General features: G+C 38.2%; 2 protein-coding genes across 2 annotated transcripts; one reads left to right on the plus strand and one right to left on the minus strand.

Moving 5' to 3' along the window:
- Window positions 1–7,024: 7,024 nt before the first annotated feature.
- Window positions 7,025–7,468, minus strand: LOC145131738 (uncharacterized). The gene has a single exon (XM_079066395.1). The coding sequence runs from the start codon at window positions 7,466–7,468 to the stop codon at window positions 7,025–7,027; it is 444 nt and encodes a 147-aa protein (XP_078922521.1).
- A 24,636-nt stretch (window positions 7,469–32,104) lies between these two features.
- On the plus strand, window positions 32,105–33,972 carry LOC145134603 (bidirectional sugar transporter N3-like). The gene is made up of 6 exons (XM_079069445.1): window positions 32,105–32,156; window positions 32,606–32,642; window positions 32,733–32,946; window positions 33,026–33,184; window positions 33,427–33,546; window positions 33,640–33,972. Exons 1-6 carry the CDS (start codon window positions 32,105–32,107, stop codon window positions 33,970–33,972), a joined length of 915 nt encoding a protein of 304 aa, XP_078925571.1.
- Window positions 33,973–72,089: the final 38,117 nt, after the last annotated feature.

Consider the following 72,089-nt stretch of genomic DNA (forward strand, 5'->3'; position numbering starts at 1 on the left):
TACCAGTGCTCCAAATCATTGCTGATTCAACAACATCAAGCAAATAGGTAAGATCATTAATGGTCATGTCATGGTCTGTCATATAGTAGTCCTAAAAGAACTCACTATGTGACTTAGGAAGTGATTGAAGAACCTAGTCAACAACCAGCTTCCTCAAGACCTTGACACCCAACTCTCCCAGCTTGTTAATATGTGACTTTATCTCCAATATGTGATGTTGGGTCTAAATTATGGTTTATACTTTTCTTTTCTACGAAATTGTATTTTTATGTCTAGGACCGTAAACAGCTTGGTGTTTACGGCTGTATATATGTTTACGGTTGTGTTTACGGCCGTAAACCCATTCACGGCCCATGTCTACTATATATAGGGTGACGAGTGCATGTGTGAGAGTAGAAGGCAAGAGTGGAGAGCATATTGTAGAGAGAGAAAGTGAGAGAGAAGAATAGTGTGTGTGAGAGAATCTAATGTGTATGGAGCATCACTCATATCTTTGAATACATCATAGATTCAAGTTATTCTTCTTCTCATTCTTCTCTATTTTGATCTGGCATCATCTGTTTGATTGGGATTCCGCACCATCAAACGGATCTGATTGATACACAAGCAGATTTGGGACTTACAAGTGGTATCAGAGCTTGGATTGTATTAATCAAATTTGTCAGATCTGGAGCTTATTTGATCTTATTTTTGAAGGATTTGTGCATTTTTGGATAGATCTTGTCAAAATAAGGGGGGTTTGTTCTTCGCGTTTTTCATAAAAACGAGTTCTGGATTGAGTTTTAGAGCAAAAAGTGTGAAAAACGTCGTTTTTCTTCGCATCTGTTGAAGGTGTACGGCCAGTTGAAGGTGTACGGTCCTAGGTGTACAGTCCAACTTCGTTCTCGGCCAGTAGCTCCAACACGTATCCGGCCATCTTCGCACACGTGAACGTCCTCACAGCACATCATACACTTAAAAAAGGGGAACGATTTTGGGGGTGCCGGGAATCGAACCCGGGTCTCCTCCCTAATCAACCAACGCCTCTTCCACTTGATCTACCAACGAACTCGTTATTCAGCCTCCGTTTTTAAATCTTAAGGATTCGCTTTCTCGGTTCCATTTTCGCATTTTGACATATTTAGCCCAAAAAAAAATCAATTTCTTTTATTTTTAAATTTCATTTTCAACCCAAAAATTTTAGTTTTTTAATTTTTGACTTTTAATTTTGACTTTTTACTTAAAATTTTGACTTTGACTTTCAAGTTTGACCTTTGACTTTAAACTTTGACTTTCTCGTTTAACCTTCAAAATTTTCAAATTTAGCTTTTCGGTTTGACTTTTAAGTTTGACTTTTTAAGTTTGGCTTTTAAGTTTGACTTTTTGAGCTTGACTTTTAAGGTTGACTTTTGAGTTTTCAAGTCAAAGGGAATTTTTGGTAAACAATGAGTTCTTCAAACACCAAAGTCAATGAAATTTCTTGTTCTCAAACTTGTATTGAAAATGTTAAAAATTTACTTGAGCATATCGAATTATTACGCAGAGAGAACAAGGACCTAAAATACGAAGGATATCAACTTAGGAAAGGTCAAAAACCCCTAAAAGAACAATTAGAGACCAAAACCAAGGACTTCCGAAAACTATAAGAAGAATATAGCAATAAATGTGCAAACTATAGATTTGTGACAGAACAACATGCTGAGTTAGCTGCTGAACTTGACACAATGAAAAATAAGTTTGAAAATGCGGATTTTAATTTCAGAAAATTTGATGCATCGAGTGAAGTAGTTGCATCAATGATGGAAAATAGTTTGAGATTTAAAAATAATCAGTCAAAGGGTTTAGGGTATGATAAAGTGTCTCCTCCTTTTAATCATACCTATCAGTATAACCCTTTGACAAAAGAGGAAATGGACAGAGAGGCACATCTCAAATATGGCAAACCTGCTGTATTTGTGTAGGGATGTCGTCCTCAGGTTGCAAGTACTAATGTTTCTACTTCTTATGCAGATCAACCACTAAGTCATTGCAAGCAAGCAACCGAAGAGAGTGTGTCTGATAATAAAATTATGTCAAAGTCTGATGACTTAAATTTTTTCGATATATTTGATGATATCTTTGATAATTCTGCCATGGTTGTGCCAGAAAGTGTTGAGTTGAACGATTCTAATGCTTCTACTTCTTGTGCAGGTAAAGTAACGGAAGATGAGAACAAGGAGAAAACTATTGAACAAACCAATGTCTCCTTGAACTCTGAATCTGTTGCTTCTAACTCAGTTACTTCTGATCAACATGCTGTTGGTAAGTACAGGCCACAAAAACAAGCGAACAGAGTGCCTGTTGCAAGTGTGCTTGTGGGAATAATAAGAGACAAGGCATGGATACGGCACCAGGGGCAGGAAGAAACAACTTCCCAGTGAAGAAAAAGACTTGCTTTCACTATGGAACACCAGGACACATTGCCTGAAATTGTCCAAATCGCGCATACATTCTCTACTATGCACAAGGGTGGCAGAACGAGCCAAGAGGGAGTTTTTCCAAAAGAAACCCCTCAAGGTCACGTTCAGACAATGGCGACTGGAACGCGCAAAAGGCCAAGAATCAAAATCCCAAGGGCAAGATGGGAATGTCGGCCAAGAAGTCCAATCCAAGAGATGCTCCAGTGAAATCAAGACCGGCTAGGTCAAAGTCATCTCGAAAGCAGACCTCAACTTCAAAATCAAGGGCCGAGGCACCCATCCGCTCGAAAAAGAAATGGGTTAAACCCGACTACAGATGGTTACCAAAGGTTCAATCTCCCAAATCATCTAATGCGTCTAATATTTCTTCATCTTCTGTTTGTGATACGCAGAATATGTCTTGGGAGAGAGTACCGTGCGTTGATGATAAAGGTCAACCCAGTTTCAAAATGGGCTGGGTTCCAAATACCAACTAATCCCTCTCTGTGTCGGAGCAGCTATGGAGGCATGTCATGAGACTTCGGTTTGTTGGTAGTGGCTGTTCCAAGCACATGACAGAGGACATCTCTCAACTGTACAACATTCAGAACTTTGCTTGAGAGTATTTGTCCTTTGCGGGAAAGGAAGAAAGGAAAGGATCACACATGGGGTTTTGTGCTTAACGATGTGAAGAATTTTTGGATCTGTTATGAGATTATGCGTGCTATTCTCAGACTTTCTGGATGCAAATTCAATCGGTGACTTACGGTTTGAGTTTTCTTCTCGATACTCCTGAGTTTAGCTTACACTGTTTCGCTTTGAAGACAATTATTTTCTTTCTTATTGTTTTTCTTTGGTAGGTATTGTTTGGGAAGTGGTATGAAGTATAGTGCTAAAGGGCAAATTATGATGCGTGTAATGCACTAAAGCCGAATTGTCTAGACTCTGTATTCAATGTGCTGGTAGGCACAAAGGATTCAAAAGGACTAGACATTGGATTACCATGAAAGGACTTGACTAATATGAACTAAGATAGTTTCATTTGGACTGACCATACGACGCTCGGGTAGATTGAGTAGTGAGATAAACATGGGAACCTGCGAGATACACTAAAAGTTAATTATCTAGAACTGTCGCTCAACATTTCCTTGATGTATGGACTCATGTCCTTGATTCCGGTATTGATAGGGCAACTGGGGGGTTCTGATAAAGTAGGTATGTAGGAAATTATTTTCTTTCTTTCTATCTGTTAGTCATATGTTGCTTCCTTTGCGTGATTGGAACATATCCGACCTGCAATGCAACATATGCAACTCTATCTCTACGCATTTCCATATCTATAAAATTCTTTCTATCTGTTAGCCATATGCTGTTCCCTCTGCGTGATCGGAAGATCCGACTTGGGACACATCATATGCACTCTACTATCTCTCTAAACCCCTATCTATGTTAGTCATATGTTGTTCCCTCTGTGTGATTGGAAGACATCCGAACTGGGATACAACATATGCACTTCTATATCTGAATTCTTTCTTAATGATTGAATACTCACCTAAAGTAAGAAGTTCTTGATTACCGGGGTATATCGGGAAGTGGGAAACATGTTCTAGTGCAACTAAAATTGAACCATTTAGAGGTTGTCTATAGATCTTGCTGCTTAATTTAAGTGGACAACGATATCCTTGGTCGTGGTCAGCTAAATGTTCATTTAGGAATATATATCACAATGACTTGTCACTTATAATCTGTTCAAATTGTCAACATCCTTTGTGTTTAAGTGGACCACAATACCGGTGATTGACCAGATCTAGACATGCAGGCGTGTGCTGATAAACGATATTGAATTGCTTGATAACTTTGATCTCAAATATTTTTGTTTTTGTTAAATTTGTTCATAGTTTTCCTCTATGCACAAATTTAGGGGGAGAATTAAAAAAAAATCAAAAATCAAACAAAAATCAGAAAAATTCAAAAATAAACAAAAATTAGAAAATTAAAAATCCAAAAATAGTGTTATTTTTGTTTTATTTCTTGTTCAGAAAAATCAAAAATCCAAAAATATTTTTGTTTCCGTTTTGTGTGCTAAATTTTCTTTTAAGTTTTGTTTTGTCTTGAAAAGTAAATTCAGATGTAGATGAGACTCATGGAGTCTGTATCGAGATTTTCTGAGCCAAGGCTTCATCCGTGATCATAGAAGATTTCTCGTTCGAAGGAGCAAGAAATGAAGATTATTCTTTCAACATTCAATTTTTCTACCCCAGAAGCAAGGTGAAGTTGTACTTGAAGATTATGTGACAGATTGCATTGAAGCCTCCTCAATCAATTTGTTGCGATCTTGTACCTGCTGAAGTGATCTAGAAGATTAGATTTCTCTATTGTTCTCTCTGATGATTCTCAAACAGAAAGCGCTATTTTTCAAGAATCTTTTCAAGAAGCCTCCTCACCCAACGTGCGTTCAATGCCAAATTTTGAAAAAAAGCCCAAGTGCTCAAGATGAAGTCATTTATTGAAGATTCATCATGTTCTTCTTGAAGCTGTGAAGAATTTGAAGATTAATGCTGAAGCCAAGCTCCCAATGAAGATTGACAAGAAAAGCCAGCTACTTTTTAGGGGGAGTTTGTTGGGTCAATTAGAAAAGAAAGCTATAAACCAAGGGGGAGATTATTGGGTCTAAATTATGGTTTATACTTTGCTTTTCTAGGAAATTGTATTTTTATGTCTAGGACCGTAAACAGCTTGGTGTTTACGGCTGTATATGTGTTTACGGTTGTGTTTCGGCCGTGAACAGGTTTACGGCCGTAAACCCATTCACGGCCCATGTATACTATATATAGGGTGAGGAGTGCATGTGTGAGAGTAGAAGGCAAGAGTCGAGAGCATATTGTAGAGAGAGAAAGTGAGAGAGAAGAATAGTGTGTGTGAGAGAATCTAATGTGTATGGAGCATCACTCATATCTTTGAATACATCATAGATTCAAGTTATTCTTCTTCTCATTCTTCTCTATTTTGATCTGGCATCATCCATTTGATTGGGATTCCGCACCATCAAACGGATCTGATTGATACACTAGCAGATTTGGGACTTACATGTGGGCACACATAGACTTTGCTTGCCAATAGGGCTTGAGTCATCTTGAACATTTCAAGAACTTGTGGGTTAGGGAGAATAATTGGAGGAGGTGGAGGAAGAGAAGTATGATTTCCATGATCCAATTGCGGGACATCATCTTCATTAGGAAAGCTTGTTCCAAGGGATTTGGGAAGATCATAGTTGTCTGAACTAGACATCTAAAATGGGAGAAATTCAAGTTAGTTGATTTAAGTCCTTAATATAACAACCAATATGAAATATTAAGGCTAGGACCCAACACAATATTTTATAACTTGGAAGAGGGATGTCGTAATCCAAGCGATAAAATATTTGAAGGTAGGCGAATGACGATTCACAAATTTCCACCATTAAAAACGAAATACGAATTTGGTTTTAATTGGTTTGAAACTCCTAGATCTTTTGAGATTCATTAAAATATTCAATGGCATGTTTAAATATCAATTTCAAATGTACAACAATAAGAAACATCTTAGGGTAATGTTCCTAGTCCAATTCCATCCAAAAAACTCGAAGATATGTTGTCAGGGGAATCCAACTCGCCGAGTGCAAGAACAAACTCGGCGAGTTGGATGAGTTTGTACATGGACTCGTCGAGTCCCTTAATGGACTCGTCGATTCCCCTGTCCAGACAACAAAAAATTCGATTTTTTCAGCTTTTTTCAGCAAGTTGCATCAAGTATAATTGAAAACAACCCATGGCTCTGATACCACTGATGGGTTTTAGTATACTACAGCATCCTATGGTGCACATACAACCCTAAATACCTTGGATCTATGTTTTCACTAATTATACATGTAAAGGTGTTTCCAAGGTATTAAGCCTATAACTAGCATGCAAAGATGTAAACTACACAAGATACTAGTTGGTGTAACATGCCTTTTATGTGGCTGGAAGTATTGATGTATTTGGTGTTGCTTGAAAAACTTTGGCCTTTGAGAACTTAGTGCCCCAAGTGTTTCACCTCAAATGGAATTACAACTCACCTAGGACAAAGGTGACTCTTAAGAGAGAATTCCATGCACCAAAACACCTCCATATTTCTCTAAGAAAATGAAGCACTTTCAAGTGGTGATTTTGGGCAATGGAGTTTGTATTTATATGTGACATTTCAAGGGTCATGGGTATAACCCAAATCCATACCCATGAGTATTATGATCCATGGTTCATGTGGCCCAACTCTTTATGTATCCATACATCAACTTGGTCCATCATGGATCATAAGCCCAACATATATAAATATAACTAATTACCATAATTAGTCCTCATAGATTTAATTAGTATCTTTTGATCAGTAAATTAATTCCAAATTAATTCTTGATCAATACTAATTAAAACATATGATTTCATATTAATATATTAGAACTTATAATATATTAATAAATCATATATAACCTTTCTCTCAAGAGTCCATCCTAACAAATTGTCCTGGTGTTATGCAACCCAGATGGACCATGCTACTCTCGGGTCGAGTACATACTAATAATAGTTATGGGCTTAGACATCTAATCCAATAAGACACCCGCCGATAGAAAGAGTGTTTGCTTTCCAAGAAGAAAGCCTAACTTGAAAACGATCAATAATAGGTTTCCAACTTTTAATGAGGTTCATATTGGCTCCTACCGGGACCCCCAAGTAGGTGAAAGGAAAAGCACCTGCGTCACATCCAACTAAACTAGCGCTAGATGTCAGTTCACGATCGGATACACCAATTCCAAACACCTTTGACTTAGAGAAGTTTACTTTTAACCAAAAAGACGCATGGAAACAACGAAGAATTCTAGCCAAATTTTTAAAATTTCTTCTCGTCCATTCACCAACGAACATCGCATCATCGGCGTAGAAAAGATGAGAAATGCAAGTATTACTCTTTGGGATGTTAATTCCATGGAATACACCTTTATCGAAGGCATCCTTCATGGCGATATTTAGACCTTCCATTGCTATTATAAATAGGAACGGGGAGAGTAGGTCTCCTTGACGAACACCTTTAGTGAGGGGGGATTCCTTTGTAGGAACACCATTTAACAATATCGAGGCACGGGCAGAAGCAAAACACCTTGAGATCCAACTTCTCCATTTAATTCAAACCCCATTTGAGACATGACTGAGTCAAGATATCCCCAATTGATCGAGTCAAATGCCTTATTGAAATCCACCTTTGGTAGAAACATCTTCTTTTTTGTCTTTTTTTGCCCAAGAACATATTTCATTGATAATAAGGGGTCCAACAAGAATGTTCCTTCCTTCGATGAATGCCGATTGCACCTCGTCGATTGAAGGCCCAATTACCATCTTGATCCTCGAGGCTAGAGCTTTGGCAAGAATTTTATATAAAGATCCAATAAGAGTAATTGGGCGAAAGTAGTTTAGAGTCAAAGGGTATTTAACTTTCAGAGCTAGGGCGATGAAGGACGAGTTACACCCCTTCCCCAGACGACAATGTCGCTCAAAATATTTCACAAATAGCATAATTTCATTTTCCATCAAGCCCCAATATTTTTTCATGAATTTAAACGTAAACCCATCGGGCCCGGGTGCCTTCTCGCTTCCACAACTCCAGATCGCCTTTTTAATCTCTTCAACACTAAATGGTTTTTCAAGGGAGATGCATTCTTCAAGACTGATTATGTTAAAATTAGGATTAATGAAGTTGGGTCGAGACGAGTGTTTCTCTTCAAACTTATCTTTGAAAAATCTCTAGGTCTCATGTTGTATGACACTCACATCTGTCTTCCAGTTCCCATTGATCTGTAATCCGTGAATATTATTTTTTCTGCTCTTGCTTTTGAGGGTGCCATGAAAGAATTTACTGTTCTCGTCTCCATCTACAAGCCATCTTATCTTGGATTTTTGCTTTAAATCTAGACGCCTTATGTTTTCCATCTCTAGAAGTTTTTTCTTACGTTCCCTCCATTCAGCGATTTCGGTTATCGATAAGGCTGGAGTTTCAGCGGTTTTGTCAATATCCAGAACTCGAGATTGTAGGTCTGAGAAACTCATCAACTCCTTATCAATTTAAAACAATTCTCTAACTAAAAAATGAATTTAAAACAATAATTAGATATAACATATACTAATTATATTTATTTATGTCTTTTCTGTGTTTTTTTTTTCCCAAAATATTTCAGATTAACTCTTCAATGAATTGCCTTTGGCTTCCGAATGTTTATCTTTCCAATACTTGAATTTTGATTCTTCCAAAACTTTCAAAAAAATTATTTTCCTTAAAAATTTACTAAGACAAAAATTAAAAATTAAAAAATCAAGGTGTATAATTAGACATTTCGACCAAGATTAATAAATCCAACTTTCTATAATTAGCCTTAGCAAACACTTTTTTTTTATATTTTACAATCCTTTTTCTTTCAACTTTTGATTATATATTAATGCAATTGTTTTAATTTAACATTTGTAGTTTCAAGATTTTACAGTAGTCTTTTACTAATTATTTTGATTATGGGTTAATCTAAAAAAACTAGGGAAAAATCCCGCGTTACGGGATTGGTTACAAAAAACACCCACCGAGAAACATACGGATAAAATCAGTAGATTCAGATTCCAAATAGTCACAATTCCTAATAGATGGTTTACAAAGTTTGCAAATGGTATTACTACTCCAAGAATGTTAATCTGCTGCATATTTAAACATTCCATGTGCATTTGTTACAAGATCGTCTCTCTCCCCCCCCCCCCCCCCCCTTAAAAACACATCAGCTGATGCACCCTACACATTTTGCAAACAAAGATCAAGAAACTAAAAAATATTATTAAATAATTTTAAACAAATTTATTTGAGTAAACTCACCTGAACTGCAGCCTGGTAGAAGAACTCCTCTCCAACTGATCTTGCAGCAAAGATTAATAATATATAAACTAAAAAAATTTAATAGATTATTGGAAATGATAATATATATGTAATGTTGAAGGAGTTATCAACTATGGATAAAATCACCTGAAATTCAAACAGATGACAAGTTTGATCTCTTTGGCTTCTAATAAACATAAAATAAAGTGTTTCATTGCTTCTATTAATTCAAACTTGTCTTTATTAATAAGAAAAAGAAAATATGTATGACTATGAAACACTAATTTAAGTATTCAAACTTCAAAATATAAATAGAATGCAGGTTGATTTTTTAGACAGAAGCTTAAAGTGCAATCCAACATATTCAATCCTTAATTTAAGGCCAGTAACTCCAATATTAACAATGCTACTGGATTTGAAGAGTGTGTGAAGTTAAAAAGTAATTTTTTTGCTACCTTCCTGTCCAACGATCTGTTCCAGCTTCAAATACCAAGGCTAATGACTTGTGGTGTTTCAGCCATTCTTCTTCATATTCTTCATAAATAAAAAAAAACTAAATAACTAACCTTATTTTAAGAAAGTGAAAGTATACGTGAGGAACAAAAAATGTTATTTCATCGTGTGTGTACCTTTTTTTAACTTTAATCATTCATGTCCCAGTGAGCATTGGTAAGCCCATAATAATACATTCATCGACACCTTTAATCTGATAAGAAATGCATCAGATTCTATGATAACATAATATATATATATATATATATATATATATATATATATATATATATATATATATATATATATATATATATATTTCTTAATCAATACACTTACTTATCCCTAATTCGATATAAACAGGGCAATAAATAAGAATCAAAACCACAGAGCTTAACTTCAACATGTTGTTTGTTATGTAAAGTTAGAAAAGTAAATGAAATTAGATTGATAAATAAACAAAGAATGTTATGTTATAGAAATGCAATTTAATGAAATAAGACACATATATAGCTAAAATAAACAGAATATGGTTATATTTCATGTTGTTTGAAATATACAATATATGTATTTCATTGAGTCGATAAAAGTTTATTTATTACTTAGAAAAAACTGTTTACAAAAATAGAAATTAGAAAAATTGTATAGTTGTTTTCAAAAAAAAGAACGAAAACTATTTATTTGAAGTTTTGTTTTTTTTTTAATAAATACTATTGTTGTAACACCCACAAAAATCATGTCAAATTTAAACTTTTTAAAACATTCAAAACCTATAATTATTACAAAGTTTGTTTTCAAAATAGTTTAGTGTCAGAGTAGCCCATAATCAAATCATGAAAACATAAGGAGGTGTACGATCATGCATTCGCCTTCCCGTGATCATCAGAATTACCTGAAACAAAATCAACAATTGTGCACATAAATATCATAGTGAGTTCTCCCAAAATACCAATGTCATACAATCATAATCATATCATATAAGCAAACAGCATGCATAATGAGCCATCAACCTGACTGGACCGCCTCGCAGACCATCGGTCTATTTGGACTGCTCTCCGAGCCATCGGCACGTCTGTACCACCTCTTAGAGCCTTCAGCCTGTCCGGACCGCTCGCCGAGCCTTCGGCCTGACTAGTATCCCCACTCGGGTCTGCAGTCTATCCGGTCCGCCCTGAGTATTTTGGCTATCAGCACAAAGCAGGTCCGCCTCAACCCAACCCCAATCAAACAATCATGTGCACATAAATATCATACCCTAGCATGCATATAACAGTCAAACCGTTCTAACAGATCACTACTCATAGCAACATCCTATAACCAGGATACCGACCTAACCGGTCACTAAGATAGCATTATCCTATATACCAGGATACCGACCTAATCGGTCACAAAGCATATCACCATCCTAACTATCAGGATGTAAATCAGTAAGCATATCATGCAATAAACCCGGATACAAATCCGAAAAGCGTTGGCATTGGTGCCTTCGACCCTGTTAGTATAGTGAGGAGAACTCACCTCACAAGTAGCTCGAAATGATAATGTCAAACTCCTCCAAATACAGCTCCAACTCCAACACCTACATCCACCAATGATCCACTTCCATAAATTCCCAAATTACTAAAATACCCCTAGAAGTCAAACTGGTCAACCCTTGGTCAAAGTCAAAGCCAACGGTCAAGGTCAACAGTCCATGTTGACCCCACTCCTCGAGTGCAGCTCACTGACTCGTCGAGTTCTTTCGGAACTCGAGAAATCGTGAAAACCCTATTTGACTCGCCGAGTTTCAAAGCAACTCGTTGAGTCCATGCGATGTCCAAATGTCAGGAAAAACCCTAACTAACTCGTCGAGTCTTCATACTGACTCGCCGAGTTCATGCAGAACCAATACAGGCAATCTTCATCCGACTCATCGAGTTGACCATGCAACTCGTCGAGTCCCTTCAATCCATTTTTCATTCAGACGATTTTAAGCTACCTCAAAGATCCATATTGCAGATCTAACCTCCTAGGGCATGGTTTCCACGTAAAGTTTCAAACTTTACGTACATGCATGGTCCTAAATGCCAAAACCAAGCTAAGGGAAAGGTTTAACCCATGGAGAAGAGCCAAGGCTTGCTAAATCTGATAACTTTATGATGATAGGGACATAGGGGAGTCCAGATCTGAAGTTACAACTTCAGATCATAACCAACACCCGAAATGCTCCACAAATATACTACAAATAGCCTTAAACCAAAGAAAAGGGGGATCTCATGTGAGAAGGATCAAAGTAATAGCTTGTTACCTTCAAATGGATGCCCAAACGTTGTAGATGCTGGATCTACAAGCCCCTTCCCGTTCCAAGCTTCTCAACCTTCCAACTTCTTCAACAAAATATACCAAAAGCACTCTTTTAGTCTCACATGCTCAAGGAAACAACAAATAACGGCTAGGGTGTCTTCTCTGGGTAATGAAGTGCCAAGGGAGACCACAAGAGGCTGATTAAGTTCTTTATATAGGGCGTAAACCCTAAAAACTAGGGTTTCATTTTCCAGGTCCTACTCGTCGAGTCGGGGTCCTCCAACTCGTCGAGTAGACCTAATAAATCACGCGGCCTGATCCACTTCTACACGACGAGTTGGGGGCAACCAACTCGTCGAGTAGGTACGAGAATATGACTTTAAGCTTTTAACTTTTATACCTGGGAGTTGGGGTGTTACAATTCAGCCCCACTTGAACTAGACTTCGTCCTCGAAGTCTACTTCGGTAAATAACTCGGGGTAATACTCCCGCGTCTTTGCCTCCGACTCCCACGTCCACTCGGATCCCCTCCGGTGCTGCCACTGTACCTTTACCGAAGGTACTTCCTTGTTCCGTAGAACCTTTACCTTCCTATCCAAAACAACAACTGGCTTTTCCACGTAATTCAGGCGCTCATCGACCTGAATATCATCTGACGACACTACCGCCTCTTCATTCAGTATGCACTTTCTCAATTATGAAACGAGAAATGTGTTGTGTATCTGAATGAGCTCCTCCGGGAGGTCCAGTCTATATGCCACTTTGCCAACCCTGGCAATGATCCTGAATGGCCCGATATATCAGGGTCCTAACTTCCCCCTCTTCCTGAAGCGAATCACACCCTTCCAGGGTGAGACCTTCAGGATCACCATGTCACCCACCTGGAACTCCAGCTCAGATCGACGTCTGTCAGCGTAACTCTTCTGCCGACTCTGAGCGGTCTGCAGCCACTGTCTGATCTGTTGAATCCTCTCGATAGTCTGCAGAACTACCTATTTTTCTTCAACTTGTAGATCATCACTTAAATCATCCACAAAATCTGCTAGTGCTTGTGGATTGATTGCTGATCTTGGTTCAGATTTGATATCATATGTGCTTAGCTTCACGGACCACTTTGCCATCCTACCTGACATCTCTAGTTTTCGCATAACATTCTTAATAGGGTAATTAGTTCTTACATGTATAAAATATGTTTCAAAATAGTGTCTTAATATTGTGGAAGCAATTACCAATGCAAGTATTCGTTTTTCAAGATGGAAATACCTGGTCTCAGGATCGAAGAGACTTTTACTTACATAGTAGATGGGATGTTGGTCTTCATTAAGATCCTTCGCTGAAACTGCACTTACAACATTAGACGATACTCAAAAGTATAGTAGGATCGGTTCCCCATCTAGTGCTTTCACCAACAAGGGTGTTGAACTTAAATAATTTTTAAGTTCATGATAAGCATCTTCGAGCTCTTTAGTCCATTCAAACCTTTTGTTCTTCTTCAAGATTTCATATAAAGGTTTACACCTCTTTGAGGATCTTGAGATGAACATGTTTAGTGCTGCCACTCTTTCTATTAGTCTTTGAATATCCTTTGTTGAGGATGGGGATCTTAAATCAATGATGGCTTTTATTTGCTCCAGACTTGCTTCTATTCCTCTTTTAGTCACCATATATCCAAGAAACTTGCCTCATCTTATTCCAAAATGGAATTTGGAAGGATTCATCTGTTGGATAAGGTGTCTAAGTCCATAACTATATTTAGTATGTACTTGACCCGACTTGGCATGGTCCATTTGGGTTGCATCTTCATCTCAACTGTTGGATAGACAAAATGAGAAAAAAGACACTTACGATTTGTTAATATATTATAAGTTCTAATATATTAATATGAAATCATATTATTTAATTAGTATTGATCAAGAATTAATTTGGAATTAATTTTGTGATCAAAAGGAAACTAATTAAATATATGGGGATTGATTTGTAAATCATTCATTCTTATATAGTGGGCTCATGGTTCATGATTCACTAGATTGGGCTAGGACCCATTAGGTGCTCCATGGATGCTCCATGGATGCTCCATGGAGGTTATAACCCATGGATCATGGAGGAAATGAAAAGCCATGCACATTAGGGTTCACATGGTGTAACCCTACATGCGGCACACTATATAAAGAGCTCCATAGCTAGCAAAATCGGCCACTATTACAAGACAAGGAGGGCTAGCCGATTTTGTGATCAAAGTGTTCTTCTCTCAAGTTATTTCAAGAGTTTTGGGTGTTGTGAAACATTTGAGGCATCACATTTGGGGTGCTAGGCTCACAAGGTCTTAAGGAATCCAAGCAACTACAAAGGTATGTCATTCTACTAGTTTTATATTACAAGTACCCCATGTCATGCTAGTTAGGATGTAACCTTGGAAAATTCTTATTTGCATGAATATTAGAGAAAACATAGATCCAAGGTTTCTAGGGCTGCATGTACACCTTAGGAGTGTTAGAATGCTCAAAACCGTTAAGTGGGATCAGAGACTAGGCTTATTTTCTTTGTATTTGATGCAAACTGCTTGAAAAAGTCGAGAATTCTACAATCGGAACAGTGAACTCGCCGAGTCCATGGGGGGGAGACTCGACGAGTCCATGACAAAATGCGTCCTACTCATCGAGTAGGTTCTTTCACTCGACAAGTAGGAGCCCCTGTGTGCAGAATTTCGAGTTTTGCTGCTGGAAATGGACTAGAATCATTACCCTAATCTGTTTTGGACTTGTAAAACCTGTTTTTGATGTGGTAATGATTATGCTAATCCATTTACAATGGTTATTATCAAAATTTTAAGTTTTATATGTGTTTATATGATTTTTGAAATTGTTGATATGAATGTTCATACTTATCAGTTTTAGAAGATCATAGGAATTATTTGCAAATTGTTTGTTAGTGTAATTCTTGATCTTGATGCCTATTGATGGAGTCAATAATTTGTCCTCAAGTTATGGATTACCAAAAGCCACTTCTTTAAACTATCATTAAAGAGCCATAGGGTACATAATATGAAGAGTCTTCATTTTAATAAACCATTAAACCCATAAGTTATGAACATGAAAGGTTTTGAATAGTTTCAAAACTTGCCCTCAAGTTTTGAAATTTGTAAAGTCTTTTAGAAAACTTTAATTCCAAACCCTGGAGTTTTAAAAGTTAAAATTCAATCCTTATACTTTATAATATTATAAGTTAATAATAATAATAATAATATATATATATATATATATATATATATATATATATATATATATATATATATATATAAGAGCAAGTCAGTCTTACCGTTAGTAGGCCTCATTCACGAAGCCGGTCTATAAGGGGGGTATAAGGTTGTTGCTTATAAAATGGCAGCTTAATGGGTGTCTACTCTCACCCACCGCTTCCTTGAGTGGTGGAGTGTCGTTAGCCGAACGGGTAGGACAAGGACTATAATTTTTTTTTAAAAGCATAATGATAAACAATAAAGTAAGTAAACCTTTTATAAATGTCCAATCTTAGTTACTTTAGGAAAATGTGAAATTGGTGCTAACCCATGAAATTACACTTTGTACCTTACCAAGTCGTTGGTGGAGCGTGTGTGGGTAACCGACACACTAACCTGGACTAGTAAGAGTGGCAAAGGGTGACTTAATATTTATCATAGATCGGTGGAGCGTGTGTGGGTAACCAGCACATCGATTAGGTGATAAATATTAAGGGTACCAAGTAAGTTTGCATGGTTATTCACACCTTGTTTGTGATCCTCGGCAACCCAGTCACAAACTTGAGAGGGCACAATCAATATTTAAACATGTCATTGAAAAAGTTCAATGAATCTCAAAAGAATCTAGGAGTTTCAATCCAATTAAAAGCTAATAATTTATTTCGTTTTTCATGGTGGAAATTGGTGAATTGTCATTCACCTACCTTCAAATATTTTATAGCTTGGATTACGGCATCCCTCTTCCAAGTTATAAATTATTGTGTTGGGTCGTAGCCTTAATATTACATTTGGCTGTCTTATTTAGGATCCTATATCTAATCTAAACTTGTCCTTCTTCTTTTCAGATGTCTTCCAACAATGCTACTTCTGGCTCAATCCCTACCGACTCCTTCTCCCTCATGAACCTTTGTGGGAGAGTCATCTTTGATGGTTCAAACTTTAATGATTGGATCAGGAACATCAGAATGGTCACTCGTTACGAGGACAAGGAATATGTCCTCGACAAGGAGCTGAAGGAAATTGATGAGTCTACTGCTACTCCAGAGGCGATCGCTGACTTTAGGGCACATTAGAGAGATGCTACCAAGGTGGGATGTATCATGTTGGCCACAATGAAAGATGAACTCCAGAAGTCCTATGAGGACTTTTACCCTTTTGAGATGCACATGGATCTGATAGACCGCTACCATCAAAGTGCTCGTCAGGAGAGGTATGAAATCATCTCTTCCATTATAGCAACCCGAATGAAGGATGGTGAACCCATCACGGGCCACATGCAGAAACTGCAAAGGTTTGTGGACCATTTGCTCAAGTTGAATGTGAACTTCCCCGAGGAGTTGGCTATTGATATCATATTGCACTCCTTACCTACTTGTTATGATCAATTCTGAATGACATATCACACGAACAAGAAGGAGGTCACACTTAGCAAACTTAAAGGGCTCTTGAAGACCGCTAAAACTGGTCTTAAGGGAAAATCGGTTGTTACTACTCCTACTCCTACCGCCGCCCCTGTTCTGGCAATCGGGCAAAGTAGAGGGAAGAAGAGGAAAAACCCTTCGAAGGGTACCAAGGGAAAGTCTCTTGATGGCTCCTCTTCAAGTGGAACCAAAGGTGGTTCTGTCACTCCTTCTTCCAACCCAAAAGAAGCTCAATGCTTCTATTGTTAGGAAAAAGGGCACTAGAAATGAAACTACCCCAAGTACCTGCAAGATGTTAAGGATGGGAAGGTTAAACCTACCCATGCAGGTATGTACACTATATTGTCTAATAACTCATCACATTCTACTTCTTGGTTTCTTGATACAGGTTGTGGTATTCATATATGTTCTGATTTGCAGGGCCTAAGAAGAAGTGAGGATGTGGAGCACAGAAAGATAAACTTGATCATGGGTAATAGGAAAGCTTCACCTGTCACCAAGATTGGACTTTATTCTTTTTTGCTAAGTAGTGGGTTAGTGTTAGATTTGAATAAGTGTTGTTACTCGTCTGAAGTGGCGAAAAATATTATTTCCTTTCATGGCTTGTACAAACAAGGATTTACTTTTTCATTTGATAATGAAGTTGGTGGTATTAATGATTTTTATAATAATGTTCTTTATTTTAAAGCATTACCTTGTGATGGTGTATATGAAACTGTTTCGGTTGTAGACAACTTAGGAAATAATGTATTACATATCGATTATTCCATTAGTTTGGATATAGCATCCTTCTGGCATTGTCATCTTCGACATCTTAACAAGAAGCGCATAGGCCAACTCCAGAAGGCTGGAGTCTTGGAGTCATTTGACTTAAAGTCAGATGATAGTTGCGAGTCATGTTTGCTTGGAAAAATGAAAAATTCGCCCTTCACTGGTACTTGTGCTAGGGGTGAAGGTTTGTTGGACCTTTACTAATGATTACAGTAGATATGGTTGTGTCTACTTAATCAAGCATATATCAAAAACCTTTGAAAAGTTCAAAGAGTTTAAAGAGGAAGTGGAGAATTAGTTGGGCAGGAACATTAAGATGCTTCGATCCGATCGAGGTGGTGAGTATCTTAGTACAGAGTTCCTTGACTATCTTAAGGAATGTGGGATTATCTCACAATTGACACCTCCCAGAACACCACAACTTAATGGTGTGGCTAAGAGGCATAATCGAACCTTATTGGACATGGTTCGTTCCATGATGAGTCGAGCTTCGTTACCAATCTCATTCTGGGGGTATGCCTTAGAGACTGCCGCCCATATACTTAGTCTAGTCCCTACCAAAAAGGTCGCCAAAACACCTCACGAGATGTGGACTGGGAAAGTTCCCAATTTAGACCACATCAAGATTTGGGGTTGCGAGGATTTCGTGAGACGTGAGACTCAGGATAAGCTCGAACCTCGAAGTGAGCGATTTATTTTCATCGGCTACCCACAGAATTCCTTTGGTTATCTCTTCTACAGACCCAGTGAGAATGTGGTCTTTGTGGCAAGAAGAGGGGTCTTTCGTGAGAGAGAATTCATAAGCCAAGGAAACAGTGGGAGGCAAATTGATCTTGAAGAACTTCAAGAATCAAGCGGTGAAGGAACCTCAAACCCTAACAATCAACCTGAGGAGGAAACTCCTGTTGATGAGTCCGTACCTCTGAGGCATTCCACAAGAGTTAGGAATCCACCTGAGCATTACTATGGTTTTCATATTACTGCGGAAGGTGATGAATTTATCAGTGATAGGACACTGGTAAATCTGGATGAGCCTAATAACTTTAAGGAAGCCATGGCAGGCCCTAAATCTGCCAAATGGAAAGAGTCCATGGATAGCAAGATTCAATCCATGTATGACAATCAAGTTTGGAACTTGGTTGACAATGTACCGGGTCGTAAGACGGTCGGGTGCAAATGGATCTTCAAGAAGAAGACCGACATGGATGGAAATGTACACACTTATAAAGTGTGACTGGTTGCGAAGGGCTTTACTCAAACTCCGGGAGTTGACTATGATGAGACCTTCTCACCAGTAACGAAGATTAAGTCTATTAGGGTTTTGCTAGCCATAGCTGCAATTTATGATTATGAAATATGGCAAACGGATGTCAAAACCGCTTTCCTTAATGGAAAGTTGGCTGAGGATGTTTACATGAGTCAGCCAGAGGGTTTTTTCGGTGCAAAGCATCCTAATAGAGTGTGTAAGCTTGAGAAATCCATCTATGGATTGAAACAGGCATCTCGCAGATGGAATCTTTGTTTCGATGAGAAAGTCAAAGAGTTTGGTTTTTCGAGGAACGAAGATGAGTCCTGAGTATATGTTAAGGCAAGTGGGAGGATAGTTAGCTTTTTGGTATTGTATGTGGATGACATACTACTCGTAGGAAATGACATCCCAACCCTACAGGAAGTTAAGTCCTGGCTTGGGAAGTGTTTTGCTATGAAGGACCTTGGAGAAGCTGCCTATATCCTAGGGATAAGAATATTAAGAGAAAGGAGTAAGAGACTAATTGGACTTAGTCAAAGTACCTACTTGGATAAGGTGCTGAAAAGGTTCAGCATGCAGGATTCCAAGAAAGGTGACTTACCAATCCAGAGCGACGCCAAACTGAGTTAGACTCAGAGTCCGAGTATAGAGGCTGAGATAGTTGAGATGAGTCATGTACCATATGCTTCCGCTGTGGGCTCAATCATGTATGCTATGACTTGTACTCGCCCCGATATGGCCTTTGCTTTGAGCATGGTCAGCAGATATCAAAGGAATCCGAGCAAGGCTCACTAGACTGCGGTGAAGAATATTCTCAAGTACCTACGGAGGACTAGGGACTGGGTCCTTACCCTTGGTGGGAGTGAAGACTTGAGAGTGGTGAGGTATAGTGATGCTGGCTTCTAGACTGATAGGGATAATTTCCGCTATCAGTCGGGCTGGGTCTTTACCCTAAATGGAGGAGCAATTACTTGGAAAAGTTCCAAACAGGAAACAGTGGCTGATTCAACTTGCGAATCAGAGTATATAGCGGCAAACGAGGCAGCAAATGAGGCAATATGGCTAAAGAACTTCATTGGAGACCTTGGAGTTGTACCGGCTATTAAGGAGCCTATGGAGATTTTCTGTGATAACGAGGGTGCAATTGCCTTAGCTAAGGAACCAAGGGATCACGGCAGATCCAAGCACATCGATAGAAAATACCATTTCATTGGACATCGGATAGAATAAGGAATCCTCATGGTAAAGAGGGTATCATCGGATGAGAACCCAACAGATCCCCTCACGAAGGGACTGTGTAGGGTTAAGCATTTGCAGCATGCGTAACGCATCAGGCTGAAGGATGATATTAGTTTTACAGATTAGATAGTTATTTTTGAAACTTGTAAAATGTAAATTGACATTTGATGATTAAATAAAACTTGTTGCTTATTTATAAGTAAAGTGTTGCTATTTTGTGTCAATTATTTACTATTGTTTCAATTTTGCATGTTTTGACTTCTAGAATAATTTCTTTATTCAAACTCTCCACAGTCAGTCATATGTTGGAAGTAGATATGAATCAAGACTGTCATGAATTGGGTTTGTAGATGTCTAAGGTGCTAGACATAGCAAATGGTTGCTACAAAATTCATGAGTGCTCATAAGTTCTGAGTATTGGATTCAACCCACGCTCACTTGTATCACTTCATGGAATTTATCTCGAGTGATCGTGAGACGGTAATATCATATAGATCTTCAAACCTAGAGATATGAGTTGTTGATTATGAGTTGGTTATACCTTGATTTTACGAAAATGCATTGGTAACTCGATGTTATAAAACGTGCCTTTGTGTATGATTCAACAAGTAGTAGACCAACCATATGAGTCGAAGTTTATATGTTCCTTTCAGTCCTTGGAGGATTAAAAGCGATATATGGGGCCCTCAATGATTTTGCTTTGACTTATGTACCGGGACCGGTCAGAACCAAATTGATATGTTCAGTTTAGTTCTATGTCAAACAAATCAGAAATCGGGAAACAAACTGCTAGACAATAAGTACGACTTTGTTCCATGTATTTGTCCGGCTGATATCTAGAACAGAGGATTATATGATCACTTATCTTAAATGGTGCATCATCATCTCAGTTCTGTGAGACTTTGAAAGAGCTACGATTCCAAGTGGGAGACTCTTGGATAAAGTGTCTAAGTCCATAACTATATTTAGTATGTACTTGACCCGACTTGGCATGGTCCATTTGGGTTGCATCTTCATCTCAACTGTTGGATAGACAAAATGAGAAAAATGACACATACGATTTGTTAATATATTATAAGTTCTAATATATTAATATGAAATCATATTATTTAATTAGTATTGATCAAGAATTAATTTGGAAATAATTTTATGATCAAAAGGAGACTAATTAAATATATGGGGATTGATTTGTAAATCATTCATTCTTATATAATGGGCTTATGGTTCATGATTCACTAGATTGGGCTAGGACCCATTGGGTGCTCCATGGATGCTCCATGGAGGTTATAACCCGTGGATCATGGAGGAAATGAAAAGCCATGCACATTAGGGTTTACATGGTGTAACCCTACATGTGGCACACTATATAAAGAGCTCCATATCTAGCAAAATCGGCCACTATTACAAGACAAGGAGGGCTAGCCGATTTTGTGATCAAAGTGTTCTTCTCTCAAGTTATTTCAAGAGTTGTGGGTGTTGTGTGAAACATTTGAGGCATCACATTTGGGGTGCTAGGCCCACAAGGTCTTAAGGAATCCAATCAACTACAAAGGTATGTCATTCTACTAGTTTTATATTACAAGTACCCCATGCCATGCTAGTTAGGATGTAAACCTTGGAAAATTCTTATTTCCATGAATATTAGAGAAAACATTGGTCCAAGGTTTCTAGGGTTGCATGTACACCTTAGGAGTGTTAGAATGCTCAAAACCCATCATCAGCTTCATGTCGTATTCGTCTAGTATGTTAAAGGCTTCTTCAAGATCCTTGATGTGATCTTCAGCTTTCTTTGACTTAACCACCATGTCATTGAGCTAGACTTCCAAAGTGTCCCCCAATTTATCCTTGAACATCCTGTTAACTAGCATTTGGTATGTTTCACTTACATTTTTTAAACCAAGGGGAATAGCAGTATAGAAATATATACCTGTTGGGGTTATGAATGTGGTATCAGCATGGTCAGATGGCTACATTTGAATTTGTTGGAACGCTGCTAATGCATCCATGAATGTTAATAGTTCATGGACAGCTGTAGCATCTATCATGGAATCTATGTGTGGCAGGGGGAAGGCTCCTTAGGGCAAGCCTTGTTAAGATCCGTATAGTCCACACATATTCTCCATTTGCCATTATTTTTCTGTACGGCGGCTATGTTGGCCAGCCACCTTGGGAACTTGGACTCCTTGATCATCCATGTATTAAAATGTATTTCCACTTCTTCTTGGATGTTCTGAAAGAAGGATCAATGTTAAGTGTGTGAGTTATAATATTTTTGTCTATACCTGTCATGTCTTCATGTTTCCATGCGAAGGTTTTCCTTCTTTCTTTCAAGAAGAACTTTATTATATCTTCTTCTATGTTTTCTGGCAGTGAGGGTCCTATGAGTATTTTCATATCAGGATCTTTAAGGTCAAAGGGCACTTCTTTTGTAACTTGTTCTCGGGCTTCTAGCATATCTCGTGCCCTTTTCTTTAATTGTTATGCTTGTCGTGGGACCGTGTAAGTCTTCATCGTGGCCTTGTAGCACTCTTTGGATTCTTGTTGGTCACTTGTGATCTTCGCTATTGCCCATAGAGTGGGCATCTTCACACATTGATGGTATGTCGATGGGAATGCTTTCATATCGTGGATCCATGGTCTTCCGAATATAACATTATAGGAGGACAGTGTATCAATTATGCAAAACCATTGCATAGTACCCCCTTTTTGTAGATAGGCAACTTTATTTCGCTGACTGTATGCTTTGTTCCCCACTGAATCCTATTAGCACCGAGGATCTTTTGACTATTTTGGACTCTGGGTTGTTCATTCTTTTTAAAGCATCCAAGGGTATAATGTTGATTGATGATCCTCCGTCGACAAGGATCCTTCTAACAAAATGGTTGGCGATGTAAAGAGTGATCACCAATCCCTCATGGTTGGGATCCTAGATGCATGCTCTATCTTCTTCGTCAAAGGTGATCTCCTGCTCGTTTTTGATTGACATGTTCTTCTAAGGCCTTTCTTCTTATTCCATTTTTGACACTTTAGCATGCCTTTTTGTTGCGAAATAACAGCTACCACAAATGTCATATATGAAGGGTTTTGAGCACTCTAACAAACTTATGGTGCACATACAACCCTAGATGCTTTGGATCTATGTTTTCTCTAATTATACATGCAATTTGATTTTCCAAAGCATTCATCCTAAATAGCATACAATTGAACAAAATAACTAGTTAGATAACTTACCTCTTAGTAGGACTTGTATTTCTTGGCCTTCAAAAGCTTTAGCACCTCAAATGTGATGCCTCTAATGTGTCACAAACACCAAGTGCAAAAAGGAGGCTTGATAGAATAAGTTACTTAGCACAAAATCGATTCACACTCTCCAAGAATGTATGTGGCAACGGATTTTGGCTCTAAGGGGTTCTATTTATAGTGTGACAAGTGCTAGGGTTACATCCATGCAAACCCTAATGCACCATGACTCTTCATCTTACTTAGGCTCCATGGGTTAACCTCCATGGACTATCCATGTTGGTTTAGCCCACCCAAATAACCATGGATCATTGGCCCATACTATAAGAATCATTGATTTACAAAATCAGTCCCCGTATATTTAATTAGTCTCTTTTGATCACTAAATTAATTCCAAATTAATTCTTGATCAATACTAATTAAATAATATGATTTCATATTAATATATTATACTTGTAATATATTAACAAATCACAAATAACCTTATTCTCAAAAGTCCATCCTATCAATTTTCATTGATGAAGGCAACCCAAAAGGACCATGCTACTCTCGGGTCAAGTACATACCAATTATAGTTATCGGCTTAGACACCTAATCCAACAGTCTCCCACTTAGATAAGTCTAATAACTATAACTACAAGTGCGACTTAAAACACCGAATAGCAATCGTAGCTCTTAAAACCCGTTGTCGAACTCTGACCCAGTCAGTGATGCATCTTTTAGATAAGGGATCATATAATCCTCTGTTCTTCAAGATATCATCCGGAAAAATACATGAAACAATGTCATACTTATTGTCCAGCAGTTTGTTTTTCGATTTCCGATTTGTTTGACAGAGAACTTAATTGAACACATCAATTCAGTTCCGACCGGGCCCGACACATCAGTCAAAACAAAATCATCGAGGGGCCCAAGATATCGCTTTTAATCCTCCAAGAATTAAAAGGAACAGATAAAATTCGAAATTATATGCTTGTACTAACTATTCATCAAATCATACACAACAGTGCATTTTATAACATCAAGTTACTGATGCGTTTTCGGACTATCAATGAACAACCAACTCATAGTCAACAACTCATATATCTTGGTTTGAAGACTTATATGATATTATCATCTTATGATCACTCGTGATAAATTCCATGAAAGTGATTCAAGTGAGCGTGGGTTTAATCCAATACTCAGGCCTTATGAGCACTCATGAATGTTGTAGCAAACTTTTGCTATGTCTAATACACTTCAGGCAATCTACAAGACAAATTCATGACAGTCTTGCCTCAATACCTACTTCTAAAGTATGATCGACTGTGGATAATTTGAATAAGATAATTATTCTGGAAGTCAAAAAATGCAAAATGAAACAATAGTAAACAATTGACACAAGATAGTAACTTTACTCATAAATAAATAAACACCTTTTATTTAATCATCAAATGTCAATTACATTTTATCTATTAAAAGTTTCAAAATAGCTATCTAATCATTAAAACTAATATCATCCTTCAGCCTAATGTTTCTCGCATGCTGCAAACGCTTAACCCTACTCAGTCCCTTCGTGAGGGGATCTGCCGGGTTCTCATCTGATGATACCCTCTTTACCAAAAGGTGTCCTTCTTCCACCCGATGTCTTATGAAGTGATATTTCCTGTCAATGTGCCTGGATCCGCCATGATCCCTTGGTTCCTTGGTTAAGGCAACCACACCCTCATTGTCACAAAAAATCTCCATAGGCTCCTTAATAGCTGGTACAACTCCAAGGTCTCCGATGAATTTCTTCATCCATATCGCCTCCTTCGACGCTTCGCTTGCTGCTATGTAATCTGATTCGCACGTAGAATCAGCTACAGTCTCCTGTTTGGAACTTTTCCAAGTTATTTCTCCTCCATTCAGGGTAAAAACCCAGCCCGACTGAGAGCGAAAATTGTCTTTGTTGTTCTGAAAGCTGGCGTCACTATACCCTGTGACTCTTAAGTCATCACTCCCACCAAGAGTAAGGACCCAGTCCTTAGTCCTGCGTAGGTACTTAAGAATATTCTTTACCGCAGTCCAGTGAGCTCTACTAGGATTCCCTTGATATATGCTGACCATGCTCAAAGCAAAGGCCACATCAGGGCGAATACAAGTCATAGTATACATGATCGAGCCAACTTCGGAAGCATATGGTACTCGACTCATCTCAACTATTTTAGCCTCTATACTCGGATTCGGAGCCGTACTTAGTTTGGTATTGCCTTGGATGGGTAAGTCACCTTTCTTGGAATTCTCCATGCTGAATCATTTCAACACCTTGTCCAAGTAGGTACTTTGACTAAGTCCAATTAGTCTTTTACTCCTGTTTCTTAATATCCTTATCCCTAGGATGTAAGCAGCTTCTCCACGGTCCTTCATAGAGAAACACTTCCCAAGCCAAAACTTAACCTTCTGCAAGGTTGGAATGTCATTTCCTATGAGTAGTATGTCATCCACATAGAACACCAGAAAGCTAACTGTACTCCCACTAGCCTTGACATACACACAGGACTCATCCTCGCTTCTCGAAAATCCAAACTCTTCGACTTTCTCATCGAAACAAAGATTCCATCTGCAAGATGCTTGTTTCAATCCATAAATGGATTCCTCAAGCTTACACACTCTATTAGGGTACTTTGCATTGGAAAAACCCTCTGGCTGACTCATGTAAACATCTTCAGCCAACTTCCCATTAAGGAAAGCGGTTTTGACATCCATTTGCCATATTTCATATTCATGAAATGCAGTTATGGCTAACATATCCCTAATAGATTTAATCTTCGTTACTGGTGGAGAGGTTTCATCATAGTCAACCCCATGAGTTTGAGTAAACCCCTTTGCAACCAGTCGTGCCTTATATGTGTGTACTTTCACATCCATGTCGGTCTTCTTCTTGAAGATCCATTTGCACCCGACTGTCTTACGACCTGGTACATTGTCAACTAAGTTCCAAACTTGATTGTCATACATGGACTGTATCTCGCTGTCCATAGCCTCTTTCCACTTTGCAGACTCGGGGCCTGCCATGGCTTCCTTGTAATTGTTAGGTTTATCCAAATTTACCAGTGTGTTATCACTGATAAATGTATCACCCTCAGATGTTATATGGAAACCATACAACACAGGTGGAACACTAACTCTACTGGAGCGCCTCAGAGGTACGGACTCGTCAACTGGTTCAACAGGAGTTTCCTCCTCAGGTTGATTGCTAGTGTTTGAGGTTCCTTCACTGCTTGACTCTTGAAGCTCTTCAAGGTCAATTTTCATCCCACTGTCTCCTTGGCCTATGAGTTCTCTCTCGTGAAAGACTCCTCTCCTCGCAACAAAGACAACATTATCACTCGGTCTGTAGAAGAGATATCCAAAGGATTTCTGTGGGTGGCCGATGAAAATACACCGCTCACTACGAGGTTTGAGCTTGTCGTGAGTCTTGCGTCTCACGAAAGCCTCGCAAACCCAAACCTTGATGTGTGATAACGAGGGAACTCTCCCATTCCACATCCCGTGAGGTGTTTTGGCAACCTTCTTAGTTGGGACCAGATTAAGGATATGGGCGGCAGTCTCTAAGGCATACCCCCAGAATGAGATAGGTAACGAAGTTCGACTCATCATCGAATGAACCATGTCTAACAAGGTTCGATTGCGCCTCTCAGCCACACCATTAAGTTGTGGTGTCCTAGGTGGCGTCAATTCTAAAACAATCCCACATTCCTTAAGATAGTCTTGGAACTCGATACTAAGATACTCACCACCCGGATCGGATCGGAGGATCTTTATCTTCATGCCCAACTGATTCTCCACTTCTTGTTTAAACTCTTTGAATCTTTCAAAGGTTTTTGACTTATGTTTGATTAAGCAGATATAGCCATATCTGTTGTAATCATCAATCAAAGACACATATAAGCGGTTAGCATCCCTTGTAGCGGTTCTAAATGGTCCACACACATCGGTGTGTATGAGATCCAACAAACCTTCACCCCTTTCACAAGTACCAGTGAAGGGTGACTTGGTAATCTTTCCAAGTAAACAAGATTCGCAATTGTCATCCGACCTTAAGTCGAATGACTCCAAAAATCCAGCCTTTTGGAGTTGGCCTATGTGCTTCTTGTTGACATGTCCAAGACGACAATGCCACAAGCATGCCTTATCCAAATCATTGGAAGAATCAATGTGCAACACATTATTTCCTAAGTTGTCTACAACCATCACAGTTTCATATACACCATTACAAGGCAATGCTTTAAAATGAAAAACACCTTTATAAAAAGCATTAATACGACCAATTTCATTATCAAATGAAAAACTAAAACCTTGTTTGTATAAACCATGAAAGGAAATAATATTTCTCGCCATTTGAGACGAGTAGCAACAATTATTCAAATCTAATTCTAACCCACTACTAAGCAATAAACAATAAACTCCAATCTTGGTAACAGGCGACATTTTCCTATTCCCCATGATCAAGTTCATCTTCCCGTGCTCCACATCCTTACTTCTTTTTTGTCCCTGCAAATCAGAACAAATGTGAAATCCACAACCTGTAGCAAGGACCCAAGAACAAGAATGTGATGATTTATTAGATAGAATAGTGTAAATACCTGCATGGGTGGCCTTAACCTTCCTATCTTTAACATCCTGCAAGTATTTGGGGCAGCTTCGCTTCCAGTGCCCCTTTTCATGACAATAGAAACACTCTGCTTCCTTAGGAATGGTAGAGGGAGCAGCAGAACCACCTTTGGTCCCACTAGAAGAGGATCCATCAAGAGACTTTCCCTTGTGGCTCTTAGAGGGAGCCTTCCTCTTCTTCCATTTCCCATGTCCAATTGCCAAGAAAGGGGCAGTAGCAGGAGTAGAAACAACATATTTACATTTGAGACTACTTTCAGAATTCCTCAAAAGGCCTTGAAGCTTAATAAAGAGTGACCTCCTCCTTGTTCATATGATAGGTCATACGGAACTGATCATAAAATGGAGGTAACGAGTGTAGAATGATATCTATGGTCAACTCTTCATCGAAGTTCACATTCAACTTAAGCAAGCGGTCCACAAACCTTTGCATTTTCTGCAAGTGGGCCGTGATGGGTTCTCCATCCTTCATCTTTTTTGTTATCGTGGAGGCGATGATTTCATACCTCTCTTGACGAGCACTCTGATGGTATCTTTCCATCAAGTCTTGGTGCATCTCAAAAGGGTAGAAGTCCTCATAGGACTTTTGGAGTTTAGCTGTCATAGTGGCCAACATGATACAAGACACCTTGGTGGCATCCTTCTCATGAGTCCTAAACTCAACGATCTCCTCAGGAGTAGCAGAAGACTCATAAATTTCTTTAAGCTCTTTGTCGAGGACATATTCCTTGTCCTCGTAACGAGTAACCATCCTGATGTTCCTGATCCAACATTGAAGTTGGAACCATCAAAGATAACTCTCCCACACAAGTTCATTAGGGAGAAAGAGCCAGTAGGGTTTGAGCCAGAAGCAATGTTGGAAGACATCTGAAAAAGAAAGACAAAGTTTAGATTAGATAAGAGTCCTTAATATAACACCCAAATGAAATATTAAGGCTAGGACCCAACACAATATTTTACAATTTGGAAGAGGGATGTCGTAATCCAACTGCAAAATATTTCAAGGTAGGTAAATGATGATTTACCAATTTCCACCATGAAAAACGAAATTGATTATTAGGTTTTAATTGGATTGAAATTCCTAGATTCCTTTGAGATTCATTGAAATTTTCAATGGCATGTTTAAATCTCGATTATGCCCTTCAAGTTTGTGACTGGGATGCCGAGGATCACAAACAAGGTGTGAATAACCATGAAAATGTGCTTGGTACACTCGATGTCATTTATCACCTAATCAGCGTGCCGGTTAACCACATGCGCTCCATTGATCTATGAAAAACATCAAGTTACCCTTTTCCACCCTTACTAGTCCAAGTTAATGTGCCGGTTAACCACACACGCTCCATTAACGACTTGGCAATGTGCAAAGTGCGATTTCATGGATTAGCATCAATTTCACATTTTTCCTAAAGTAACTAAGATTGAGAATTTAATAAAACATTTAGTTACTTTATAATTATAATTATACTTTTAACGAGAATTAATGTCCTATCCTACCCGTTCGGCTAACGACCATCCACCAGTCAAGGAAGCGGTAGGTGAGAGTGGAGACCCATTAAACCACCATTTTATAGGCAGTAACCTTATACCCCCCTTGATTGGTTGAGGCTTTACTGCTTTGTGTGTGAGCCAAGAGGCCGAGGCGTTCCAACCCGATGGTTGAGTGGGCCCGAGGGTATTTCATACCAAGGATGATTGGACCCATAGTGTATTGGCATTCCAACCCGATGGTTGAGGGGCCTGGAGTATTCCAACCCGATGGTTGACTGGACCCATGGTGTATTGGCATTCCAACCAGATGGTTGAGGGGCCTGGGGTATTCCAATCTGATGGTTGATTGGACCCGGCATGCTGTTATTGTATATATGTTATTTGGTTATGTGTTGGTATTTTGGGGGAACTCATTAAGCGTTGGCGTACAGTTTTTGGTTATGTTTCAGGTACTTCAGATGACCGCGGGAAGGCGAAGGCATGACCGTACACATCCTCATGTTTTGGACTTATGATCTTGGGAACTCTGATGTTGGAATGCTTTTGAAAACTATGCTTGTAAACAATTTGTGAAACTGATGGATTTTTAAAAGCTTAAATTTATCATGATTTTTTATGTGTGTTACAGTCCTTTTTGAATTGAGGACAATTCATTACAAAGGAGGAGGGGATGTGAAAGTCACTTCTGTTCCGATCCGTGTATAGATGGAGATCTGATTTTGTCTGCTGGTTGCGATCTGTTGCGACTAGTTGCGATCGATCGCACCGGGTCGTATTCATTTGATGTTTATTGTGAACGAGGTTCATTGCGATGCGTTGCGACCCATTCAAATCCCTCGGAACGCATCAGTGTCAGAATATTATGTTTGGGCCCGATTCAACTATCGGTACTATAGGACTCACCTTGTGATTGGTTCCGAAACCCGGAAACCTTGGATTCTCATTCCAATGGACTTAGTTTCGTCTGGGTTTTGGTTTTGATGACACCTTGGTTCCAATGGGTTTGAAGAAGCAATAGTCTGATTGGCTTAGATTCAGTATGGTGACCTCGGAGTTTCCAATCACGTAAGTGTCACGCCTCGGTAGTCTCAAGGTCGTCTTTTCCACTTCCCCAAGAGTAACTTCCAGCTTTTATTCCATTTTATTATTACATCTTTAATGTTTTTAAATAATCCATTAATTGGCATAATTATTTAGGTGAATTTTGAGTTTATTTCACTGTTAGAGTGTAAGGCTATATAAAGCCATTGTTAATAATTTGTAACAGAGTTAGTCGATTGAAGTTTATAAAATTTGAACTTGTGTTCATCTCCAGTTGTTCGTATAATTCAAAACTGATCTTTGTTGGGACACGTTTCCTAGTACTGATCTCGAACTCAAACCAATAGGTCTTGGTTTGTTTTCACAGAAGTATCAAGCTATAGGTCTAGTTTGATTTTCAAATCTATCTTTTGTTATTTTGTTCTTGTCCTTGTTCTTTCATCCACTGCATATTTGGTTTCAAGTTCCATATTTAAATCTTTTGTAGTGTCAAGGGTCCGATTCGTGTTGGTGGATTTTTAGAGCGGTCCAAACACACATGAGACGAGCATTCACAGACATGATTGAATCAACAAAACCATTGTTCATGTTCGTTCGTTTAACCAAACAAATGAGAATTTGTGTTAATGTTCATTCGTTTATTAAATAAACGAACTTACTGCCGAACGGTTCACAAATAGTCCGCTGAACGTTTGGTTCGTCTACAACCCTACATGCATGAGAGGAAGAAATCACCACTTCTTAAATTCATGTTATTTCCTGTATATTGAGCTTTAGCTGCTTTCTTAACTATAATCACTAGCTAGTAAAATCATTATGTAGAATGTCTTGACAAATTTCAAGTGATTAAAAATTGGTTTGCATAATTTTTAAATTTAGATTTTTGAACATCATGTTTATTTATTTCATACTTAATCACAACAAATTAAATATATATGGTTTTAAAAGTATCACATACTTTAACTGCTTGAAAAGCTTATTATCACATGTATATAGTTTACATCAATGTTGTTATTTATAATGTACTTCATGTGTCTTTTATTACGTTACGTTAATTAAACATCAACATAAATGAAATACATTATCATTTGGACACGACGTCAAGCATACAAAATATTCTCTAAAGTAATTAATCATGATTATAACAAACCTCAAAGTAGACTAGTCGTTTTTAAGCAACTACAAAGTTGTTAAACTTGTGAACTTGATATTCAAACTAAATCAAGTCGACATGTATTTGTACAATATTTTTAAGGTAAGATAAATTTCCTACGGTTAATCCTTTGTAAATAAATGGGAAAAGGAGTTAGAAGTCGAGACACGAGACTAAAAGGAGCACGTGTGATAGATAATAAGTAAGCATATGTATAGCAAATTAGAAACTAAAAAGAAATAATAAATGGTTTTATCGTACACCACCTACCGTCTTCCCCTCTACTTGTCACGCAACAAGGATGGTTTATATGCCCACATTCTCAAACAATACCATATAAATGAATCCCCATTTCTTCATCTTCAATGAGATCGATCTTACAATTTCTGTTTTTGTAAGACTAGTAAGAAGATGCTTTAGGGTTTCTCAAGAAACCCATAAAGCTATCTCCATCACTTTTCTTATACTATATATACATATTTATATTTATACGTAAGTATATATAGCTACATTATCAAAATGGAGATTTTCGATCTTCATCATCCGTTGATTCTGGTCTTTGGCATCCTAGGTAACCCTATATACAGACTCTTTTAATTTTTTAATTTTTTATTTTTTAAATTTAATTTTCTTTAATTTCAGGTTATATATATACAATATCAAGTATACTTGCATTGAATGAAAATGTGATGCTATTTGATCTTACAATTTGGTTACTAACTTATGATGCTAGCTAGGATTATAAGATCAAATCTAGTTCCTTGTGACACACTGTGCATAGGATAATCAATTAATAGTGATTTTGGCAATGTCATTACAATTAACATACATAAATTATAGATACTTGATGAGGTTTGAAATGCATGATCCACCTTCTTGGAATTAAAACAATATGTGTGAGTGCATATTATTAGACATGTATATAATCCACAATAACAACCAAACTATGAATGATGAAAAAAGATATTTTTAATCATATATATTTGATCACCACGTTATATGCATGTGATGATATTACAGGTAACATTGTGTCTACCGGTGTTTACTTTGCGCCACTGTAAGTGAATCGTCTTTTTATCTTTTGAGACTACTTCTGGTTTTGATAAATAGAAAGTTATTAGAACCTCTTGAATTAAATATTACACAGGCCTACATTTATCCAAATATTCAAGCAGAAATCCACAATGGGGTTCCAGTCTTTGCCATATGTGGTGTCCCTGTTTAGCGCATTGCTGTGGATGTACTATGCATTTATCAAAAAAGGCGACACTTTCCTTCTAATCACAATTAACGCTCTTGGTTCATTAGTTGAGTTTATTTACGTCATCATTTTCTTGGTATATGCTACACCTAGTGTCAAGGTACATATGTTACATACAAAATCCTACCAATTAATTTCCATCAATGGCGTCATACTTATATCAATGTTGTTACGTACAGAAGCATACAATTATGGTTGTGAGTTCTACGATGGCGTTGTGCATTGTAATATCTCTGGGATCGTTTTATTTCTTGGAAGGAGTGAGTCGGGCACTAGTTGTGGGTTGGATTTGTGTTGGAGTTTCCATTTGTGTTTTTGCAGCACCTCTTACCATAGTGGTTAGCACTTAGTAATTACTCATTATGATTTTCCGAGTTTATTTAACCCTTAAATAGTAATTAACAACTTCAATATACTAATAAACCAAACAAAAACAAAAAATTCAATGAAATCGTCTAACTATGCATCAATCGGTAAAAGAGGTGTTCAGGATTCTTGTAGGGAAACAATGTTGGAGCCTATTCTTATATTTTCTATTTTGTTAACAAATATGTTAACTTCTTTTCTTTTAATTATATAGTTTCAAGTTGTGAAGACTAAAAGCATCGATTTCATGCCATTCCCATTATCATGCTTCCTCACGTTAAGCGCCATGATGTGGTTTGCGTATGGGATGTTCACATCCGACTTATGCGTTACTGTATATCTCAGATTCTTTTTAATTTCTTATTTAACAAATAATGGTTTTGTTTAACTAGTTATCTAACTACAAGTTTGTGTATTTTTATTATAGGTTCCCAATGTTCTAGGTTTTGTATTGGGGATAATTCAGATGTCAGTATATAAATATTACAAACAAAATATAAGAAATGTGCCAGGCATTCCAGAAGCAAAGGAGCAAGAACACATAATAAACATAAAGACATCCAATTCGGAAGTATACCCTGTGGATTCTGGTCAGAGCAGCAGCACTGAAGTCGAAGAAGAAAAGAATACAACGAAGGGTGGTGGTGAAGTTATTGAGCATAATAAGTGTAGGGCAAGGGCGACGGTGGATGTTGAACCTTGTGGGGTGGAAGTAGTCACTATCAGTGTGAAGCCTCTGCTCATAATTTGTGCAGCTTAAACCTATTTCCCCATTAAATGGTTCATCTATATATATATATATATATATATATATATATATATATATATATATATATATATATATATATATATATATATATATATATATATATAAATGGTCTTGATCATATCCATGTTGTAACACCAATGTATTGAGCGGGTCTAAAGGGATATTAAGTTACTCAGAAATTGCATATTTTAGATTCCAGTTTTTCTTTTCTTAAATGGAACTTGGTTAGAAAAGACAAAAACGTTAAAAATAATCTCAACAGACGCATCATTTAGTTATAATAGTAAACTCAAGAAGGTATTAATTTAAGCAACCGTTCTTCGTATTTTTGTCATTCGATGCTCTATATATATATATATATATATATATATATATATATATATATATATATATATATATATATATATATATATATATATATATATATATATATATATATATATTGGGGTAGGTTTAAATGTTCTAGATAACTATTGTGTGGATAAATGGACCGATCACAAATTAACAAAACTTAAATAATTTATTAAATCAATAAGGGTAATTTGGTAAATGGCTTATAAATCAATTAATTGAATTTTAAGTTAGAGCCTATAATTTTGGTAACTTTGTTTGAGATTGAGCCTATAATTATAGCATCCATGTTGATCGACAACTAGGGTTCCCTTGCAAAATCGAACATCAGCCTTGCACCCCTAATCAGATTAAATTCTTGTTCATCTTTATTAGCATCCGACGTCTTCCTTTCTTCCCCACCTCCGACTCCAAGAAGCCTTCATCGCAAATACATAATTGTTCTTCATAACCCTATGTCGTGAATGTAGGAAAATTTAATTTTCTTTCGTCTACCTTAGACGTATGTTGTTTAAATAAGAATCAGATTTTGTATACTCTTTTTTAAAATAGATATCGTCGTCATCATGGTCACTGTTACACATCTAGAACCCTAATAATTATGTGATATATGGTTTTTTAAATCCCTAGAAAATCGTTTATGCTTTAATTTTGTGTGTTCAATTGATGGTTTTTTTATCGTATATCAGCCTCTTTTGGGGTTAATTTTATTTGATTACGATGCTTTTTGCGATAGCCATGCTTTTTGTGTAGTCAATTGTGTCCATCACTAGTTCTATTCTGATTCTCAACAAAAAGTGATTTGGTAAAAGTGACAATGCTTATGTGATTATTGAGGTCAAGCTAATCAAAAGCACGCAAGAACTGAACTTGTATTAAAAAATATACGACCTGATTTAGAGTGTTCGGGCTAGCAACAATGAAATTAATTATTATTAGTTTAACTTTTCATGTGTTCTTGACTAATCTTTTGTATACATTAAATGAATAATTTGACTAATCTTCTATGTAAATGTTTAATTCCTTTATTTATACTTTTTTATTGTAGCCATTCATCTTTTTTAATGAAAACCTACGCAAATATAATATGTGATTTGGTTTTGATTAATGTGTTCATTATGTTTAATTTGGTTCCTTTGTTTATATTTTTTTAGTGTAACAATTTATTTTTTGGAATCAAAACCAACATCAAATACAATGTCACTTGGTTTTAACTAATCTTCTCTATGTTGTGTACTATTTTATTGGAATAAGAAAATAGTGGTATGCTATAAGAATTACTAAAATGGTGGTTAGAATCTAACCATATAGTATGAATTCTGTCAGAATTACTAAACTTTGTTTAATTATTTATCATATAAAAACATTCTCACAAAATGTTATGCTTACATAATTCGATTTCATTGCAGTTATTTTCATAGAATGCGTGAAAGGATCATGATGATCAAAGGTCTGAAGGTTGAATGATTGTTTGTAGGATGAAGATGATCAATAGTCGTTGAATGAAGATTTTCAAGAATGTCATTGAATTCTTATAGAATGGAGATTATACGAATTACTAACTCCAAAACATTCTATTCTTATAGAATATGACTATAATGTATTTTTTACCTTGATTATTGAATAATGTTAACAATAAATTAGTATCCTTTAAGAATGTTGTTATCCTTTAATAAATGGTTCGTAATTTGTTATATTTTTAAGTTCATTGAATAAAAATTTGTATTCGGTCAGAATATATAGTAAGAATGTTGTTATTTTTTAAGATACTCATAAAAATATTCTTTCAAAATGTAATCTTTTAGAATACATTCAAATTATTTCAAAAACAAATCCCTTGACTTTCGGCAGAATCCCTACAAATCTAGTTTTTTCCTTTTATAGTTCTCTCATAAAAGACCGAACTACGCTTATAGCATTATTTTTAGAAACTGAATAATTAATTAATTACAATATAATTACATAAATTTTATGTAAATAATTGGTCAATATTTGTTTTTTCCTGCATTCTCATTGGTCCATTTGTCAACACAATAGTTACTTAGAACACAATAACCTAACCCTATATATATATACACACACACACACACACACACACACATATATATATATATATATATATATATATATATATATATATATATATATATATATATATATATATATATATATATATATATATATACACACACACACACACAATATTATAAAGCATATTAATCATATCTTGAATTTTAAGAGGTTTAAGATACAAAACTTTTTATACAAATCAATTATGCACAAACAAATCATTAATACTTGCCAAAAGTTTGAAGAGTTGAATTAAATAAGGTTATTAAGAAATTTAATTATGAACAAAATAACAATTTTAAAATATAAAAATTCAGCTATATAAATTAATTTTACATTTCTTAAACTAGACACCAATAACATTTAAATAATAAAAAATGTATAACTAGGAAATATAAATATAAGTTCTAAGCATAAATACTTTTTTTTAAAAGTGGTAATTTTTTATTACATAATAACTAATAATAAAATATAATAATTATTTTCCATAAGAAAAAAATTTGCCAAAAGAGTTATATATCGCCGCTGCTTTGCGTGGGTACACATCTAGTGTCTCTCTCTCTCTCTCTCTATATATATATATATATATATATATATATATATATATATATATATATATATATATATATATATATGACATGTAATATATGGTTGTTATGTATCTAAGGTTAATTATAGAACTCCAAAATAACATAGTTCTAGCTTAAAAAACATAATTAACCATGATATAATTGTTAATCTTCTTCCTAAAGTCATTAAAATATATTCTCTTTCTTAGCCATTGAGTGGATACATAAAACAAAAACAGATGCATGTCATGTTCAAAGTTATAAAAAGCTAATACAAAACTTACTTATTGTTATTTCAATGTAAGGAAAACTAATACGATTGCATTAAAAAAATCACTTCATTTAAATTTTAGTTTAGGCTTGGCATTCTTTCGAATGATAAAATGGTTTTGCAGGCATTAATAGTTTTGAAAAAGAAAATGTTAATTTTAACTTTTTGTGGAAATCTTCTTCGGTGGATTTTATAAAATACATAAGTCGATTGATATTTAATTTCAAAATTCGATTTAATTTATATGTTTTTAGGAAAATAAATGAGAGAAAAGATAAAATTGATGGTTTTTTACTTAAAACTAATTTGTTGCAGTGGGTATATATCTAACTTTAGATACCTAACAACCACATATTCACTTTTCTCATATATATATATATATATATATATATATATATATATATATATATATATATATATATATATATATATATATAACCGCACATATTCACTTTTCTCATATATATATATATATATATATATATATATATATATATATATATATATATATATATATATATATATATATATATATAACCGCACAATGCAACGATCTGCTAATGTGGGGGACGGTGAATAATATCTTTTTTGCATAGAATTTTTTTAGTGTTTAGTTTTTTTAAGGGAATTAAGTTGTTTTCGTGCATCGAGTACAATCCCTTCAAATCTCTCAATGTTTTTTGGAAATCCAAATACATAAACAAGCATTTGGAAACCGAAATATTTAGCAGGTAGGGTTCTTGATTTTATTTGGATATTTGTAGATGTGGGATGAACTTTTGAAGAAACGATTGTGAAATTTATTTCGGAATTTTCTAATCTTAAAACATAGCGTCCAAACACATCAACATATGTAAATTGTTTTCTTTTGTTAATATGTAAAATCTAGGCTTTTAATAATTTTGCCCAACATAAATTTAAAATAAAATAAAAGTTATTATTTAACAACTCGAATGTTAAGGATCGTTGATATTACAAAATGTTTTTGTTCCAAAAAGACTGTGATTACTTTTAGTCTAAAGTAGTTAAATATGTTTTAAATTTAATCAATGACATGTATAAATTAATAGGTCTATTATAAGTATAACATTACCATATATAATTCTAAATTTAAATTGGTAGGCCATTTTTAACGTTTTTGATTTTATGTAGGATTTATTGAAATCTTTTTCATATTTGAATGATCTTTTTTATATATTTACCTTAAAAATGCTTAAAAAGAATACACATTATTTTAAGGTTTTCTTCTAACTATATAATATCATATACCAATGCAATGCAGATGAAATATATAACATGAATACAAAATTATAATTATAATTGCTATTAGGCTATGGGGTATTATCACTACATATTCACTAGAAAAGTGATGACACCTATCGGCCACATCACCTCCACTACATGTTCACTAGCCCTAGAAAATGGTTATCACTCCACATTGTTTATTATTTTTTTATATTTAGATTAAATAAAAAAATAATTAATAAAAATAAATAAATATTTCACAATACATAAAAACATATTACATAACTTAAATTACTAAAAAAACATAAAAACATAAAATTTTAAACCTAAATTACAAAGAAAAACATAACCATAGAAATTTAAACCTAAATGACTTAAAAACAATAGAAAATTAAGCATAAAAATTAAAACTTTAAAAACCTAATTTCCATACTTGTCATGAACTTGTTTTTGGATTTTCAGAAACGCGGCTAGATTTCCTGGGTAGATATCCGGTTGCAGCTTTGTATTTAAAATTTGAAGATCGGTAAGTGCTAGTTTCCGATGACGAGATTCCTGCATTGAGTCATATTTTTTTTTTGCAAAAAACTTATAGTTTTGTCAAATTTTTCCGCAAATACGCATTCATTACTCGTTTTTCCGCTTAAAGACGCCGCTTTTTTCCCTTTGTCCCTTCCTGGTGGTCGACGAAGTTGGACTTCTGGTGGACCCTCCCATTCGGTGTCGTCGAATTTTTCGTTGAGGTCGACACCAAAACCCACATCCGACTTGGAAGTTATTGGCCCTTTGTTGGAGTCGATGGTCGATTCCGAATGCGAAGTCTCCGGTTTAAGGACCCATTTTGGATCCTTACGACAAATTTCTCACGCTTTTTGGTGGCCGAATACTTTATCGCCTTTGGTGACCTTGTATTGTTGGCAAGGGATTGATAAAATATTGAAATCGTTGCTACCACTTTTATGCATATTTTTTAGATTTTCAAATATGTCGTTAAACTTGGTGCAAGCCGCTCATAGTTCGCACCATTTTCCATTGACCGCGTCATACGTTCGACCCGTTTGCCTTCCCAAAAGCAAGTGAAAGTGATCTAAAACACAAACCCAAAAATTGTTTCCCGTTTGCGCGTTGCCCGTCCTCGAGTCACACGATGTAAAAATCCAAGCTTTAGCCAAAGCTTCCTCCTCATCTTTGTTCCAAGTCGTTCCTCTTTTTTTGTAGCTTTTCTTTTTGGTTGCCTTCTTCTAGATGGTTGTGTTTCTTCGAACCAATCGTCATTGTCATTGTCCAAGTTTATAGGTGGGGATTAAGATAAAGGGACTTGAGATGGTTGTGTTTGGAATTGATGAGATGGTTGTGTTTGGAATTGTTGAGGTTGAAATTGTTGAAAAGCTTGGAAGTTGGGTCGATTGAATTGTTGTGGTCTTTGTTGTTGGAAGTAGTTTGATTGATATGGAATGCTAGTAAATAGAGGTTTTTGTTGGATTGTGGATGTTAACATTTGCATGTAACCTTGATATTGATCATTTGGAGTGTTTGGGGTTGTTGGGGTGTTTGGAGTGGTTGAGGTATTTTGATTTTGATGTCTCATTCAAGTTTGTCTTCATCCAACCGCCATGTCAACTTCCATGTCTCATTCAGGTTTGTCTTCATCCAACACTTCAAGTATTCCTTCATCCTTGTAGATATTGGATTATGGTGCATCTCATCACATGTCACCACATTTGTCATCTTTTGCTTCATTATCTTCCTGTACACCTGTCTCTGTTATGCATTCTGATGTGTGGGGTCCCTCTCCGATCACCTTTAAATCGGGAGCTAACTATTATGTTTCATTCATTGATGATTACACTCGTTATACGTGGGTTTATTTTATGAAGCACGTGTCTGACTTTTTCACCATATATAGTGAATTAAGAGCTCTTGTCAAGACTCAACACTCTGCTTTCATAAAATGTTTTCGGTGTGATTTAGGAGGAGAATTTACCTCCAATGATTTAAAAAAATTAGTGGCATCGAATGGCACTATACATCAATCATCTTGTACAGACACTCCTCAGTAGAATGGTGTTGCAGAAAGAAAACATCGACATCTCCTAGAAAGTGCCAGATCCTTACTACTTTCTGCTCAAGTTCCCAATATGTTTTGTAGAGAAGTTGTTCATAAAGCCACTTATGTTATTAATCGCATTCCTAGTGTGTACATTATGGGGAAGTCTCCTTATGAAATGTATTTTGGACAACTTCCAGATTATTCTTCATTACAAGTGTTTAAGTGCACATGTTTTGTCTTGAAGCCTCATGTAGAGAGAGATAAGTTTGAAGGGTTTTGAGCATTCTAACACTCCTATGGTGTACATGCAACCCAAGAAACCTTGGATCTATGTTTTCTCTAAGATACATGCAAATAATAATTTTCCAAGGTTTGCTTGGAGTTTGAGAGCCTAGCACCAATAATGTGGATGCCTCAAATGGAAGTCACAAATCACCACAAACTTTGGAAACCTTTAGAGAGAGTATGTTCACTTGTAGAAATCGGCCACTTTTGCTCACACACACACTAGTGCCATTTAAAGTGCCAAGGACTCCTTTATATAGTGTGGTGGATTATGGTTACATCCATGTAAAACCTAATACACATGACCTTTCATTTCCATGAGATCCATGGGTTAGATCTCCATGGAGTATCCATGGACTTTCCATGCAAGCCTAGCCCATTCTTAATAAGCAATAGCCCACACTATATAAATACAAGAGTCCATATTTAATTAGTCACCTTTTTTTATCACCAAATTAATTCTAAATTAATTCTAGATAAATGTTCGGGTGAAGTGCAACCCAAATGGACCATGCCGGGTCGGGTCAAGTACATCTCAAATATAGTTATGGACTTAGACACCTTATCCAACAGTCTCCTACTTGGATAAGTCTAATAACTATAATTGCAAGCATGACTTCAAGAACCGACCGACAATCGTAGCTCTTAAAACTCTGTTGAACTATGAAGCGCCATTTTAGATAAGTGATCATATAATCCTCTGTTCTAGATATCAGCCGGACAAATACATGGAACAAAGTTTTACTTATTGTCCAGCAGTTTGTTTCCCGATTTCCGATTTGTTTGACATAGAACTTAATTGAACACATCAATTTAGTTCTGATCGGGCCCGGTACATAGGTCACAACAAAATCATCGAGGGGTCCAGATATCGCTTCTAATCCAAGAAGGAACAGATAAACATCGACTCATATGCTTGTTCTACTATTTGTTGAATTATACACAAAGGCACGTTTTATAACATCGAGTTACCAATGCGTTTTCGTACAATCAATGTATAACCAACTCATAGTCAACAACTCATATCTCTAGGTTTGAAGACTTATATGATATTACCGTCTCACGATCACTCGAGATAAATTCCATGAAGTGATACAAGTGAGCGTGGGTTGAATCCAATACTCAAAACTTATGAGCACTCATGAGTGTTGTAGCAACTCTTGCTATGTCCAACATCTTAGACATCTACAAGCCAACTCATGACAGTCTTGATTCATATCTACTTCGAACATACGACCGACTGTGGAGAATTTGAATAATATGATATACCATAACATAATTATTCTGGAAGTCAAAACATGCAAAATGAAATGATAGTAAACGATTGACAAAAGATAGCAACACTTTACTCATAAATAAACAACAACTTTTATTCATCATCAAATGTCAATTACACTTTACAAATTTCAAAAACTATCTAATTTCCAAAACTAATATCATCCTTTAGCCCTATGCGCCTTTCATGCTGAAGATGCTTAACCCTACTCAGTTCCTTCGTGAGGGGATCTGCTGGGTTCTCATCCGATGATACCCTCTTTGCCACGAGGAGTCCTTCTTCTATTCGATGTCTGATGAAGTGATATTTTCTGTCAATGTGTCTGGATCTGCCATGATCTCTCGGTTCCTTGGCTAAGGCAACCGCACTATTGCTGTCATAGAAAATCTCTATAGGCTCCTTTATAGCTGGTATACTCACAAGGTCTCCAATGAAGTTATTTAGCCATATAGCCTCCTTTGCTGCCTCGTTTGCCGCTATATACTCTGATTCGCAAGTTGAATCAGCCACTGTATCTTGCTTGGATCTTTTCCAAGTAACTGCTCCTCCGTTTAAGGTAAAGACTCATCCTGACTGAGAGCGGAAATTATCCCTATCAGTCTGGAAGCTAGCATCACTATACCCTACTACTCTCAAGTCATCACTCCCACCAAGAGTAAGGACCCAGTCCTTAGTCCTCTGCAGGTACTTGAGAATGTTCTTTACCACTGTCCAGTGATACTTTCCAGGATTCCCCTGATATCTGCTGACCATGCTCAATGCAAAGGCCACATCAGGACGAGTACAAGTCATTGCATACATGATCGAGCCTACAGTGGAAGCATACAGAACTCGACTCATCTCTGCTATCTCAACCTCTGTACTCGGGCTCTAAGTCTTACTCAATCTGGCGTTACTCTGGATCGGTAACTCACCTTTCTTGGAGTTCTGCATGTTGAACCTTTTCAACACTTTGTCCACATAGGTGCTTTGACTAAGTCCAATTAGTCTTTTACTCATGTCTCTCAAAATCCTTATCCCTAGGATATAGGCAGCTTCTCCAAGGTCCTTCATAGCGAAACACTCCCAAGCCAGGACTTCACTTCTTGTAGGGTTGGGATGTCATTTCCTATAAGTAGTATGTCATCCACATACAATACCAAAAAGCTAACTATACTCCCACTAGCCTTGACATATACACAGGACTCATCTTCGCTCCTCGAAAAGCCAAACTCTTTGACTTTCTCATCGAAACAAAGATTCCATCTGCGAGGTGCTTGTTTCAATCCATAGATGGATTTCTCAAGCATACACACTCTATTAGGGTACTCTGCGCTGACAAAACCCTCTGGATGACTCATGTAAACATCCTTAGCCAACTTTCCATTAAGGAAAGCGGTTTTGACATCCAGTTGCCATATTTCATAGTCATGAAATGCAGCAATGGCTAGCAGAACCTTAATAGACTTAATCTTTGCTACTGGTGAAAAGTTGTAACACCCATTCCTGGTACGAAAGTAATTCTCTAAATGTTCATTTCATAAGAGCTACTCGACGAGTTGGTAGCCCTAACTCGTCGAGTAGATGCGAGCTGGACCGCGGGGTTTAAGTGGACTACTCGATGAGTCAGTAATGGACTCGGCGAGTAGGTCCATCAGGAGGAAACCCTAATGCTTAGGGTTTGCACCCTATTTAAGCAACATTATGGACCTCCACCCTAGCCTCCATCACCTCCACAGTCCATTCTCGAAACCCTAGCAACCATTGAGTGTCCTAAAGCCTTTCTTGCCATTTTTGTGTGATTTGAAGTTAGGAGAAGGAAGAAAACTATCGGTAATTCAAGAAGAGGCAGGAGATCCAGAGTTTTTGTTGCATTTCAGAGCTCTTTAAGGTATAAAGCTTGTACCTTGGCTCATTTTCACTTAGATCTTCATGAAAGCTTGTTTGTTGCCACTTTTGGGTCCTTTCCAAGCTAATTTCGGGTAGAGAGCTTTTGGGACTGTAAGGACTTTAGATCTAGGCACTCTTAAGCTCCAGAAGCTCAAAGTTGCCACTTTTATTCGGCCAAGATCCCATTCTATGCCCTAGACTCTCATTTCTAGCTTGTTTTGGGTGATTTAGCTTCATAGCATCATGCATGCACGTAAAGTTAGCAACTTAACGTGTTATGCTAGCCTAAGGAGTCCAGATCTATGAATTAGAGGCAGTGGAATCACCTAGGATCAAGTGTATAATCTGAGCATGCAATGGACTCGCCGAGTTATTCTTGGGACTCTACGAGTCGGATCGATGTCCCCAAACCCTTCTTTGATTATGAGTGAAACCACTGAGTTAAGGAGATGATTCAGCGAGTTGGGTTGACTAAGAGTTGACTTTGAATTTGGCGTTAACTTTGACGAGAAGGGTAAAATGGTCATTTTACCCTAAGAAGGATTATCAGTTTTTGATTGAGTGTTGTTATGGAATTATAGCCAGAGAGTCGCCGGAGCAGCAAATAGGGATCCCTCACCCAGTCTTTCAGCAGTCAGCCATACGAGGTGAGTTTCCTTCCATTAGGAACGAGTCTACGGCCACAATGCCGGCCCGTTTAAGTTGTAGAGTATGCCGGGGTGAGCCCGATGTCAGGATTAGCCCGATGCAGTTTATATGTTTCCGGACTTCGGTCCGATGTCGGGGCGGTCCCGAGAAGTAGTTTAGTATGCTTGATGTCTTTGTGATTCATGCATGTATATGTGTTATGTGTTATGTGTTCCGGGGTAAGCCCGATGCCGGGGCAAGCCCGATGTATGTTAGTTAACATGTATGTGATTATATGTTCCGGGGTAAGCCCGATGTTGGGTCAAGCCCGATGTATGTCACTTATTATGCTATGCATTATATGTTCCAGGTCAAGCCCGGTGTATGCTAATTTATACGTTATGATTATATGTTCCGGACTTCGGTCCCATGCCGGCGCAAGCCCGATGCAGATCATGTGATTATGTTAAGTGTTTATGATATATGTTATGTTGTGTATGTGCCGGGGGAAGCCCAATGCCGGGGTGAGCCCGATGCCCGATGCAGTCGGATGCCGGGGTGAGCCCGATGTCGGGCAGGAGTCCGATGTCGGGTAAGCCGATGCCTGGATTCGTCCAGATGCAGTTGGGAGTAGTCCCATAGTTATGTTATTTGTCATACGTGATTTGTATGGTATGTGGTAGTTTGGGGGAGCTCACTAACCTTCGTGCTTACAGTTTCAGTTTTGGTTTCAGGTACTTCAGCTAGCAAGGGAAAGGGCTTGGGATGATAGCACGACACACACCACAGTTTTCTTAGCATGGGAGTTTACTCTGATATTTTATATATGAGATTGTGATATGATGACAGATCTTATGAGATTTTTGAGATACATGTTTTATGATTTTATACTATGGCGAGGATATTTATGTTGTTAAATGATTTTGAAAACAAAATTTTTGGTTAGTATTTTTGGGATGTTTCAAGTTGGTATCAGGGCCTTGGTTTGAGGGATTCAGGCACAGTTTCGTGTGTGTCTGAACTCAAACTAAGGAAGTGGTATGAAATTTTCAAAAGAAAATCATTTTTACAAAAGGGATTTTGAAAATAGAAAAGAACTTTGAAAAGAGAAAAGGGTGTGGTGAATGCAATCAGCCGAGCTCAAGTAAGTACTCCCAAATTACCCATACAAGTTTATGCTATGTTATGATTATCAGCTTGATTAGAACAGCATGCTAGTTTAGGACTAAGGATCTAGGAAGGATGCCTTATGTGCCTGTTATATGTATTCAACCTTATGAGAACTGCATGCTAGTACAGATTAGTCAGTATGTTAGCCAGAGTAGTAGAAGCTTGATTATGTGTACTCAATGCTCGAATGCTGCTTGCTTTGTGCTTTTAGGAGTCTTAGTTATCTTTTACTAAGTAGTAAACGAATATGTTACGTTGCATGCTGCAAGGACTAAATAATTTCAGAAGGTTAAGTCTAGCTCTATTTCGCAGCTCTTGTCTGAGTCCAACCGTTGTAGAGTAGGATCTCTCATTCAAATAATTATCTAGTCTGAGTAATATGTAATAGTATTCGCAAGCTAGTTAGTGAGAGAAAGCAGGGGCTTCTTATGCAGCTGATGGCGGACAGTGGGTTGGTGATTACCCTAGGGCAAGCCTAGGAAGAGTTTAGCATGAGATCAATAGTAGTAGTAGTAGTAGAAGGGACTTGGTGGAGTCGAGGCAGTTCTTGAGGAAAGTACGAATAGATGTGGAAGGTAGTATGGGCCCATACTACTGAAAGCAGAGGATCCGTACTCGAATCAAGGAAGGCTGAGACAAGACCAGGGAACTTGTAGTGTATGTGATCCCTCCAGTTATATTAGTATGCTGATGTCTGTTATGTTGTGTTTCAGAATGGTGGTTTTGCGCCCTACACCAGCAGTGGGTAGCTCAGGAGCAGGAGAGGGATTAGGCTCAGCCTCTGGAGCCGAGCAGTTAGATGAGAAGACCAGGGAGTTCATCTCCTCGGAGGTCACACGTAACATACTAGACCAGACTCATGTGATCTTTGGATCAGTCAAGGAGGGTATCTTAGAGCTTCTGGATGAGAAGCTGAGCGCGTTCCGAACTGAGATAACAGCCATGATGGGACCGCGCACCTTGACTTTCAGGGAGTTCAGAGCTTTTGGAGCTCCCGACTACCATGGGGATCGGGACCCCATTGCGAGCACCAGATGGTTGGCAGATGTCGCCAACGCGTTCCGTACCAGCAAATGTCCCGAGGGGGACAAGGTCATATTAGCATCCTGTCTTCTGAAGGACAGGGCATGAGATTGGTGGGAGGAGGTCGGGAGAGCCATTGGAGATGACACTATGTTGGATGCTATGACCTGGAGTGATTTCACGACCAGGTTCAGAGCCGAGTTCGCACCTGTTATTGAGGTGCAACAGCTTGCTAGGGAGTTTCAGGACCTCCAGCAGACTACGGAGACTGTGGCAGAGATTACCTTAGGGAGAGGGCTCTTCTTGTTCCGCAGTATGTGGCGGACGAGGAGATGAAAAAGGCCCGATATCATGAGATGTTGCGGAGTGATATCCGCTAGTTTGTGAGTTGATCCAGCTGTAAGACGCTGGAGGATATGATAGCGAGGGCTCGAGAGAGAGAGAGAGAGAGAGAGAGAGAGAGAGAGAGAGAGAGGGAGTTGGATTTAGAGATGGAGAGGAAGAGGAAGCCAGAGGGGGTTCAGTCAGGAGGTTCGGGCAAGAAGCCCAAGATACCAGATTACAGATCTCGAAGCCAGCAGAGCCACGGCCGTTGTGGCAAATGCGGCAGGATGCACGAGGGGGCGTGCAAGGCAGGGAGTTCGGGCTGCTACAAGTGCCGCCGAACGGGTCACATGAGCCGATATTGTACAGCTACTACCACCACACCAGTATCATACCTGATTTGCTTTTAGTGCAATCAGAGGGGACACAAGCGGTCCCGGTGCCCGAGCTTAGCAACAGCAGGGAAGGTGGCAGCACCTTCTCCTACCACCTTGAGGATTACAGATGGCCGTCAGGGCCGAGCTAAGGCGCCTACAGCGTGGAGCAGGGCTTTTCAGCTTACTGCAGAGGAGGCACGAGCAGCTCCTGACGTGGTGACGGGTATGTATTTTCCTCTTACCTCTGTTTTTGGTATTGTTTGTTTCTCATATCTATGTGTTTACGTATAGGGTCGTTCTTAGTGAACGACATTTCAGATATGGTATTGTTTGATTTGAGGGCTACCTGATCATTCGTGTCGCTCGCGCTTAGCAAGCGATTTAGCAGATCTCCGGGGGAGCTGGATTGTCCACTTGACGTGGAAATAGCAGATGACGGGACCGTCAGGGTCGCGAGTGTTCATAAAGTATGTACACTACGGTTATTTGATGAGCAGTTCCCAGTAGATTTGGTTCCTATTCCGCTGCGAGGGAACAAGGTTATAGTGGGTATGGATTGGCTGAGTTCCAATGGAGCAGTGATAGATTGTGAGCGACAGTTGGTTAGAGTTCGCACTCCTAGTGGGGGAGATTTAGTGATTCAGGGCGAGAGGCCACAGCGCGGACCGATTCTTTGTTCAGCAGCGAGAGCGAGGCGCTACTTTCAGCAGGTTTGCACGGCGTACGTCGCCTATGTTATGGATACCCGAGATAAGGGTAAGGCGACGGTTGATGATGTATCGGTGGTACAAGAGTACCCGGATGTATTCCCGGAGGATTTGCCTGGGATACCTCCTGAGAGACAGGTTGAGTTCCGGATCGACCTGGTCCCTGGTGCGGCTCCGATAGCCAAGGCACCATATTGGTTGGCTCCTCCTGAGATGCAGGAGTTGTCTACGCAGCTGCAAGAGCTGCTAGACAAGGGTTTTATCAGGCCGAGCAGTTCACCATGGGGAGACCCGATCATGTTCGTGAAGAAGAAGGACGGGTCACACCGTATGTGCATTGATTACCGGGAGCTGAATAAGGTAACGGTGAAGAACCGTTACCCACTCCCGAGGATAGATGATTTGTTCGATCAGCTTCAGGGAGCATCTTGGTTTTCCAAGATTGATCTACGGTCCAGATATCACCAGATTCGGGTCAGAGATGATGATGTGCAGAAGACCGCTTTTAGGACCCGCTATGGTCATTATGAGTTTGTGGTGATGCCGTTTGGGCTCACCAATGCTCCAGCCGCGTTCATGGATCTCATGAACCGCGTGTGCAGACCGATGCTGGATCGGTCTGTGATAGTATTCAATGATGATATCTTGGTTTATTCCAAGACTGAGGAGCAGCATGAGGAACACCTGAGGGAGGTGCTTGAGACCTTGAGGAGGGAGAGACTTTTCGCAAAATTCTTCAAGTGCGAGTTCTGGTTGCGCGAGGTGCAGTTTCTGGGGCACCTTGTTAACCAGAAGGGTATATTAGTAGATCCGGCCAAGATTGAGGCAGTGATGCAGTGGGAGGTCCCGAGGTCTCCATCCAAGATTCGGAGCTTCCTGGGTTTGGCAGGGTACTACAGGATATTCATCCAGGATTTCTCCAAGATAGCAGTTGCGCTGACTCGACTGACCAAGAAGTCGGTGGTGTTTTGCTGGGGTCCTGAGCAGCAGACAACCTTTGAGACGCTCAGGCAGCGACTGTGCGAGGCGCCGATTCTTACCCTGCTAGAGGGAGTAGATGACTTTGTAGTCTATTGTAACGCTTCGATCACAGGTATGGGAGCAGTGTTGATGCAGCGGGGGCTTGTGATAGCTTATGCCTCGAGACAGTTGAAGCCACACGAGGCTAACTACCCGACGCATGATTTGGAGTTGGGGGCGGTGGTGTTCGCCCTCAAGATTTGGCGGCATTACCTCTACGGGGTCCGGTGTACTATCTACACGGACCACAAGAGTTTGAGATACCTCATGGATCAGCCGAATCTGAACATGAGGCAGCGTCGGTGGTTAGACGTGGTAAAGGATTATGACTGTGAGATCCTTTATCACCCGCGCAAGGCCAACGTAGTGGCTGATGCCCTGAGCCGCAAGGCGGTGGCGACTCCGATCCGAGATATCTGTCTGAGAATGACAGTGATCACTCCACTACTGGAGCAGATTAGGGAGGCGCAGATTGAGGGCCTGAAGGAGGAGCGCCAGAAGTGCGAGAGGATAATGGGCTGAGTAGCTTCGTTTGATTACAATAGCCGAGGATTATTGACCCTGCATGGGAGGGTCTGGGTATCGTACTGGGTTGGAGTACGGCAGGTGTTGATGGATGAGGCCCACAAGTCTCGGTTCTCCATCCATCCAGGGGCGATGAAGATGTACAAAGATCTTCGACCCGATTATTGGTGGCCCTGTATGAGTGGGACGTAGCTTGGTATGTGGAGAGATGCCTGACCTGCAGGAAGGTCAAGGCAGAGCACCAGAGGCCCCACGACAAGATGCAGCCGTTAGACATTTCTGTGTGGAAATGGGAGGATATCACTATGGACTTCATTACGAAGCTTCCCAGGACCACACGTGGTGTGGATTCGATATGGGTTATCGTGGATCGGTTGACCAAGAGCGCCCATTTTATATCGATCCAGGAGAGCATCTCGGCCAAGAAGTTGGCCGAGATTTATGTGCGAGAGGTAGTGGCACGTCATGGAGTGCATGTATCAGTGTTGTCAGACCGAGATGTCCGGTTTACTTCCAGGTTTTGGAAGCGGTTTCACGACAAGATGGGTACTCGTCTCCATTTCAGCACCTCTTTCCACCCTCAGACGGACGGACAGAGCAAGAGGACGATTCAGAATCTCTAGTACATGCTTCGGGCATGTGTGCTAGAGTTCGGTGGCAGTTGGGATATGTATCTTCCGTTAGCGGAATTTTCATATAACAACAGCTATCACTCCAGTATAGACCGGCCTCCCTTCGAGATGCTCTACGGGAGGAAGTGTAGGACCCCAATCTATTGGGGTGAGGTCGGACAGAGAGTCATGGGGAGTACGGAGGTAGTACTCAAGAACACGGAGCGGATTCAGCAAGTCCGGAGTAGGCTCCATACTGCTCAGAGTGGGCAAAAGAGTTACGCCGACAAGTGGCGTTCGGACTTGGAGTTTCAGGTGGGCGATATGGTCCTCCTAAAAGTGTCACCCAGGAAGGGTGTTATCAGGTTTCGGAAGCGGGGCAAGCTGGGACCCAGGTTCATTGGTCCATTCAGGGTTTTGGCCCGGGTAGGTCGGGTTGCCTATCGGTTAGATCTTCCAGCAGAGCTCAACCAGATCCACAGCATGTTCCACGTTTCTCAGTTGCAGAAGTGCTTAGTGGATGAGTCAGCAGTGGTACCCCTGGAGGACATTCAGGTTGACGATAGCCTGAACTATATCGAGAGACCAGTGGCGATTTTAGATCGCAAGGTGAAGGAGCTGAGAAACAAGAGAGTAGAGTTAGTGAAGGTGCAGTGGCAGCACCGGAAGGGTTCAGAGTGGACATTGGAGCCCGAGGAGGGGATGAGGGAGCACTACCCGGAGTTGTTTCCATATTCAGCAGACTTCGAGGACGAAGTCTAAGACAAGTGGGGGAGAATTGTAACGCCCCATTCCTGGTATGAAAGTAATTCTCTAAATGTTCATTGTATAAGAGCTACTCGACAAGTTGGTAGCCCTAACTCGTTGAGTAGATGCGAGTTGGACCGCGGGGTTTAAGTGGACTACTCGACGAGTCAGTAATCGACTCGGCGAGTAGGTCCATCAGGAGGAAACCCTAATCCTTAGGGTTTGCACCCTATTTAAGCAACATTATGGACCTCCACCCCAGCCTCCATCACCTCTACAGTCCATTCTCGAAACCCTAGCAACCATTGAGTGTCCTAAAGCCTTTCTTGCCATTTTTGTGTAATTTGAAGTTAGGAGAAGGAAGAGAACTATTGGTGATTCAAGAAGAGGCAGGAGATCCAGAGTTTTTGTTGCATTTCAGAGCTCTTGAATGTATAAAGTTAGTACCTTGGCTTATTTTCACTTAGATCTTCATGAAAGCTTGTTTGTTGCCACTTTTAGGTCCTTTCCAAGCTAATTTCGGGTAGAGGGCTTTTGGGACTGTAAGGACTTTAGATCTAGGCACTCTTGAGCTCCAGAAGCTCAAAGTTGCCACCTTTATTCGGCCAAGATCCCATTCTATGCCCTAGACTCTCATTTCTAGCTTGTTTTAGGTGATTTAGCTTCATAGCATCATGCATGCACGTAAAGTTAGCAACTTTACGTGTTATGCTAGCCTAACGAGTCCAGATCTATGAATTAGAGGCAGTGGAATCACCTAGGATCAAGTGTATAATCTGAGCATGCAATGGACTCGGTGAGTTATTCTTGGGACTCGACGAGTCGGATCGATGTCCCCAAACCCTTCTTTGATTATGAGTGAAACCACTGAGTTAAGGAGATGACTCAGCGAGTTGGGTTGACTAAGAGTTAACTTTGACTTTGGCGTTGACTTTGACCAGAAGGGTAAAATCGTCATTTTACCCTAGGAAGGATTATCAGTTTTTGATTGAGTGTTGTTATGGAATTATAGCCGGAGAGTCGCCGGAGCAGCAGATAGGGATCCCTCACCCAGTCTTTCAGCAGTCAGCCATACGAGGTGAGTTTCCTTCCAGTAGGAACGGGTCTACGGCCACAATGCCGACCCGTTTAAGTTGTAGAGTATGTCGGGGTGAGCCCGATGCCGGGATTAGCCCGATGCAGTTTATATGTTTCCGGACTTCGGTCCTATGTCAGGGCGGTCCCGCGAAGTAGTTTAGTATGCTTGATGTCTTTGTGATTCATGCATGTATATATGTTATGTGTTATGTGTTCCGGGGTAAGCCCGATGTCGGGGCAAGCCCGATGTATGTTAGTTAACATGCTATGTGATTATATGTTCTGGGGTAAGCCCGATGTCGGGTCAAGCCCGATGTATGTCAGTTATTATGCTATGCATTATATGTTCCGGGTCAAACCTGGTGTATGCTAATTTATACGTTATGATTATATGTTTCGGACTTCGGTCCGATGCCGGGGCAAGCCCGATGCAGATCATGTGATTAGGTTATGTGTTTATGATATATGTTATGTTGTGTATGTGCCGGGGTAAGCCCGATACCGGGGCAAGCCCGATGTCGGGGTGAGCCCGATGCGGTCGGATGCCGGGGTGAGCCCGATGCCGAGCAGGAGTCCGATGCAGTCGGATGCCGGGGTGAGCCCGATGTCGGGCAGGAGTCCGATGTCGGGTAAGCCGATGCCTGGATTCGTCCCGATGCAGTTGGGAGTAGCCCCAGAGTTATGTTATTTGTCATATGTGATTTGTATGGTATGTGGTAGTTTGGGGGAGCTCACTAAGCTTCGTGCTTACAGTTTCAGTTTCGGTTTCAGGTACTTCAGCTAGCAAGGGAAAGGGCTCGGGATGATAGCATGGCACACTCCACATTTTTCTTAGCCTGGGAGTTTACTCTGATATTTTATATATGAGATTGTGATATGATGACAAATCTTATGAGATTTTTGAGATACATGTTTTATGATTTTATACTATGGCGAGGATATTTATGTTGTTTAATGATTTTGAAAACGAAATTTTTGGTTAGTATTTTTGGGATGTTTCAAAAGGTCTCATCATAATCAACTCCCGGAGTTTGAGAAAAGCCCTTTGCAACCAGTCGCGCCTTATAAGTGTGTACATTACCATCCATGTCGGTCTTCTTCTTGAAGATCCATTTGCACCCGACTGTCTTTCGACCTGGCACATTGTCAACCAAGTTCCAAACTTGATTGTCATAAATGGACTATATCTCGTTGTCCATAGCCTCTTTCCATTTAGCATCGTTAGGGCCTGCCATGGCTTCCGTGTAGCTATTAGGTTCATCCAGACTTACCAGTGTGCTATCACTGATAAGTGTATCACCTTCCGCAGTAATATGGAAACCATAGTAATGCTCAGGTGCATTCCTAACTCTCGTGGAACGCCTCAGAGGTACAGACTCATCTATCGGATCAATAGGAGTTTCCTCCTCAGGTTGATTGCTAGGGTTTGAGGTTCCTTAACCACTTGATTCTTGAATTTCTTCAAGGTCAATTTGCCTCCTACTGTTTCCTTGGCTCATGAAATCTCTCTCGCGAAAGACTCCTCTCCTTGCTACAAAGACCATATTATCACTGGGTCTGTAGAAGAGGTAACCAAAGGATCTCTGTGGGTAGCCGATGAAAATACACCTCTCACTTCGAGGTTCGAGCTTATCGTGAGTATCGCGCCTCACAAAAGCCTTGCAACCCCAAATCTTGATGTGATCCAGATTGAGAACTTTTCCAGTCCACATCTCATGAGGTGTTTTGGCAACCTTCTTGGTAGGAACTAGATTAAGGATATGGGCGACAGTCTCTAAGGCATGCACCCAAAATGAGATTGGTAGCGAAGCTCGACTCATCATGGAACGAACCATATCCAACAAGGTCTGATTACGCCTCTCAGCCACACCATTAAGCTGTGGTGTTCTGGGAGGTGTCAATTGTGAGACAATCCCACATTCCTTAAGATAGTCAAGGAACTCTGTACTAAGATACTCACCACCTCGATCGGATCGAAGCATCTTAATGTTCCTGCCCAACTGATTCTCCACTTACTGTTTAAACTACTTGAACTTTTCAAAGGTTTCTGACTTATGCTTGATTAAGTAGACATATCCATATCTACTATAATCATCAGTAAAAGTCACATAAAAGCGGTTAGCATCCCTTGTGGCGGTTTTGAAGGGTCCATACACATCAGTATGTATGAGATCCAGCAAACCCTCACCCTTAGCACAAGTACCAGTGAAGGGTGACTTTGTCATTTTCCTAAGTAAATAAGATTCACAACTATCATCTGACTTTAGGTCAAATGAATCCAAGACTCCATCCTTTTGGAGTTGGCCTATGCGTTTCTTGCTTACATGTCCTAGACGACAATGCCATAATGATGCTGTATCCAAGCTAGTGGAAGAATCGATACACAACACATTATTTCCTAGGTTATCTACAACCGACATAGTTTCATAGACACCATCACAAGGTAGCTTTAAAATAAAGAACATTATTAAAGAAAGCATTAATACAACCACATTCATTATCAAACGAAAAGGTAAAACCTTGTTTGTACAAACCATGAAAGGAAATAATATTTCTCGCCATTTCAGACGAGTAACAACATTTATTCAAATCTAATGTTAACCCACTACTTAGCAACAAAGAGTAAACTCCAATCTTGGTGACAGGTGTAACTTTCCTATTCCCCATGATCAAGTTTATCTTCCCATGCTCCACATTCTCACTTCTTATTAGTCCCTGCAAATCAGAACATATGTGCATACCACAACCTGTATCAAGGGCCCAAGAATTAGAATAGGGTGAGTTATTAGACAATATAGTGTAAATACCTGCATGGTTGGGTTTCACTTTCCCATCCTTAACATCTTGCAAGTACTTTTGGCAGTTTCGCTTCCAGTGCGCCTTTTCATGGCAATAGAAGCATTCAGCCTCATTAGGGTTGGCAGAAGGAGTGACAGAACATTTCTTGGTTCTGTTGGATTAATGTCTAAGTCCATAACTATAATTGGTAAGACTTGACCCGGCCCGGCATGGTCCATTTGGGTTGCATGGCATCATGCATTTGGATAGACTATAATGAGAGAAATAACACTTAATGTTGGTTAATATATTATAAGTTCTAATATATTAATAAGGTTATTTAATTAGTACTGATCAAGAATTAATTTGGAATTAATTAAGTGATCAAAAGGAGACTAATTAAATATATGGGTTGATTGTGTAAATCATTCATTCTTATATATGTGGGCTTGTGATCCAAGATTCCTTATGTTGGACTAAGTCCATGGGGTGACCCATGGATACTCCATGGAGGTTAAAATCCATGGAGCATAAGGAATGGGTAAAGTTATGAGTTACATGGTGTAACCCTAATAGCCACCATATAAAAGAATCCCATGGCTCAAGAAATCGTGCACTAATGTGTGAGTGTGAGGGCTAGACAATTTCAAGGAGTGTTCAAGTTTCTCTCAAGTTATTCCAAGTGTATTTGGTGTTGTGTGAACCATTTGAGGTGTCACACTTGGGGCACTAGGCACTCAAGCTTCATGAAGACATTCTACATCAAATAGGTATGTATTCTATCTTGTTATATTTATTATTTTGTATGCTAGATTAGGATAATACCTTGGATGTTCATAATTGTATGTATAATAGAGAAAACATAGATCCAAGGTATTTAGGGTTGCATGTACACTTAGGAGTGTTAGAATGCTCATAACCCAACAGTGGTATCAGAGCCTAGGCTTGTTTTCTTGTTATACTTGCAAAAGTAGCTGAAAAAATCAAGTTGGATGCATATATTCGATTGTTTTGGCTGGAATTGGACTAGGAACATTACCCTAAGATGTTTTTGGACTTATAAACTTGTTTTTGATGTGGTAATGTTCGTGCTAATCCAATTTGTAAGATAATTGTCATAATTTCAAGATTTGTATTAGTTTGTATGTTCATGCTAATTTCTTGAAGATTGATGATTTGAATTATCTTGTTCTTATGAGGTTCTTAGATTAATAGAAAAGTTGTGTGAAATAGTTGTTTTCAATCCATTTTAATCTAAGAGTTGATTCCAAAGTGTGTTTTTGTAACTTGTCCTCAAGTTATATGAAAAGTCACATTTAAGAATCATAAAACTCATAAAAGTTGGCAAAGGTTACAAAATGAAGAGTCTAGTTCTAATTAAATGGTTTTATGACTCCATAACTTGTCCTCAAGTTATGGAGGTTCAAGAGTCTCTTCATTAAATTAAAAAAAAAGTGTAACCTTAATTAGTTCCATAAGTTACAATAAATTTTTTTTTTTTTTATTAATTAGTTTAAAGTCTTCCATAACTTGTCCTCAAGTTATGGAACTTGAAGAGTTTTTTTTTTAATTAAAACTACTTTAAACTCATAAGTTATGGAATTAATTAGTTTTGAATAGTTTCAACACTTGCCCTCAAGTTTTGGAATTTGAAAAGTTTTCACTTATACTTTAATTCCAAGTTAGCCCTTAGAATTTTAAAAGTTAAAATTCAACCCTTATACTTTATAATATTATAAGTTAATAATATTTATATATATGTATAAGAGTAAAGTCAGTCTTACCGTTAGTAGGCCTCATTCACGAAGCCGGTCTATAAGGGGGGTATAAGGTTACTGCCTATAAAATGGCAGTTTAATGGGTGTCCACTCTCACCCACCGCTTCCTTGACTGGTGGAGGGTCGTTAGCCGAACGGGTAGGACAAGGACTATAATTCTCCTTTCATTAAAAGTATTAATGATAAATACTAAGTAACTAAACTCTTATTAATACCCAATCTTAGTTACTTAGGAAAATGTGAATTTGGTGCTAACCCATGAAATTACACTTTGCACTTTGCTTAAGTCGTTAGTGGAGTGTGTGTGGTTAACCGGCACACTAACCTGGACTTAACAAGGTAGGCAAAGGGTAACTTAATATTTATCATAGTATCGGTGGAGCGTGTGTGGTTAACCGACACACTGATTAAGGGGTAAATATTAAGGGTACCAAGTATATTTGCATGGTTATTCACACCTTGTTTTGTGATCCTCGGCATCCCAGTCACAAAACCTGAAGGGCACACTCGAGATTGAAACATGCCTTTGAACATTTCAATGAATCTCAAAGATCTAGGACTTTCAAATCCAATTAAAACCTAATAAATTATTTCGTTTTTCATGGTGGAAATTGGTGAATCGTCATTCACCTACCTTCAAATATTTTATAGCTTGAATTACGGCATCCCTCTTGTAAGTTATAAAATAGTTTGTTGGGTCCTAGCCTTAATATTTCATATTGGGTGTCATATTAAGGACTTTAAATCAACTATCTTGAATATCTCCCAAAAAGATGTCTGGTCTAGACATTTATGATCTTCCCAAATCTCTTGAAACAAGCTTTCCTAAATGAAGATGATGTCCCATGGATATCATACTTCTTTCACCTCCTCCAATTATTCTCCCTAACCCACAAGTTCCTAAAAAGTTTAAGGTCACTCAAGCCCTATTGGCAAGGCAAGGTCTAGGTGTGATCACATCTTGGAGATGTAGTCACATATTGACAAGCCGGGAGAGTTGGGTGTCAAAGTCTTGAGAAAGTTGGTGGCTCAACTACTTTCTAAGTCACATAGTGAGTTCTTTTGGGAATCCTATGAAACAGACTAAGACAAGACCCTTAATGATCTTATCTATTTGCTAAGATCAACTTCCTAAAACACTATGGACATTGACAATGATGACATTGGATATCCAGTAAAGCTCTCTCTTCCCAATGGAAAGGGATCGGCCATAGTCAACTCGGTTGACCCAATGGTAAAGAGAGAGGCGAAGTCTGAGATAGTCCCATTATCAAGGGTCCATAGGTAACTATTGCCAAAGGAAGGGGCATTGGTTACGAAGCTGCCAAATTTACCTAAGGATGTTAAAATCAATAAGTTTGGCTCTACTTCAGGTAAAGTCCATTGTCTAACTCTATTAAGTACATGCTGATTCTGATCGCGAAGATGGATTTCAATCGCATGGTTCGGTGATCAGAATTTTGGGCTATTACTTAAGAGTTATGATATTTATATTGCTTAGGAATAGATAACAACAAGGTTTTCATATGGATTGTAAGGATAAGTTTTTCCGCAAAGTTTTAAAATAAAAGAAAAAGGTTTTGATTTTATTTATTTTAAGTATCCTTACAATGGCATTTGTGAAAAGTTGTTGCTTATAAGATTCCATTGATAGCAATATTGGAAAAATGGATTTGATTCTTTCGGTTGTGGTAGTGTCTAATATTACCAAATAAGGAAAGATTCTCATCACCCAAGGTTCAATTGGACCGAAACTTGGAATCATGCAAGTTGTATAGTATGATGAATGAGAACTTTCAGCTTGGAAAATTAAGACTAATTCCTTATGTGAATAAGGAAAGGACTAAGGGATCGAGTACACATTCTTGTGCACTGGTCAAGTCCACCACAAAAGATCAAGAAGACTATTCGTCATGATTTACTTAAGTTCAGTAAATATGGTTATACTTATAAGTTTAAGTATAAGTCTGTAGCATTGGAGAAGTTTCAATGTGAGACAGAACGAATAAGAAGAATCAAAGTATGGCAGAAAGATAGAAGTTTCTCAAATCTGAAAAGATGGGAGAGTACTTTAGTATCATGTTTATGATCATCTTAATGATTAAGATACCATATCACAATTGGTCCTCTAAAGTCATCTTAGTGCATTCTTATGACTAAGAAGAGGAGTCATGAATTGTTGAAATGGTTAAATCAAAAAGATGAGTCATACTTCGTTCCAAAACAATTCTTAGAGTCATACTCCAAGATTGTAACTTGAGTGACATATCTTAAAGAGGGTTTGTTAACACTAGTCAAATGTAAGAGTAAAAGGTTATCTACTCTTGTACATTTGAAATTGGTAAGTTGTGATGTTTTGGATAAAACAGAGACCAACTTAGGCCAATTGTGTAAAGTGTTAGTCTTGATAAAGAATCCGCACTATCTCTTGAATATTTGACAAGGGAGTCTTATATGTCAAGAGGACAGTGGGAGTCTTAAAGCTCTTGAAAGTTTCAAGACTTAATCAAGAATAAAACCTAAAGTCCTTCACTAGCACACGACTTGAGGTTTATAACCTATCGTGTTGAAATTTTTGTGCCTATTCAAGTTGGCTTTGCATAGGAGTTCTGAGAGTTCTCAATTGGTTGCACAACTACTTGGAAGCAATGGCAGGCACCTGAGCTGCCAAATGGCAAGAATTTAAGATTGCACAAGTTTAATCAATATGAGTTTGGATTTGTCACTAACCTTGTCTTGTGATTATGGTTTTGACAAATTCACATGGATAAGAACACATACACTATTAAATCTAAGTGTCATAAGGTTTCTCTCCGATTCATGAAAATGATGGTGAGGAAACACTTTCACTAAGTAGATTTTAGCTAGATAGCAATTGTGATATTTGCATTCTCAAAGTCGTTAGTGGAGCGTGTGTGGTTTACCGGCACACTAACATGGACTTGTGAGACGTGGCAAAGGTCTAAACAATTGAGACTATGATTACGGCATCCCTTTTCATAGTTCTAAAATTGTTTAGACACACATGTGAGCTATCTAAGAGAGGTGTATGATTTTGATAAAGTTTTATCAAAACAATCTAGTATCAGAAATATGAACTTTGGTAAGAAAGTCAGCTGATTTCTGAGTACATGTCAAAGCTAGTGGGAGCATAAGTGTTATGCTAATAATCATCATGTTAGTGGGAGCATGATAATTATGACGAAGGTTGCAAGTTAGCAATGTTAATTATAGAAAACAAAAGTTTCAATTCGTGAGGTTGCAAGGGTTGAAAAAGTTGTTTTGCTATAATTAAGGGAGAGGAAATTATACTTCATTTCAATTCTAAAAGCTTAGATTGAGATTTTAATCGTATTTAATCAAGGATATATATATGAATTTCATGTTGGAATGGCTCAACATAAGGAAATTCTATATATGGGTCCATTATTTGCGTTCTAAAATTCGATTATGATTACGGCATCCCTTTTCATAATCTGAATTTTGAGAACTTGGCAAATTGAAATGGAAATATTATAGCAAAAGACTGGTTTAGTCTTTATGTGAGACATCATGAATCGTGTCCCATATGCTTCGGATATAGGATCGATTACATGTGCTATATTCATCCTTTCTAAAATTTTCCAAATGCCTGAGGCATTATGAAGGGAAAAGGTCTAGAATTGGATATGACTAAAATGATTAAGCAATTGTCGAGGACAATCTAAGGTTTACCAAAGATTGGTTGCTCAAGGACAGTTGGAAGTATAATGTTAATTCTGGAAGGACCATATTGACATAATCTGTAAGGAGGCAACTCTTGTTCAGAAGTGATAGTCAAAATGGAATATGGAAATGTTTCAAAGTTAGAAATTATTCAATCTGTGTAAGATTAGGAAACTTAATGAAAGAAGGATGTTTCCAAGGAGCTGATCTCCTTTGGAATGCTCTGTAATGATTGTTGTCAAGTCTTTCTGACTTTGTGCATAATCATTAAGAGGATCAATGCATATAAGTTTAGAATCTAACAAATTTCAGTAAATGGCATGAATTTGGAATTCTTGCATTTGCAGTAAGGATTTGGGACTGTGAAAAGAGGATCATTGGAGTGATGTTCAATTGATCTATTTTACAAAGTAAAGATCATAGACAAACATAGTATGCATACTTGGTGTATGGCATGACTAGTGTTTAGAAAACATAGTGTACATGCTTGGAGCATGGGACAACTATTGTTTTAAATTCAAGTATAAAGTTGATAAAACCGAAACAATGAATAATGAGTAATCAGTATGGTGATAAATAAAAGTGTTTATTTATATTCATAGGGTTTGATACCATATTTGATTCATTTATTCGTGTGTTTCACTTTGCATGTTTTGACTTCTAGAATAACTAAGTCGCTCTTCCTGAATGATTAAGTTATTTAAACCATCCACAGTCGGTCATATGTTGGAAGTAGATATGAATCAAGATTGTCATGGGTTGGTTTGTAGAGGTCCAAGTTGGTGGACAAAGTGGTGCTACAACACTCATGAGTGCTCATAAGTTCTGAGTATTGGATTCAACCCGCGCTCATTTGAATCACTTCATGGATTTTATCACGAGTGATCATGAGACGATAATATCTTATATTCTTCAAACCTAGAGATATGAGTTGTTACTATGAGTTGGTTATACATTGATTGCACGAAAACACATTGGTAACTCGATGTTATAAAACGTGCCTTTGTGTATGATTCAACAAGTAGTAGAACAAGCCATATGAGTCGAAGTTTATCCATTCCTTTTACCTTCGGGATAAAAGCGATATCTGTGGGCCCCTCGATGATTTAAATATGATACATGTGAGTGCTTGGCCAAGCCAGGACTGATTTGATTTGTTCGATCAGTCAGTCATCATGAATCGGAAATCGGGAAACAACAAATGGACAGAGAGAATGATTGATAATCCATGTCTCAGTCCATATGATATCTAGAATGTAGGAATATATGATCCCTTATCTAATGGACAAGTCATTGACAAAGGTCAGAGTTCATCGACAAGGTTAGAGTTCGACAGAAGCTTTTGAGAGCTACGATTGCTGATCGGTTCCTGAAGTCATACGCAATAATAGTTTTAGACTTATCCAAGTGGGAGAGTGTTGGATTAATGTCTAAGTCCATAACTATAATTGGTAAGACTTGACCCGACCCGGCATGGTCCATTTGGGTTGCATGGCATCATGCATTTGGATAGACTATAATGAAAGAAATAACACTTAAGGTTGGTTAATATATTATAAGTTCTAATATATTAATAAGGTTATTTAATTAGTATTGATCAAGAATTAATTTGGAATTAATTAAGTGATCAAAAGGAGACTAATTAAATATATGGGTTGATTGTGTAAATCATTCATTCTTATATATGTGGGCTTGTGATCCAAGATTCCTTATGTTGGACTAAGTCCATGGGGTGACCCATGGATACTCCATGGAGGTTAAAATCCATGGAGCATAAGGAATGGGTAAAGTTATGAGTTACATGGTGTAACCCTAATAGCCACCATATAAAAGAATCCCATGGCTCAAGAAATCGTGCACTAATGTGTGAGTGTGAGGGTAGACGATTTCAAGGAGTGTTCAAGTTTCTCTCAAGTTATTCCAAGTGTATTTGGTGTTGTGTGAACCATTTGAGGTGTCACACTTGGGGCACTAGGCACTCAAGCTTCATGAAGACATTCTACATCAAAGAGGTACGTATTCTATCTTGTTATATTTATTATTTTGTATGCTAGATTAGGATAATACCTTGGATGTTCATAATTGTATGTATAATAGAGAAAACATAGATCCAAGGTATTTAGGGTTGCATGTACACTTAGGAGTGTTAGAATGCTCATAACCCAACAGGTTCCACTTGAAGAGGAGCCATCAAGGGACTTTCCCACGGTACCCTTCGAAGGACTCTTCCTCTTCTTCCCTTTACCTTTCCCGATAGCTAGAACAGGGGCGTTGGTAGGAGTAGAAGTAGTAACAACCGATTTACCTTTAAGACCACTTTCGGCGGTCTTCAGAAGTCCTTGAAGTTTGCTGAGTGTAACTTCCTCCTTGTTCATGTGGTAGGTCATTCGTAATTGATGATAAGACGAAGGTAAGGAGTGCAAAATAATGTCAATTTCCAACTCCTCAGGGAAGTTCACATTTAGTTTCAGCAAACAGTCCATATACCTTTGCATTTTCTGCATGTGGCCCGTGATGGGTTCACCATCCTTCATTCGGGTTGTTATCATGGAGGAGATGATTTCATACCGCTCTTGACGAGCACTCTGATGGTAGCGGTCCATCAAGTCCTGGTGCATCTCAAAAGGGTAATAGTCCTCATAGGACTTTTGGAGCTCAGGAGTCATTGTGGCCAACATGATACATGCCACTTTGGTGGCATCTCTCTCATGTGCCTGGTATTCAGCGATCTCCACAGGAGTAGCAGACGGCTCATCAAGTTCCTTAAGCTCCTTGTCGAGGACATGTTCCTTGTCCTCATATCGAGTAACCATCCTGATGTTCCTGATCCAATCCATAAAGTCGGATCCATCCAAGATGACTCTCCCACAAAGGTTCATGAGAGAGAAGGAGCCGGTAGGGTTTGAGCCAGAAGCAGCATTGTTGGAAGACATCTGAAAAGAAGAAAGACAAGTTTAGATTAGATATAATTATAGTCCTTAATAAGACACCCAAATGTAATATTAAGGATAGGACCCAACACAATATTTTATAACTTAGAAGAGCGATTCCGTAATCCAAGCTATAAAATATTTGAAGGTAGGTGAATGACGATTCACCAATTTCACCATGAAAAACGAGATAAGCTATTGGGTTTTAATTGGTTTTGAAACTCCTAGATTCTTTGAGATTCATTGAACTTTTTCAATGGCAGGTTTCAATCTCGAGTGTGCCCTTCAAGTTTTGTGACTGGGATGCCGAGGATCACAAAACAAGGTGTAAAGTAACCATGCAAATTACTTGGTACTCTTAATGTTTATCACTCAATCGATGTGCCGGTTAATCACACGCGCTCCACCGACCTATGATAAACCTTAAGCCACCCTTTGCCTACCTTGTTAAGTCCAGGTTAGTGTGCCGGTTAACCACACACGCTCCACTAACGACTTAAGCAAAGTGCAAAGCGTAATTTCATGGGTTAGCACTTTATTCACATTTTCCTAAAGTAACTAAGATTGGGAATTTATAAAAACATTTAGTTACTTTACATTCATCATACTTTTAATGCAGATTAAAGTCATTGTCCTACCCGTTCGGCTAATGACCCTCCACCAATCAAGGAAGCGGTGGGTGAGAGTGGACACCCAATAAGCTGCCATTTTATAAGAAACAACCTTATACCCCCCTTATAGACCGGCTTCGTGAATGAGGCCTACTAATGGTAAAACGACTTGTTCTTATACATATATAATTATTATTAAACTATAATATTATAAAGTATAAGGGTTGAATTTTAACTTTTAATATTCTAGGGGTTGGAACTAAAGTTTACTAAAATGTGTGAGACTTTACATGCTCCAAAAACTTGAGGGCAAGTTTTGTAACTTTCAAAACTTTTCATCTTTCATAACTTATATGTTAATGGTTTATTAAAATGAGAGACTTTTCATTTTATCTAACCTATGTGTTTCTTTAATGGACTTTAAAAGAGTGACTTTTGGTAATCCATAACTTGAGGACAAACTATGGATTCCATTAAAACACATAGTGATCAAGAATTACACTAACAAGCAAGTTGCAAATAATTCCTATGATCTTCTAAACTCATAAGTGTATGAACATTCATATCAATAATTTCAAGAATCATAAAAAACACATATAAGACTTGAAATTTTGATAATAACTATTGAAAATGGATTAGCATAACCATTACACCATCTAAAACAAGTTTTATAAGACCAAAACAGTTTAGGGTAATGTTTCTAGTCCATTTCCAGTAGCAAAACTCGAACAACTGCACTCTGGGCATTCTTCTCGTCGAGTGCATGAACCTACTCGACGAGTAGGATGATTTTACACATGGACTCGTCGAGTCCCCCCATGGACTCGGCGAGTTCATTCAGCAAAATGCATAATTTTCGAGTTTTTTTCAACAGTTTGCATCAAGTATCAAGAAAACAAGCCTAGGCTCTGATACCACTGAAGGGTTTTGAGCATTCTAACACTCCTATGGTGTACATGTAACCCTAGAAACCTTGGATCTATGTTTTCTCTAAGATAGATGCAAATAATAATTTTCCAAGGTTTACTTCCTAACTAGCATGTTATGGGGTACTTGAATCATAAAACACTTGTAGAATTACATACCTTTTAGTAGTGGTTGATTGCTTGGAGTTTGAGAGCCTAGCACCAATAATGTGGATGCCTCAAATGGAAGTCACAAATCACCACAAACTTTGGAAACCTTTAGAGAGAGTATGAACACTTGTAGAAATCGGCCACTTTTGCTCACACACACACTAGTGCCATTTCAAGTGCCAAGGACTCCTTTATATAGTGTGGTGGATTAGGGTTACATCCATGTAAACCCTAATACCCATGACCTTTCATTTCCATGAGATACATGGGTTAGAGCTCCATGGACTATCCATGGACTTTCCATGCAAGCCTAGCCCATTCTTAATAAGCAATAGCCCACACTATATAAATACAAGAGTCCATATTTAATTAGTCACCTTTTTGATCACCAAATTAATTCTAAATTAATTCTAGATCAATACTAATTAAATAATATGATTTCATATTAATATATTAGAACTTATAATATATTAATAAATCATAACTTATACTATTCTCAAAAGATTATCCATATAAATGTTCGGGTGAAGTGCAACCCAAATGGACCATGTCGGGTCGGGTCAAGTACATATCAAATATAATTATGGACTTAGACACCTTATCCAACAAAGTTGTCTTCAAAATCAGCTCTTTGTGTTTTTCTGGGATATGGTATTGGCCATAAAGGTTATCGGTGCTATGATCCTTCAAATTAGAAACTGTATGTCTCTCGCAATGTCACATTTTTGGAGCATATTCCATCCTATAGCATTCCTATTCAGTCACATGATGTAACCCGATAGAAGCTTCGTACTATTGATCCGTTTAGCATTGACATTGATGATCCAACACATGTCACTGATCCACCACATGTTGTTGATCCACCACATGTCACTGATCCTCTGCCTGTAGATCATCAACCCCCCCCCCTCTCCGCCATCAAGGCCTTATCGTAATAAGAAGTCCATAAAGTTTCCTAACTTTTTTATTCCTCTTACTCACCAGTGTTTTCCTCCTTTATTGCTAATGTACATCGTCTCCCTAAGCCAATATCCTACAAAGAGGTCGTTTATGATCCCCTTTGGCATACTACTATGGCTGAGGAACATGCAGCTCTTTATCAGACTCATACATGGGATCTGGTTCCGCTTCCTCCCGGAAAGCACACGATTGGTTGTCGTTGGGTATATAAAATCAAAACAAAGTCTGATGGATTCGTTGAGCGTTATAAAGGGTACGCACAAAAGTATGGTATGGATTATGAGGAGACGTTTGCTCCTGTTGCAAAAATGATGACTATTCACACCTTCATTGCAGTTTCTTCCATTCGCCAATGGAAGATTTATCAGATGGATGTCAATAATGCTTTCTTGAATGGAGATCTTCATGAGGAAGTATACATGTCTCCCCCTCCTGGTATTGCTCACCAACCAGGTGAAGTTTGTCGACTTCGGAAGGCATTATATGGCCTCAAACAAGCCCCTCGTGCTTGGTTTGAGAAATTTTCTATGGTGATTACTTCGCTTGGTTTTCAACCAAGTAACCATGAATCACCTCTATTTATTCGATGTACATATGCAGGTCAGATTATTCTTTCCCTATATGTCGATGGCATGATTATTACTGGTAATGATCATGATGGTATAAAGTCTTTAAATCGTGATTTGGCTTACGATTTTACTATGAAAGACTTGGGTTTGCTACGTTATTTCTTGGGGATTGAAGTTGCTCAGTTTCCAAAGGGTTATCTTTTATCTCAAACGAAGTATATTTCAGATTGGTTTGAACGTGCACGACTCACAGATAATCGGATAGTTGATACGCCTATAGAGAGTAATGCAAAGTACTCTCCAACTGATGGTGTCCCATTATTAGATCCAAGCCTTTATCATACCATTGTAGAGAGTTTGGTTTACCTGACTATCACTGGACCGGATATTGCTCATGCGGTGCATGTGGTTAGCCAGTTTGCCACTGCTCCTACTATTGTTCATTGGGGAGCTGTTCTTCGTACTTTGAGATAGCTACGTTGTCACAACTACCATTTTAGCTAGGAAATTCTATTCTCATGTAAACATTCATCTAGTGTAATGACTTGTACTCTAAATGAATATCATACTCTATGCTCATTCAAATACATCTCATATGTTCAAGTTTATTATGGACTAGGACTCTCTTATTGGGTCAATGAACTTCCAACTTGACTATTATGGGCCTAGAAACCCTAATTAGGTTCTAATTGGACCCACATTTATAAAACTTAACATTTTGGGTCATGTGGGCCTAAAAATGATTCCATTTACCCTAATGGGCCTTGTTGGGCCATAAATAATTTAATTAGCCCTAATGGGCCATAAACCCATTCCTTTATACAATTTTGGGTCGTGAACCTCCTTAAGAGCCCAATGGGCCGAGAGCTAATTATTTGGGCCACATAGGATCATGACCAAGCATGTAAGGCCCAAGCTACCCATCCTTTCCTCTCTTCTTAGCCTCTCTCGGCCCAACTATGTAAAAAAAGGGAAGAGAAAATGATTAATTAACCTAATGCATGACACCTCATTTTTGTTTAGAAGATAACCAAGCTATTTACACACCATGTAACAATGCATTCTCATATCTCCATGCAAACATCACCTCAAATCTCTCTCCTTCCCCCTCTTCTTCTCCTCTCGGCCGAAACACCCTACAACACCACCTCCATTTCTTTCTTTCAAACTCTCTCAAGAACCCTTCATACTCCTCTAAAAATTTTCGAGATTGTGGACATCTCCAAGAAGTTTTTCACTAATATCATCATCTTTGGTAAGTTCATACTTGGATCTATGGTTTACTTTCTTGATTACTTCAAAAATCTCTTCTTAACTCATACCATTTCGTGATCTTGCTTCTTAGAACCCATCTAAGTCCAAAAACTTCTCAAGGAGCTTGCTAGGGCCGAGAATCACATCATCTTCTTCCATTTCTTCTTCAAACCCGAGAACCACAAAGCAAAGTGAGTTCATACCCCCTAGATTTTGGTTTTACATTGTTTTTGGGGGAGAATACAAGTTGTTATGTGTTAGATCTATGTATTTGCGCATGTTTATGTGTGTTTTCTAAGTGTATGTTGTGATTGTGTGAAGAAATTCATAGATCTAGACAATATTTGGAAACCACAACACTTTATACAGCTTACTATAAGGATAAATATGCTAAAACATGTGAAGATCCATATGAAAACTAAACAACTCTTGAATGAGGGTTATTTTTGACAAGTGAACAAAAGATTGAGACTTTTATGCCATATACGGTTTTACAAGGGCTAAAATGGTCTCATTTGCATAAAAATGAGTTTTTATAATATTCATAGTTTCCAAGGAGCTAAAAGTGAAATTTTTCGCATAATGGGCCATAAAATGGGCCTTACGGATTTTCTTGGGCTTAAAGTGCAAAACTTTGGTTTTTGTGGACTTAAATGTCATTTTATACAAATTTGAGTAAAAAATGTGAATTTACGGAATATAGGGTCTGAAAATGTCACTTTCCTCGAATTTGGGCCAAAAATGTTATATTTATAAAGTTTGGGCCGAAATTGTCATTTTTATCAAAAATGGGCTGAAAATGTAAATTCTCATAGTAAAAGGGCCGAAAACAGCAATTTAAATATATTTGGGCCAAAGACGTTAATACTTATGATTTTGGACCAAAAATGAAGTGTTTAACCAAAATGGGCCATAAAAGCCATTTTATTAGAATTAAGCCCATAAAATGAAAACTCTTAGCCTTAAGGACCTAAAGTGTCAAAGTTTCCAAAATGTGACTAAATTGTATATTTTCGGTCTAGTGGGCCAATAATGTCACTATTACGAAAATTAAACATTTTTATGTTATTCTGTTAAACTCTAAAACAAAAACAAACAACAAAATAATAACGATTGGACTAAATACCTTGATAACCTTTTATTGGGCCTAATACCCTCGTTACATGGCTAATGGGCCTTAGGGGCCCATTTAAATGTATATTGGGCCTAATATTTTCCAGGATATGTTTATTGGACCTTTATGGTCCATTTCCATGTTAATTTGGGCCTGAACTATGGAACACATGTTTATTGGGCTTTAGTGGTCCATTTACATGCCTATTGGGCCTGCATTATCCTTTCACATGTTTATTGGGCCTTATGGGTCCATTTACATGCTAATTGGGTCTGGACTGAAAATCACATGCTTAATGGACCTTAACTGTCGTACTATATGTTTGTTGATCTTCATCTACTCATATACATACTATTGGATTTGAAACTTAAAACATACCCGTAAACGTTATACTTGGTGTAGTACATTACTCGTGAACAAGTTAAGGATCTAGTGAGACTTGTCGGTTGACACCCTTGAGTGTATGATCGTAGCCTGTAGTTATAACCAGAGTCTCCTGGAGGGAGAGCGGGAGTTTGTATATAGATCTATACGGGGTGACACCCCACACCTGAGCTGTTTGCTACAGCAAGACTAGGTCAGTCTAGGGTGACAAACCTTACCTTCGACAAACCGGCGTCTAATACGCCATGACAGGTGAATTAGTCATTATTAAGCATGGTTGTAACGACTCACATAGAGATCAATACCGTCAGAATATTACGGAAGACAAATACAAATCGTGGCGACACAAAACGTACACACACTAATACCCGGTCTTAGGGTTTTAAGACTACATTAGTTTTATAATTAGAAAATATCGAATTTTCTGGGGAAAAATATACATTTGCACAGTGCCTTCAATTTACAACAGAAACAAACAAGATTTTCGGGAACTTATTCTTACATATTTTTTTTACAATGAGAACCACACATACATTAATACTTGATTTGATACATCATTTTCAAACTCTTTTGCAGAAAATATCGGATTTTCTGGTGTTTTACTATCGATACAAAACTTTTCATTTAAAATACACTTATGAACTCACCAACATTGTTATGTTGTCCGTTTTCAAAATAACTTGTATTCTCAGGGACTCGTTAAGCGGAAGAATCAACAAGAATATGGATTTTGCTTTGTGTACTGTTAAACATCGTACTTTGAATGTTATGGTCATGTAACTTAAAATGTTGTACTTGATGTGAACAATGACAGTTGTATTATATTATGCACGGTGATGATGATGTTATGTATCATTTATATTCATTGTAATGATAGTTCAAGATGAAGTCACGTGCAAGCCCTCAGACGTTTCCGCCGTCTAGTTTGTGGGTGTGACAGATTGGTATCAGAGCATTGTTTATAGTGAACTGGCATATCTAATCATAATTGATATGCAACTATAAATACAATGGGACTAAAACACTCTGAATAAAGTGCATACATTAAAAAAATAACATTAAAAGTCTCTGGAGGAAATGGAACACTGTGATTAAACCCGGGCAGTTATGTAGTCATATTGGGGGTAAATATTGCCTGATCAACTATATTTATTCAAAATATGACCAACATGTGTTTGGGGGTAATAATGGCGGGAAATTGACCTAGAAACTTACCTCGTATCCGAAACTTCTTAGGAATTCAAACTCAAATAATTAAAATACTATAGGGGTATTTTGGAAATACTATATGCATACCTTTTTCTTACAACGTCTTACACCCCTCGTACAGACTCTATGGCCGACTTTCATCATCCTGGAGATCCATATTTCCCCAATCAAGGAAATGGTGGACGGTTAGAACCTGAAGAAGAACCGGAAGAGGAGCCCGTGGAAGGACCGGCAGAACCAGTAGCCGACTCGGAAGAGGAGGAGGCGGAGGGCAGCGACACAGATGACTCAGACACGGGGTCCGAAGTCATCGATCCTCCGTACATGGCCAGGGTGCCCCCATACCGGATGGGACCCAATGGACCTACGCCCCTGTCACACCCCGCTAAAGCGGAAACACAGGGCGTGGCAGTACAAAGGGTTTCATCGCAAAAGTTAAAAGGCAACACCAACCATAGTATTAAAAATCATTACAAATTCACAATGGGTTTGAACAACTTTTAAAAGAAATTACAATGTAAATTGAAATACAACACATGCGAATGCTCCTAAAAGTGAAGTGTCCCTAAGTGCCACTTACTCGATGATTCCTGAAAAAGCATGTAAAACGAGCGTCAACTATAAAAATAGTTGGTGAGTACTCACAGATAAACAAAATAATATTGGTTCCATGAATTGAAATCAAAGTTTTGATAAAAGTTTCCAATAATAAAAGTATATTGTTAAAATGAGTAAATAAGTTTGTAAAAACAAAGTTCTTTGTCATCATGAGAGATAAGGTATGTTGCCCAAATAAGATGCAACATTCATATTCTCATGGAAGATAAAGTTCGTTACTCAAACGAGTAAACAAGTTTCATTGCTAAAATGAGCAATCAATTTCGTTGCTACAAGGAGCAAACAATTTCATTGCTAAAACATGTATATAAGTTTTCAGTAATAACAGTTCGTTGTTGTAATGAGAAACAAAGTTCATTGCTATAATTAATAAACAAGTTTATTGCTATAATAAGTAACGAGTTTGTATGTGTATGAGCAAACAATGAGTCTCAACCAAACCTATGACTGAAGCCCTATCAAGATCTATGCTTATCGTTCCATAGATGAATATGGTATCATGCACTCCAGCAATAGGGCGAGTGAGGAGTTGTCAATTCCTAATAGCGCTATCCATAATGACCATTGGCTCAAAGAGTTAATGGTTAGAGATAGGGGAAGGGCCTTAGTACGATAAGTTCTCATTTTCCGTGTTGCATAGACATACATAGAGAGACATAGCAATAAAATAGCAATCATGTTTGATACAAATCAATTTAAATACAACATTCAAATAATAGTTTTTCGGGACATGCTTTTCCACCCCAAAACATAAAAACTGAAAATAGGGGAGTACGTGAATACTCACAATGCATTTAGATGATGCAAATGGTGCCTTGAACTACGTTCCACGTGTACCACTACCGATTCCTACAATAATGGTATTCGCTAGTGAGTCTCTAATCAAAATCTAACACTAGTATACTTACTACTACAATAGAATTATGCC

The sequence above is a fragment of the Lactuca virosa genome, chromosome 8 (genome assembly GCF_052849685.1).
Source record: "Lactuca virosa cultivar CGN04683 chromosome 8, Lactuca_virosa_CGN04683_v6, whole genome shotgun sequence".
NCBI classification, from domain to species: domain Eukaryota; kingdom Viridiplantae; phylum Streptophyta; class Magnoliopsida; order Asterales; family Asteraceae; genus Lactuca; species Lactuca virosa.

Excerpts from the sequence above, each read along its gene's own strand:
- LOC145131738 (XM_079066395.1), bottom strand. The coding sequence starts at position 7,468 with ATGGAAGGTCTAAATATCGCCATGAAGGATGCCTTCGATAAAGGTGTA.
- LOC145134603 (XM_079069445.1), top strand. The coding sequence starts at position 32,105 with ATGGAGATTTTCGATCTTCATCATCCGTTGATTCTGGTCTTTGGCATC. Across the intron at positions 33,185-33,426 it reads CAGCACCTCTTACCATAGTG|TTTCAAGTTGTGAAGACTAA; the intron begins GTTAGCACTTAG and ends TTAATTATATAG. Across the intron at positions 33,547-33,639 it reads CATCCGACTTATGCGTTACT|GTTCCCAATGTTCTAGGTTT; the intron begins GTATATCTCAGA and ends TTTTTATTATAG.